The following is a 72,089-nucleotide window of genomic DNA, read 5'->3' as shown; positions in this document are numbered from 1 at the left end:
CCGAGATCTGCATAAATAGATGTGTGATGTCGCATCACTGGAATCCGACAAATAAATAAATTGAGGAGTGGTTGGATAGAAAAATCCACGAATTCGTGTCGCAAGAAAATAGAAATTCGTGATTGATGAAAGAATAATGGTTGGATAGGTATCTATACACAGAGATACATGAAATTTTATTCTCTTCCTTGCCAATCAAGCTATACTAGTGGATCGCTAAATTGGCAGACGGCTAGGGAAGGTGGAGGCTTGACGTCCAATAGTGCGGACCCCAGAGTTAGTGCGGATATTGGAATCCTCTGAAGATAAGATCATGCGCGCTATTGATCATTGGCTTGATCGTGTCAAAGGAGGATTTGTGATAGAATTCATGGTTGATACCTTGGTCAGATACAACGAATCAGAGCAGTGCTTCTTCAAAGGACTGCGAGGTAAGTATTTAAGATCTTTGAATACTTTAATTATAATGCTCTTTTGTGAAAAGTGGGTTACGCAACTACCTTGATGTTTGGAGCTACGTGAAGTGGAAAGTTATTCAAGAATAGACGAAGAACAAGCCCTGAATATATCTGCTGATTGAGCCTCCTCTGAGTGATGATGAAGGTACAACACAAGCTTCGCTGCATAGCGTTGTCTAGTTAATAAGGCAAGGGTTCCCATGAATACCTCATTGTTGGCTTGTTGGGGCCTAGCCCAGGTTCAGCGTTAGTTAGCCAAACAAATCCCTACACTACTGGTCCTTTTGGCATCAGCCTGCGGAGCACGAACCGAAGTCTCACCCGAAGCAATACGGGGAGATGTTGGAACCACGTTTCCACACCCTAAGATGGTCGTGATGTTGGTTTATTCCTTTTATTCTTGCTTTCGCGTAGGTCACTTAGTTCTAGGGCTTTCCAGACTAGCCCTTTCTTCCACCCTTCAGTACCTCCATGAAAAGGTACGATTGACCTTCGTGCAGCCCTAACCTGCGACTCAGGTACTTTTGTGCTGCTAGGGAAGTGTACCAGTAAGATTCCCAAACTAGTTTAATTGTCTTACTTATCTTATTAAACAATCACAATTAGCACCACGTAAACATATGTTCTTACTTGCATTCACTTATCCAACATAATTGCATACATTCACGCATCATATAAGCATTATAAATGAAATTCATTCGTAACATGTCAAGATGCAGTAACAGGAAACAAAGATACAGAATTCGTAGAATGCTTCTCTTTATTGATATTTTCAGATGATTACAGACTCTGTCCACCCTGTGCACAGAGCTACAGGGGTCCGCGCACTCAACGGTAGACTTCCACCCTAGGCCTCTGCGCACTCAGTTGCAGAACCTCTACCTATGCTACAACCTAAACTTAGACTTCTTACTTCAGAGTTATGACTATCTTAGTGACCATTGAACTACTTAGATCTTACTTACTTAGCTCTTTTTATACAATCCCATGGTCCATGGAACACGGGTAGATCTTTTACAGCTGACTTTACTTTAAAAAACTAATTGCGGACAACCCTTTATGACTCATGACACCTTCGCGCTTCGCAACCACAAAATTCAGAAACTTTACAATTTTATTACAAAATTTGACCCAAAACATGGGCTTTTAGCCCAAAAACTGTCCTTAGGGGATCCCATTCCCAACAGGCCCCCAACACAAACATCATGACTCACCCTCGAGTCGCTCGGCATGTGCGGAGATCTTTGCAGGAAGACCATCCAGCTCAACTCGTATGACCACAACCTCAGCAGTGCACTATGCGACCGCCTGCTTCGCATCTTCGACCATCTTCTTGGTCACTACTCCTAAACTGTTTGCTTGAAGCTTTTTCTGAGTTTCTTGCAGAGTTACAAGATTTCCTTCAATAGAGCCTGTCACCGTGTAAGCTTCATCCAGCCAAGGCTTCAGTCGTGCCTTCAGCACTGCTTCCTTGTGCAGCGTTGCATCCTACCTGTTCCTTTAGCTGCTTGGCCACTTGTAGCTTTACTAGTCTTTGTGTCAGTGCGACGGTTCGCGTTGTGCCCTTGACCTCATCATAGCACTGTTGTATCTCGCGCACTTTGTCTCTAGTCGCTGTACATTAGGGTCCTCCTACAAACCTGTCAGGGCCTCAAACAACTGCTCAAAAAGTTGTGTGCAGTCTGCTACCGCATTGTCCACCACCGGTACTACTTCTGTAACAGCGGTCGCCCGCTACTCCTTCACTTCTGGTGGAGTTGAAGGCTGGACCTTCAACTATAATTCCATGATTTGTAGGTTCAAATCAAGCTGAACCCTCACCATCTCAGTACGAGTGTCATGCACCCCTGTGTCCAGCTTGCGAATGCGCACCTCAGCTAGCTCCTCCTCAAGAATGGCAAACTCTGGGACCATTCAGCATGCCTCCTTGATGATTTGCATAATGCGCTTATTTTGACTGGTCACCTTGGTCACAGTGGTGATGGCAGAGTCTAGCTATAGTGCCATTTGCTCATTGTTGATATGTTGTTCACTAATCACCTGGAGGGCACGGTGCTCATAGGCCCTCAGCTCTGCAATCACTCCATCCTATAACATTCAACTAGGTAGCGCTGCCAGATTCAACCCTACTCCCTTTAGGTTGCTGATAGTCGGCCTCTCATCTTCGTTCTTCGTGGGCAGTGCTCCATCGAACAACACTATCGCGCTGGAGGCTTTTGTGTGCAACTGTTCGACAACTTCTGAAGTGCTGATAGCAAGGCTGGTAGGCACCGTTCCAGCCTGTGACGTGTGGGTCTACAGCTCCTGCAAACCTATCTAGATAGCCCCCAAGATTATTTGTTGTTGCTGCTCAAACTGTTGTAGGGCCTCCGCGGTGACATCCCGCACCATGTCACCGATGTCATGCAGATCACCCTTTGTTAGTGTGATAGGGTCCAGTGATGTCTTGGTAGCCTTTGATTTCTTCCTAGACCCTCCTTTCTTCTACTCCCTTGGGCACTTGGTGCAGGCAAACATCTCCTTTTGGTCCACGTCGTGTTGTTCGGTCTACTCATCTGTTTCCTCCTCTGTCTCAGGTGAAGGCAACCTCACGTCTTTGTTAGAGCCTCGCTCTATCCCACCTATCTACTTTTCTGTCTACTAAGTGGCATCGTGCTCCACATGAGCCTTGTCAGCAACCTCCTTCTTTCTCTTTTCGGCCAGCTAAGTCATATTTAGCTTGGCCTCCTCCTTCTTTCTCTGTGCGGTGGAATTTCTTCCTCCCACTGCCAAGTTTGTTGTAGCGCGCCACTCTCCTGGCCATTGATCAAGTACTACATCAATGGCATCATCTATTGCCAGGTAAGGCAAATCATACCATTTATGCGCAGGGTCCTTCCACGCCCTGATGGACACATGATGAAAGTCTACTTTAAATTTTGCGTATCCCTGTAGGTTGGCATACACCATAGGCAACAATCACAGTTTTCGATTGATGGCCATGCAAATGTTCATCTCCATCAAGATCCAAAAGATCTTTTTGTCCTTGACGTGTTGCGCATCCTTGGTCACCCACAGTGAAGCATACTTCATTGCCTTTGGTAGGTTTGGTGTGACCGTAGGGAACTAGCTGTCCTCTGGCAGCTCCCACTCTACCAGCACAATTAAATGCAAGAGCCACGTGTAGTGGAACGTCTTGTTGAGCTCCTATGCTTCACGACAGTTTTCTAGGAACTCTCCGTGAAGGTAGTTCGACTAGTTGAACTGGACTCCTTCGGCGCACTAGGCTACTAGCATGACGACAGGCGCTGACACCTCATCGGCGCGACACTTCCTCATCACCTTCCCTGCTAAGATCTGTGTAGCTACCTTTACAGCAAGGTCGCAGATGCTAGTTTTTGCATATCCACACGGCTTCTTCACCAGCTTAAACTTTTCTTTCATGGACTCTACGAGGGACTGCTCACCACCTTTTCCTCCAAATATCATGACTGGATTCTCTCCTATGTAATGAAATCGAGTGATCATGTGGATCAACCTGTCAGTGATGGGTATTGGCTCCTCCAGCGATAGACACCCACCATGCACCACGCATAGCAACTGCTTGATGACCAATACTGTAACCAGGGTGCGGTTGTAGTGTGGCACCCAAAGCAAGTTGAGCAACCCTGCCTTGTCTACTCCTCTGAGCCACCTCCGCAGATCCAATGCAGTCATTCTGGTGTTTGTATTGATGATGCAGTGCATCAGTGGCTTGGTTGCCAGGTGTGGGAACTTCTCGTGCTCAGCCAAGTCCCAATCTTCAATTTTTAATAGCGGCACCCACGCCAAATGCAGTCCTTCGAAAACAATCTCATTCGACTGTAGAGGGGTTTGCAAGGGGTTATTTCTCTCATCGATGTCTTTCGGCACCTTGGTTTTTCCATTGCGCGGAGGGACATACTCAGGCAGTCGAGTGATAGGGTCAGTACCCTGAGCTTCAACTTCCTGCACATCAACTCCCACATCCTCATCATCCATCAAGATGTCTTTGAGTTCTTCCTCCTTCGGCTCGAAGTTGATGGCTTTGCCCTTCTCCACTGCGGTGGGCTTCAGTGGGTTTCTCCTTGGTGATGCGCGCACTGGTATGGCAGGCTGCTTTCCCCTTTTATCCTTGGCAGTCTCCTTGGTTGGGGTCGGCTTTCTTATTAGCTTCCTCGGTGATTTAGAGACTGCGGCTACTACTTCGGTGACCTATGGAGTAGCTACTTCTACCTCCATCTCAATTTCTAGCACCGACTCTTCTACTTCAGTATCTATAGCTGTGGTAGGTATCTACATAATGTTCTACAAGAACTCCTGTGTCTCCTTCGGAAATGTCTCAAATACTTTACTGGCTATCAAAAGTTTGTAGTGCTCGCGATTCATGTGCATCTGAGAGCTCAACAACTCAACTCCCAAAATTCCAAGTGTTTTTCACTGGGTAGTCACTTGTGATTTATAGGGCATTTTGAATTCAAATCCGACCGTTCCCCCCAAATTTGGTTCATTAATGCCGAATTGGCGGCAAATTTTCAAGGATTTGAGCCATAAATTTCATCTTAAATGTCAACCACCCATTCAATTTGGCCGCATTTCTATCGTCAAATCATGAATAGTGACTTTAACAGTCACTTTCCGACCGACCTGCACAATTTTTCCCTAGGTATTGCAGCTTCCTTCGCGTTGTCGCGAACCCTTTGACACTTCCTTGCTTTGCACAATCCTCCAATCGCACAGCACCCCAACTCTGGTAGTGTAGTTTATAGTCCCATGCCTCCTTTCAGCTACCTGGAGTGCTAATACTGTACTACCTTCATGTAGTCACATCGCCAGACCACTGGTGTATGGCTTCAAGTGACTACTATTCATCTTTCCTGGAAAGGGTTCTCCATTCAATTTGACCAACTAAACTACTCCTCCGTCGGTAATCTCCTTAATGACATAGGACCCTAACCAATGCATTCTGAATTTCCCTGGAAATTTATCAAACTTGTTGTCGTATAAAAAAACCAGGTCATTTACCTTAAAGGTGCGCTAATTAACGTGTCGATCATGCTAGGCTTTTTCACACTACTTTTGGACCTGTTGGTGAAATCCAGCTAGAAATCTCTCTTCCTCAAGTTCAGCCAGCTGAGCGAGCCTTTCTTCTAGGGCTCCGTGATCTGTCATATCTGTGAGTGCTGCTATACGCAAACTAGGCACAATGTACTCCATGGGCATCACTGCTTCAATACCATAGACAAGCCAAAAGGGTGTTTGTCTAGTTAATTTCTTGCATGTTGTTCGATAGGCCCATAGTACTGCTGGTATGCATAGGTCCCAATCACTTCGCTGAGTGTTGCAAACCTTGGTCAACGCATTTTCTAGCACTTTATTGAATGCTTCCACCATCTTGTTAGCCTGTGGGTGATAAGGCATGCTCTTCTGGTGCCTGAAATTCCTCCATAAGTGTGTTGATCGTCTCATTCAGAAAGTGTGTACCGCGATCACTCATCAAAATCTTTGGACAACCAAATTGCATCAGTACATACTCAAATATGAACTTTGCAGTAGTCACGCCTGTGCAACCCTTCACGGGTTGTGCCTCTTCCCAACGAGTCAAATACTCCATTGCGGTGATAATGTACCTCACTCCTATCTTTCCTTGGGGCTAGATGGGTCCCACAAAATCTATCACCCATTTCTCAAAGGGTTGTAATGTCATCTGTGGATTCAGAGGCATCTCGTCCGTCTATGGTGGCTTGCAAGTCCTTTGACACACATCACATGCTTTGTAGTAAGCTTTTGAATCCTGATGGAGGGTTGGCCACCACAACCCTGTGCGTAGAATCTTCTGTGCGGTTGCTCTCCCTGCATAATGTCCTCCTGCGGCACCCCCATGAGCGTCCACAAGGATGATGCTTCTTTCAAAGTCTGGTACATATCGTCTCAATATCTCAGCTGACCCCATTTTGTATAGATGCCCAACAATGACAGAAAAATACACCGTGCACACCACTAACTCCTTCTTCTACTAGACGGTGTATCCTTCTGGGGCAGTTTCTATCATTAGGAAGTGTATTATATCCTCAAAATGACTGTCCACAACACACACTACAAATAGTTGCGTGTCAGGCAATCCCTCCTCCAAATTAGTGGGCTCTTCCCCTGTTTCGATGTGCGACAGATGGTCTAGTCCTACGTTCAGTCGTCCGGGTTTCACAATAACTTCAAAATCATATTCCTGGAACAATAACAACCACCTACAAATTCTCCCCTCCAACACAGGCTTATTGAACAGGTATTTTAGTGCAGAGTGATCTGTATACATCTTAAAATGGCCACCCAACAAGTAGTGTCTAAACTTATGGAGCACATATACCATGGCTAACCCTTCATGCTCAGTGGTGGAATAGTTCTTCTCTGCCTTGGATAACCTTATGCTTGCGAATGTGATAGGATGGTCCAAGTCTCCTTCGCCAACCTATGTTAGTACTGCTCCCAGCGTTATACACGACACGTTGACATGTACATGAAACTCCTTCTTCCAATCCAGGAAGTCTAGGATCAGCGCAGTGACCATATTTTCTTTTAATACATCCAAGCTCTTTTTACAGTCCTCATTCCAGCAGAATGTGACATCGTTCTTTAACAACTTCTCCATAGGCATGGTGATCTGGGCATATCCCTTGATAAACTTTCTATAATATCCTCTATGTCCTAGGGTAGTGCGCAGCTGTTTCACACTCCTTGACACTTCCAAGTTTAGTATCATTGCGATCTTTGTGGGATACAATCAGTCCCTACCTGCAAACCACATGACCTAGCAGGGTTTGGAAAGGAGCACAAAATAGGCACTTCTTCAGATTGAGCGCGATTTGGTATCTTTGACAAGTATCTAGCATCAAGAGTAAACTAGTGACATGGCTTTTCACCAGCCCAAACACAATCTAGTCATCAAAGTATACTTCCAAGAACTTATGAATAAATTCCTTCAACGCAGCAACAACTACGCGTGAGAAAATCACAGGCGCATTCTTCAACCCAAACAGCATGACATTGTATTGAAAACAACCCCACTCAGTCGTGAAGGTTGCCTTACTCCTATCCTCTGGTGCAATTTTGATCTAATGGTACCCAGAGAACCCATTAGTGAAGGAATATGCTTCCTAGCCACCTACATTGTCCAACACTTCATCCGTGAATGGAGTCCGCAAAGGATCATAAACGCAAGCGTCATTCAACTTTCTAAGATCCACGTATATCCTTATTTCATCCTTCTGCTTCTTCTCCTGTACCACCATTGGGCTTACCCAATCAGAGTCTTCCACAGGCTCAATGATGCCTGCCGCGAGCACCTTGTCCAGCTCTAAGTAGACATTCTCCTTATACTTCGGATTGAGACAGTAAGGTCTTTTCTTAATCATCTTCGCATTGGGCTTCAACATGATCTTCATAACACCTAAGTCCCCGATTATCCCTTTTGGATCTGTAAACTTGGTAGGGAATAAATCCTGGTATTCACGGAGAAATTTAGCGATCTTATCCACTGTCGCGTCGTCCCATTAATCTCCAATCTTCACGAATTTGAGCTCTATCTCCATACCAATGTTTACCTGTTTCATTTTCAGTGAAGCGGTTATATCAGGATTCTCAATATGTGGTCCTTCAACCTCGCGATGACCTTCTGTTTCAGGAAGGTTAATCTTTCGTGGATCCTCATCTTCTTCTTCAGTAGTCATATTATAGCATTCCAATGCATGACTCAGCTGAGTAGCCCACTCAGGCTGAATTAGGTCTAAAGGATCTTGCGGTATCCTAAAGATTGTTGCTTTCACCTCTTGTAGTGCCTCATCAATACAGTCAAACCCGTCTTCAAAGTTGAATGTCATTATGAATCCTTCGCGCAGAATATCCCATTCACCTATACCATGGTGAAGCTCTGTTTCTACATACCAGTTCATCGGGACAACATCCAGGGTGTGACAAAACAAGTGCACCCATTCAGGTTGGGGCTTCTCTCCATAAGCCTAAGCCCATTTGGCCAAGTGCACGCACGAGTCATCCTAGCCATCGTATTTGTCTATTATTTGTACCTTCAACTTCACAAAGTAGGTTCTCATCATCCTCCTACATTCACACCAATCATCAATGCTTCCCTTGTGCATACCCCACCATCTTGCGGGCGTAACGCGCAGTGCCCAGTCCAACGCTTCGAAGCACTGCTTTTCTTGTACCTCCCTCTCAAATGCGTCCAAAAAGATATCTACATCATTCATGCCATCATAAGTGGGCAAATTTCTCACCTCTGACGACACACAACGCAGCGACCAGATCATCATGTTACAGCTCAACATAGTTACTTCATGTAACCAATTCTGCCAGTGTTTTAATTCTTCATCGGAGTCCGAGGTGCAGGAACTCTCGCAATCCCATGTAATTCATCCATCCATTGTTGGATTCACCCAATCTTGGTCTCGCGTTTTAATCTTATAGATACAATCTAGATCATCATCACTCTTATAATCACGAATTGGTTCAGTATAGTGTGATCCCTCAGCAGGATCTAGGGGTACTATTACACGAAACAATTTCTTCTCAAATATCATCTTTCGCTTCTTTCGGTTGATTAATTCGTTCATATCAGTAGCCCAATCAATTCCAAGGAGTGCATGGTAGGGGTTGGTGTCACCCATAATTTCTATTACCTCAAAGTCAGCCAACGCACTCGCGCCTTCAATGTCTACAGTCATCCCTTGTAGGCGCCCCATGGGGATGATCTTCTGTTGGTTTGCCATCCTTAGCTGAATTGGAGACCACTGCAGTGCGGGTCTCCCCATCTGTTCCCAAGTCTGCCTTGGTAGACTGTTCGCATCTGACCCCAGGTCCAAAATAACCTGATCCATTTCATACTCTCCTATCTGTGCGATCAGGCTCATCTCTCGTCCTGTCCTTGTTTTATGCTTACCAATCTTTCGTACCACACATGGCTCACTCGGAGTGTTTCTAGCGCATATGTTTATAAGCTCCTGTAACCCCTTCATAGCCTTTCTATCGCATAGTAACTTCATGCAGGTCTCCAGGAAAGTTGTAAGCATAGAAGGGTCCATATCCTGCTCAGGTTTATCCTTGCTCCCTCAGGTGGAGGCCTCAACAAAGCTCTTCTTCACTTCCATGAATGTTTCACGTGCATGCTCCAAATCAAACTCAGTCTCCTTTGTCGGAGCTTTGCGAACCCATGTGTTGTCTCTGGGATGTTCCCCTTGTCATCTCCTGTTATGATTCCACTTTGGAGAACTATATTCACGTTCGGATCCTCTTCATGCAGCTTGGACCACATCATTTGTAGGTTCTGAGTCGGCTGAGGTGGTAGTGCCCCTTTGTCACGTATCCTTGCTATAAGTGTAGGATAGTCTTCCATTTCATGATCAAATAGAGAGCATTACTTTCACGACGGACATGTTAGGTTAGTGCAATCATGGGCATAGTGTCCTGGTCCTCCGCAATTGTAACAAATGAGCTATCCCCGACCTCTACCGGGTCCTCCTCCACCTCAACCTCGTCCATGCCCCTGAAAGCCCGTTCACGCCATCCCCACGTTCTGGTCAGGCGGTTGTGTTTCTTCCTGAACCCTATAGGTGGGTGTTCCATCCATCATCAGTTCATAGCTTCTTGAGTTATGCTCATCGTGCCCTACCGACCTAAGATGTTGTAAAATAGTTGTTGTGGCATTTGTACAAACTTCTATAGCAAATGACAGTTATCTGTGGCATGTTTTTCTACTACTTAACATATAGCACACCACAATGCAGGCCCCGCGCTTGGTCTTGCTTGAGCTTACGGCCTCAAAGGCATCGGTCCTCCTCTTGCAATATAGTTCACAAAGACTAGGAAATGGTCTTTGTCATGCCCCTGACCCTTGCATTTCAAGAACCATACCTCTTCGTACACCTCTGGTTGAACTGCTCTGTCCTGCTTCAAACTTTGCATCTCAAGGAAAATAGTTTTCAATTGTGCATGGATCTGCTGCACCTCCAGATTCAGATCTTGCATCGGTGTTTCATGCAGTCTCATTGCAATCTCCAAGTCCTCTGCCTGAGTTGTTATCTTCTGTTGCACTAGCACAACCCTTAAGTGTGGCAGGAGAAAAGCCACAAACCATTCGCGATGGTGTCCGTCTATTAGGTTCATGTTAGCTTCACCGATTTTACCCTTCAATCTCTGACCTAATTCCCAAGGTGTCTCGCCTGGTTGCACCGCGATTTCCTTGAACCCCACAATCGACTTTGCCTCAAATTTAGGCCTACTGAATTCTTTGTTTAGCGCGGTCTGGATTTCTACCACTCTAGCATTTGGGTTATCATTAGATTGCTTGATGTACCAAGTTAGTGTGCGATCCTCCAGAGCACTAACGAGGGTTGCCTTCTTCATGTGATCATTTGTAACGCCCTGAGCTTCCCATACAACTTTCATGATGAACTAGAACTGGTCTGCGTCCTCATTTCCCAAGCCTTTGAATAAAGGCAGCTTCACTGAGTTTTCCATACTTAATTGCGGTGGAGGCGGACGTGGTACGGGTGAAGTTGGAGGTGATGTGGGTGTAGGTGGCAGTCGCGGAAATCATTTTCTTATTAACAAAATAGCACTTTGCAAAGAAGCCTGCGCTACTCCCTCCTCATCACCTCGCGGAGGTGAAATCAATGGACTATATTTAGGACCCTTTCTTCCTTCATTCCTGTAAATTTTTCCGCTTCACGTGGCTTCAAACATCAAGGTAACTGCATAACCCACTTTTCGTACAATAACATTTTAATCTAGGTATTCAAATATTTCAAGTACTTACCTCGCGGTCCTTTGAAAAAGTGTTGCTCCACCTCACTGTAGCTGACTGAGGTATCGACTGCGAATTCAGTTACAAATCCTCCTGTGACGCGATCGAGCCAATGATCAACAGCGTGGGTGATCTTATCCTCAGATGCTTCTAATTGTTGTACCAGCTCCAGGGTCCAAACAATGGGAGCGTCAAGTCTCCACCTTCCTTGGCTATCTTCTAGCATCGTGATCCACTCGTATAGCTCAACCGAAAAGGAACAGAAAAAGATCTCGTGGATTTTTGTATATAGGTACCTGTCCAGCCACTATTTCTTTTTCAATTGTGGGTTTCTATTCTCCTGTGATGTGAATTCATGGATCTTCCTATTCAACCAGCCTCTGATCTCTTTCTTAGTTGGGTTCCAATGATACAACATCACACATCTCTTATGCAGATTCCAGTCCCAGCAACAGAATCATTTGTTGGCTTGTTGGGGCCTGACCCAGGTTCAACATTAGTTAGCCAAACAAATCACTACACCACTGGCCCTTTCGGCATTAGCCCACGGAGTGCGAACCGAAGTCTCACCCGAAGTAGTATGGGGGGATGCTGCAACCAAATTTCTGCACCCTAAGATGGTCATGATGTCAGTTTATTCCTTCTATTCCTTCTTTTACGCAAGTCAATTAGTTCTAGGGCTTGCCAGACTAGCCCTTTCTTCCGCCCTTCAGTACCTCTGCGAAAAGGTATGATTGACCTTCACGCAACCCTAACATGTGGCTCATGTATTTTCGTGCTGCTAGGGCGGCGTACCGGGCAGATTCCCAAACTAGTTTAAGTGTCTTACTTATATTACTAAATAATCACAATTAGCACCGTGTAAACAAATGTTCTTACTTGCATTCACTTATCCAATGTAATTACATACATTCACGCATCATATAAGAATTATAAATGAAATTCATACGTAACATGTCAAGATGCAGTAACAGGAAATAAAGATACAAAATTTGTAGAATGCTTCTCTTTATTGATATTTTCATATGATTACGGACTCTATCCACCCTACGAACACAGCTACAGGGGTCCGCGCACTCAGCTATGGACTTCCACCCTAGGCCTCTGCACACTCAACTGCAGAGCCTCTACCTACGCTAAGACCCAAACTTAGACTTCTTACGTCAGAGCTATGACTAGCTTAGGGACCATTGAACTACTTAGAGCTTACTTACATAGCTCTTTTTATACAATCCCATGGTCCGCGGACCATGGGTCGATCTTTTATAGCCAACTTTACTTTACAAAACTAAGGGAAGACAACCCTTTATGACTCATGACACCTTCGTGCTCATCGACCACAAAATGAAGAGACTTCACAATTTTATTACAAAATTTGACCCAAAACATGGGCTTTTAGCCCAAAAATTTCCTTGGGGGATTCTGTTCCCAACAACCATCTGCCCCCACCACCTCCACATTCAACTCCATAGCATACACCTTTTCCCACACCGCCACCACCTCTACCACCATTCGATATGATGAATGCAATGAAGTTGCCCGTTTTCAAGGGCTTGGGAAATGAGGACCTGGACTAGTTCTGGTTCGTTGCAAAGGCCATGTGGACATCCCAGAATATTACAAATGATCAGATGGAGAAATAAACGTTGGTTACTACTTTACAGGATCTCTCGCTAACATGGTACATTAAGTACTGCACCGATAACCCGACGGCTACATTGGTGGACATTCAGACTACGTTGAATAAGGAATTCATTAGGCCCAATTCTGAAGCACAAACAATCGTTGGATTCAAGGAAACCATGATGAAGCCTGGCGAAACATCCTAGGACCTGGATTAGATATTGAAATGTAAGATTCACTAAGCTAACATGAATCTTACGCATGGAAAACACTGTGAATGGTTTGTAGCTTCGCTCCTGCCTAACCTAAGGGTTTCTTTATCACAACAAAAGATTGGGACCCAGGAGGAAGCCCTAGTTATTGCGATGAGACTGCATGAGACACTGATTCAAGATGCTACTTTGGGATTTTAGTAGATTCACGTGGAGTTGCAGAATATTTTCCTAGAATTCCAAAGTCTGAAAAAGGATAGAGCGACTCGACTAGAGGTGCGCGAATAAGTTTGGTGTCTGAAATGTAAAAGTCATGGGCATGATAAAAACCATTGCCATGTCTTTGCGAATTACATTGAAAGAGGGGGGCCGATTCCTCTAAGTCCAGAAGCTCAAACCGAACCAAGTACAGGGCCCACGTTGTGCTGTGCTATCTGTCAGGTAGCTAGAAAACATGTAACAGACAATTGTTAGTTGCTGCAGAAATTTGTGCAAACACCGGAACAACTCTTTTGCAACTTATATAAATTGGTGGGTCACGATGAGCACAACTGTTGTAACTATGAGTTAATAATGGAGAGAATGCCTGCATATCAGATGCAAACAGAAACTCAGCCTCCAGATCAAGGCGTTGGGGGAGCACGAGAAGGATATCAGGGGCGCAGACGAGGCTGAGGTGGAGGAGGACCAACGAGAGGTCAGGGACAAGTTATTTTCTACAATTGTGGAGGGTCAGGACACTACACACGGGAGTGTACAAACCCAAAGCACCTGTCGTGCCGATACTATACTCATTTTGACCATGCGACAGAAGACTACCCTGTATTAATAGCTAAGATGTAGGAAAAGGGGATGAAACCTCAGCAACCTACCCAAAACTTGTAGATGATGAGGTATGAACTTCACGAAGAGGATCCTAATGTGAATATCTTGCTGCAAAGTGGAATGTAGAATAGCGAAGATAAGGGAAAGCAACCTGAAAAAAGTGAATGCGTCCGCAAAGCTCCAGAAAAGGAGGTTGTATTTGATTTAGAGTGCACGAAAGAAACCTTCATGGAAGTGAAGAAAATCTTTGTTGAGGCTTCTACCTTAGGAAGTCAGGATAAGCAGTCTGAATAAATGGACCCGTCCATGCTTACTACCTTTTTAGAGACCTGTATGACGCTGTTATGCGATAGCAAGGCCGTGAAAGGACTACATTAGTTAATAAATAAATGTGTCGGTAAAGAAAATGCTCCTAAGGGACTGCACTTGGTCAGGAAAATTGGTAAGAATCAGGAAAGAATAGGGCGTGAGGTGAGGCTCTCCATGCAAATAGGAGAATCTGAAATGGACCGAGTTATTTTGGATCTTGGGTCAGATGCAAATGTTTTTCCTAAACAAACATGGGAGAGAATGGGGAGACCTGCGCTGCAGTGGTCTCTGATTCAATTAAGGATGGTGAATCAGAGAAATATTATCCCCATGGGAAGATTGCAGGGAGTGGCAGTATATATTGAAGGCGCGAGCGCGTTGGCTAATTTCGAATTGATAGGGATTGTTGATGAAAGCAATCCCTACCCTACGCTCCTTGGGATTGACTAGGATATTGACATGAATGGGGTGATCAATCTAAAGAAGCAAACAATGTCATTTGAGAGGAAATCGCTCCGCGTGGTAGTACCTTTGGACCCTGTAGAAGGACCGCGCTATACTGAACCGGTCCGCGATTATGAAAGTGACGATGATTTGGACCAGATCTACAAAATAACAGTGTGAGACCAAGATTGGGTGAATCCAATAGCAGATGGACGCATTACATGGGACCGCGAAAGCTCTTGTACATCAGATTCAGACGAGGAGTTGGAACACTGGCAGAATAGGTTTCATGAATTATCTATGCTGCATTGTAACATGATCACCAAATCGTTGCGCTGTGTATTGTCGGAGGTAAGGAGTTTTCCTTATTATGGTGGTCTAACTAACGTAGATAAATTTTTGGATACATTTGAAATGGAAGTGCCTAAGAAGCATCGCTTCCAAGCACTGGATTTGGCACTGTGCACTACACCTCCAAGATGGTTGGGTACGCATAAAGACAATTTTTATGGATGGTGCGAATATAGAAGAATGATGAGGGTGCGGTTTGGTTACCCAAAAATGCAATTAACAGAGAAATATGATGGGAGGAGTGATCCACGCAATCACTTAGAAAAATGGACTGATTCTTATGAGCGAAGCTGCAACCAGAGTGGGTGCATTTGTTCTGTCATACTTTGGATGTAATACCAATGAAGTGGTACCTGGAAACAGAGCTCTACCATGGAATGGACGAATGGGATATTTTGATACAAGGATTTTTTATTACATTCAGCTTTGAGGATGGATTTAAATGCATCGACGAAGCATTGCAGGAGGTCAAGGCAACAATCTTCAGAATACCGTAGGATCCCTTGAATTTGATTCAACCAGATTGGACAACCCAACTGCGCCATGTGCTAGAGTGTTATAATGTGACTGCTAAAGAAGAAGACGAGGATCCAAGGAACATTGATATCCCAGAGGCATAAGGTCACCATGAAGTTGAGGGGCCACAAATAAAGAATCCAGATATCACCGCGCCACTGAAAATCATACAGGTGAACATTGGAACAGAGGCGAAGGCGAAGTTTGCAAAGATAGGGGGCTACTGGGATGATGCCACATTAGATAAGGTCACTGAGTTGCTCCGCGACTATCAGGATTTGTTCCCTAATAAATTTTCAGACTTGAAGGCGATGATAGGTGATTTAGGAGTGATGAAAATAACGTTGAAACCAGATGCGAAGCCTGTTAAGTAGAGGCCATATCGCCTTAATCTTACATACATGGAAAAGGTCCGCTTGGAGTCTGACAAGATGTTGGCAACGGATATTATTGAACCAGTGGAGGAATTCGATTGGGTGAGTCCAATGGTAGTTTAGGAAAAGAAGCAGAAGGATGAGAGAAGGATTCACGTAGATCTCAGGAAGTTGAACGATTCTTGCATTCATGATCCCTATTCAACTTCATTCACCGTTGAGGCATTGGATAATGTTGGCGGACAGGAAGCATATTCATTCACTAATGGGTTCTATGGGTATCATCAGATAAATATTGCACCAAAAGACAGGAGTAAGACTACCTTTGCAACTGAGTGGGGATGCTTTCAGTATACTATAATGCCTTTTGCGCTCAAAAATGCATCGGTGATCTTCTCGCACGTACTCATCGTGACGTTCAAAGAGTTCATTCACAAGATTTTGGAGGTATATTTTGACGATTGGACAGTGTTTGGATTGGTCAAATGCCATGTAGCTAGTTTGAGCTTGATGTTGGATACATGCCGGAGGTATCAGATTGTGCTAAACTTGAAGAATTTTTTATTTTGCATCCCTTTTGGAATCTTTTTGGGTCATGTACGGTGAAGAATAGGGATTAATGGTGTGTCCTGCTAAAATCGCGGTCATAATTAATTTGGAGGCGCCAAGGAGTGTTAAATAGTTGCTTTCATTACTGGTTCATACTGGATACTATCGAAAGTTCATCAAGAGCTATCACCAGATTACCGCGCTAATGGAAAATTTATGGAAGAAGGATGCTAAATTCTGTTGGAATGAGGAATGTCAGTAGAGTCTAGATGTCTTGAAGGAGAAAATGGTCATGGTGTTGATCCTAGTCTTCCCGGATTGGAAGAAGGAATTTCATGTGCATGTGGATGTGTCATGCATTGCACTGGGAGCAGTGTTGGCATAGGTCGGTGAAGGAGAACTGGATCACCCGACAAAGTTTGCAAGCGGGAAGTTGTCGAAGGCTGAAAATAATTATTCAACGATAGAGCACAAAGGGTTGGATATGGTGTACACGCTTCAAAAGTTCAGGCATTACTTTCTAGGTGGACACTTTAAGATATATACAAACCATTCTGCATTAAATTACCTAGTTAATAACCCTGTGTTGCGGGGGGGGGATATGCAGATGGTTGCTTTTGTTTCAAGAGTATGATTTTGAAGTCACTGTGAAGCCAGGGCAATTAAATGTAGGGCCCGATCATCTATTGCACATTGAAACAAGAGAGGAACCTATTAATTTGGAGGAAGGATAGCCTTACGCATAGCTCTTTGCAGTGCGTGTAGTAGACAATCATTTTGCAGACATTATCCACTTCGTGGCTACATGAACGGCTCCAGAAGGATACACAAGTCAACAGAAGAAGGAATTGGTTGTGCACATGACAGATTTTTCTATTATTGCAAGTCACTTGTATAATATGGGACCAGACGAAATACTGCAATGTTATGTACCTAATTTTGAACGAAGAAGTATCCTAGTTGAATGTCATGCAGGAGCTGCGGGAGGCCATTATGCATGGAAAGAAATAGCCCAGAAGATTTGCACACTGGGTTGTGGTGGCCAACATTGCATAAGGATTCCAAAGCATATTGTAGGGCGTGCAATGCATGTCATAAAACTAGTAGGCCATCACGGAGGGATGAGCTACCTTTGAATCCGCAGGTATCATTGCAGCCATTCGAGAAATGGGAAATTGATTTTGTAGGGCCGATTCAGCCACTAGGAAAGAAGATGGGTGCACGGTATATTATCATCGCGACTGAGTATTTGACCAGATGGGTAGAGGCACAGCCCGTGAAGGACTATACAGGGGCAACAATAGCAAAGTTTCTATTTGAGTATGTGTTGACTAGGTTTGGTTGCCCGAAGATTTTAATGAGCGATCACAGTACACATTTCCTTAATGAAACGATCAGTGTGTTGAGCGAATAATTCCAAGTTTATCATCAGAAGAGTATTCCACATCATCCTTAGGCCAATGGGATGGTTGAAGTGTTTAATAAGGTATTGGAGAATGCGTTGACAAAGGTTTGCAATGCGCAAAGGAATGATTGGGACGTGCGCGTACTAGCTGTGTTATGGGCCTATAGAACTACCTCTAAGAAGCTTACTCTTGGGTCCCTATAATACTAGTGATTACCCCATTACTATTGTAGTTATATCCCTTATTAATATTTTTTTGCCCCTATTGTCCCCATATTTTTATTACTGTGCCCCATAGAATCCCTCTATTGTTATTTTTGTGGCTTTATATTATTATTGTTAGGTCGGCTAGGTTATATTATGACTCCTTAGACTCCTATATATAGAAAGGAGGTTTTGTCATTTGAATCATCCAAGAATTTCTCATTTGTGTAATGTAAAGAAGGTTTCCCCCTCAAAGAGGCTGAATTCTAAGGCGTTGATCTCTCTTTTCTATCTTTTTGTGAGCTGGTTTCATAACATTTGGTATCGGAGCTTTGGATTCTAGGGTTTCGCTGCTCCAAACAGGTCATCATGGCATTTTCGCTATAACTTCTTTTCTGCGATGTTTCAGAAGCTAAAAAAAACCCCCATTTGATAATAAATGGCGCTACATCTTGGGCCCGAATTTCAGAGCTTTTTGCGCTATATTTACGGAGATATGATCTGAGGAAGCTGGTCTTTTTGCAGACTCCTGAATTACATTCCAAACAGGTGACCTGGGGAAAATCATCATAACTTTCTCTTTGAGCATCGGATTAAAATTACGTAAGAATTTGTTGAAAGAGGACGGACTGTAGCTTCTTGTATATCTTTTTCAGATCCAAAGGTCAAAACAGTGACTCGTGGCATTTCATACAAGTTCGCTCTACTGAACTAGTCTATAATCAGGTCATCTTGGGAGATTGTGCATAACTCTTCCTTGGTGAATCCAATTTGGATCAAACTGGTGGCATTGGAAAGAGGACACAGAGGGCTACTACAGGTCACAATTTTAGAACTAGATGATCCGAAATTACAGAGATACATCAGATTCAATATCAAGCTTCTACAAAGTGAATAAAAAGGTGTGTAGTTTTTTTTTTAATTTTTGCATAAGCTTGGTTTGAAAAATTAGTTTGAATCGGTAATTGATGCCCCGAGGAAAGAGAATGCAAACACCTAGTAAGCAACCTGAAAGCTTGAGCATGACTCATGAAGAAGAGTAATAAATGCAACATGATATATCAAGATTACGAGACCAAGTGCAACAAGTGTCACTTGCACAAAAAACAACAGAATCTAAGATGGATGGTTTAAGGAAAGATGTAGAAGCTAATATGGATGTGTTGAAGCCCCGAAAATCGGGTCGACAACAAGGGGGATACCCACCCGGTCCGGACCTTGGTTGGCAGCTCCTTATCCGTTTGGTATAGCGGGTCCGACTGGGGATAATGGGACCAGTTTCCCAATCTAAGGGTGTGTGAGTGTGCAGAGTTGGATTATGCTGATCTAAGAGTTCTGATCTAAGCCACTTTAATCTAATTCTATGCTATTGTAATCTAATGAAAATAGCACATCTAATCTATGCTAACCTGGGGTGTATTTCTTCTATTATGTGATCTAAAGAGATATCAGACAATAACTGGTAATAAAGATCATTCAGCTATCATAAGAATGGAAATCAATTAAGATGAACCACTTTGCATAAAAATTTAGGCAAAACAGTTGTGAACAGCATATCGCATAATAAGTTATTCATATATCAAACATAAATAAATGACTCCATCGTACAAAAGTGCCAAATGGTAACTCACGCATTCATGCAATAACATATAAACAACTAAAAACTGTATATCACTTTAAGAATATAAGTAGAAATGGCCAAGAGATAAAAGTACCATTTATGACTGGTCCTACTCATAAGCTTCAAGTAATAATGATTTATCTCTCCTTGTTCTGATATCTACCAAGAGTACAGAAGTGCAACATCAGTAGCAGATATCAAATGCAAAAATTAATAAACCTTGATCCACTCATTCATCAAAACCTCCTCTGAGGGTGCAGAAGTGCATGTTCTGAGGACAAGTTTTTGACAAATTTCCGGACCCTTCTCCAAATGCATGAGAAGGGTTTAAATACTGCTAACTAAATAACTTAATTACATAAATTTCGGATACAGTTTAAAATGACCGCCCTTTATCTAAGCAAACTTATTTCTAAAAATTGAATCTAATTTCTAACTATTTCTGTCTTTGCTCCTTAGTGTTGTGAGCATGCAACATTCGCCTGGGAAGAGTCGGCTCGTCGTCTTCTGCTTTTGTTTGAGCTACGAAAATAGAAATGGCAAGCGCTAGCACCTCTTTTTAATAAACTAGAAGATATTTTTGAGAATCATCTTCTGGTTGAGCGAATTTACTGCATGTATGCTTGGTAACAACCTAGATTCCTCTTAGCTGCCTCTGCTTTTGCTATCTCGGCTTCTGGACTCGTGGATGACTAAGCAAGTTAGGGACTTTGCTTTCTAAACAATTTTCTTAGCGACGCGCGATTAGCGCCTAGCGCTAATCGCGCATCAAAAAACTGCCTCCGTTCTTTGATCTGGGCCTTTCTGGTGCGTTTTCCGCCTTTAGCGCTTTTTCCTTTACCGGGCATGAGCTTCAAAATTTTGCAAACATGCTACTTTTGTCAGTTTTTTGACCTTGAATGTCGAATCGCCTATTGATATCAGCATATGTTCAGTAACACTCTGAAATCTGCGTTTCTGTTGCATGCGGTATCCGTTTATGAGGGCATCTCTTCTCTGTTATCCGAGCATTGGCGCTTTCCTCTTTTTCCTTAGATGTTTCCTGCAGTTCACACAAAGGAAAAAGTAATGATAATAAATTTTGACATGAAAGCTTCAAGTTCTACGAATGTGTAAAATCATGACACCCACAGTGAACTGACTCTTCGAAAAACACAAAACTGTCCTTCATGAATACTTTGGCGTACATTCATTAATTTTCTTTAAGGCATGTGCCCAATTTTTGGTTTAGGGACAGCTTTTCTTGAATGCTGAGCCGAGGAAAATTTGCGATGGGTAATTTCTGCGACTCGCGGATCGCAGCATCGCAAGATCGCAGATCGCATTGATCGCAAACCGCATTGATCGCAGATCGCAGATCGCGTTTATTGCAGCATCGTGGCATCACAGATCGCAGATCGCGTTTATCGCAGCATCGCGGCATCGCAGATCGCAGATCGCTGCAATATGTCAAGTTATTCATGTGTTGTTTATGCGATGTTGCGATATGCGATGTCGCACATCGGCCATTGGAGATTTCTTAAGATTCTCATTTATGGGCGCTTCTTAATGTATGCGATGTGATGAATTTAGCGCCGTTTCTTCGCAGTTGTTTTAATGTGCTCATAAAGAAATGCTTCACTCTTCTCCGTGTGATGTATTTTTGAGGAGTATAATACAAAAAATATTTATGAAATCTTTTTGGATTTTTTACTAAGGGTCCCCACTTCTTTAGTGTTATTGCTAATACTAAAAGATGTAGGGGGGTTGTTGGTAGTCACAACAATGGTGATTCACTTGAAAGAACCAGTTATCTCTGCTTTTCTATTGAATTCTTTAAACTTCCAAAACAGAAAAATTTTCATAAATCTAAAGTTTGTTATGGACACACAGAGTACATTATGCCTTATTCTATCAATGATATTTTGTTTCAAATTCTTTCTTTTCTAATTGTTTGCTTCCTCAGTCTTGTCCTTGTATCTACATCCGCCATTACTTGGTCATGTAAAGATAAAATAAAGTTTTCTCTGTGTGCTATCCTTAAAATATGCTCGTTTGCCGTAGGTAGAGCCTCTACTGCCAGCAGGCGTCCATAGTCTCGACAGGGTTACCTGTTACCCAGCAATGATCCTTTATCCTATTTAAGGTTATCTACAACCCTAAAAGAAAAATCCATTTTGACACTTTTTCCCTTTTTATTCTTAAAGAACAATGTCTTGGTTTGGTAGCCAAATTATGACACAGTCATTCACTTGATTTACACTTTTGTTGAACAAGTTGGCTCGTGATGAGACCCCTTGTCTTTTGATTTCAATAATCTTGAGTCATTGCCCTATTTTGATGGACAGTGTTTGGCAAAGTCAGCAAAGTTATAATATCTGTGATCATGATAAGTCGGCTCGTGATGAGACCTCTTATTCTTTGAGATATAGTGTTTCTTGGATTGTCCCTCTGAATGCTGCGATTTTCTTTAACAGGGAGGATATCATTGTTTTCCTTAAGAAAGCTCTGGACAACAACAATAGAGTTTGAAAACAGTAGTTTTACAGAGAATCTTTATTTTGTTATTGATACCTTTCATTGTGCTGATATAAAACAATTCCTTCGCTAAAGGTTGCTTTCATCAAATTTTTTGAAGTTGAAACTAATATCATATCTAGGCTAAAGTTTTTAACTGTATCTGTCAATAATAAAGATCAGATTTTCAAAAATTTTCTATTTATACAAGCGAAAAGCTCAAAATCTGAAAGAGAATTGGTGTCTTTTCGCGAATACCGATAGTAACCATTAACAACCGGTTTTATTATGAAAAAGAAAGAAAGAAAAAAAAGAAAAACAAAACTATTCTACAAAATAGAAGAATAATCTTCTATGGAAAATATATTTTAAGGATTTGACCATTAACAGGCAAAGAATCCCTTCTACCTACTAGATCCTGTAAGACAAACGTTGATGGACCTATGACTTCAACAATCTGAAAAGGACCAAGCCACATCTTTTGAAATTTTGTATGTTTGCCCTTTTCTTCATGAGCTTTATCCCATTTTAAAACTAAATCTCCCATCTGAAAAAAAATTCTGGTCATTTTGTTTGAATCAAAAGAGGATTTTATTAGCGCTTGATGATGAGCATGGGTTCTTTTAGCTTGTTCTCGCTGTTCTTCTAATTTGATTATTTCCATTTGTCTTAGTTGTATGGAGGAAGTAGGTACTTCATCAATGTATTGTATTAAAGACAAAGAGGGAATGACTAAGTGAGTTGGAAGAACCGCTTCTTTCCCATAAACTAAATTAAAGGGGGAAGTGCCAATCGAAACTTTTTTTGTTATTCTATCTGCCCATAAAGCATTTATCAAAGCTTTATGCCAATTCTTTTGGTTCTGGTCAACTGTTCTTTTAATAATCCTAATTAGGTTTTTATTTGTTCACTCAGCTAACCCATTACCTTGCGGATAGTAATTGGCCGAATATTTTAGTTTGAATCCCCTTTTAAGTGCGAACTCATTCATTGCATTTCCAGAAAAGTATGATTCATTATCAAACATTAAAGCCATTGGCAATCCAAACCTAGTGATTATAAATTGATCTATGAATTCGATAATATTTTCAGAATTAGTTGTCTTGAGAGGAACTTCCTCTACCCATTTAGTAAAATAATCTGTTGCCGTGAGGATGTATCTATGCTGCTTAGAAGAGTGAGGAACGATCTCACCTATTATGTCCAAGCCCCACTAGCTTAATGGTTGCTCGATGTTTACCGATTGTAGTGGCAGGGACGGCTTCTTTTGTCTTCCAGCAGTAGTTTGGCAGACTTGACATTTCCTCACGTAACTGTGTGAATCTTTGAACAGCATAGGCCAGTAATATCCTGCACGTAAAATTTTATGTGCAGTAGCATCTCCAGCATAGTGTCCGCCTGCTGGTCCATCGTGGAGTTCCTGCAAAACTTTTTCGGCTTCAGTTTTTTCAAGACATCTAAGAAGAACAGAATCATAATTCTTTCTAAAGAGGATATCATTTATGAGCTTATATTGTTTAGCTTTCAATCTCAGAGCTCTTTTTTTAGTGTGATCCAGGTGTGATGGAGCATACTCGTTCTTAAGATAATAAATGATATCAGCATACAATGATTCTACATCGTTTAGGCTTACCTCATACATTTGTACCTCTTCGGATGAAATTTCAGGGATTTTCGATGCTCCAGCCAACATCTTGCAGAAGCCTTGACCTCTTACAATGTTTGCTGGTTTGATCTCAAGATCGTATTCCTGTAAAGAAGTGATCCAATTCGCTCTTTTCTCGCCCATATCCTTCTGTACTAGAAGATTTCTTACCGCTGGAAATGGTACTATGATCTTAATGTGGGTTTTGAGTAAGAAAGGTCTGAAATATTTAACCTCTTTGAAAACAGCATAGGCTTGTTTCTCTACGTCTGAATAATTGAGTTCAGCACCTTGTAGATTTGAGCTAAAAAACGCAATTGGAGCTTCTGTTTTTTCTTGATTTGCTTGGGTTAGAATCGCAGCATATGATTTTTCTGAGGCAAATGTGTATAAAACAAAAGATCCTGAAAAATTTGGGGTTGCTAAAGATGGAGCATTAATAATAGCTTGTTTGATCAGGTTGAATGCTTCATGTTCATCTTGACCCCATTTGAAAGTTGAATTCTTTTTAATCATGGTTTGCAAAGGAGACACAATTCGTGGAAAATCTGGGACAAATCTCTTTACAAAATTGATTTGACCAAGGAAAGATTGCATGGCTTTTTTATTATGAGGTAAGGATATTTCTAAGATTTCTTTGATTCTGTCAGGATCAATGTGAATACCGGACTTTGACACTATGAATCCTAGAAGTTTTCCTTCACTTAATGCGAAAAAAGATTTCTTCGGGTTAAGTGAAATCCCATACCTTAAACATCGTTGAAAATTTTGCTTTAAATCTCTGAGATGGTCGCTTCGCTTCTTGGAATACACTGTTATATCATCCAAATAAATCACTACAGATTTGTTGACTAGACCCTTAAAGGCGATGTCCATGGCTCTTTGAAATGTAGCGCCGGCACTAATCAAACCAAATGGCATCTTCCGATATGCATATGTGCCCCATTTAGTTCTAAATGTGGTTTTCAACTGATCATTGGGATGCACCAGCACTTGATTATATCCTGAAAATCCGTCCAAGAAAGACATCAGTTCTGAGCTTGCTACTGCCTGTAATATCTGTTCCATAGGTGGAAGAGGAAAATTGTCTTTTTGACAGGCTTTGTTAAGATTCTGAAAATCGATACAGATTCTAATATCTCCATTTTTCTTTCTAACAGGTACCATATTGGAGACCCATTTGGAATGTCTAACGGGGAAAATCATTCTGGCTTTTAATAGATTATTTAGCTCAGTCTTTATTTGATTTTCTAAATTGGGGTGGATCTTTCTCAGTTTCTGTTGGACAAGTTTTTCGTTGTCAATCATAGGAATAGTGTGTTGAATGATAGAAGTGTCGTATGTCTTCAGCTCATCGTAATTCCAGGAAAAAACATTTTTATATTGTCTCAAAAGACAAATATACGCTAGTTTTTCTTCAGGGGCCAGGCCTATGCCTAGATTAATGTTTTGTGGTTTATCATCGGTTCCTAGGTTTACTAATTCGTAGTTTAGATTTGAACTGTAGAGCTTTGAATTAGTAGACCTTTTAAACCGATTTTTCAAATCGTACAAGTCTTCTAACTTAACCACCGATTTAGGTATAGCATTATCATTGCTATTTTGTTGTGCTTGTCGATCGTGATGGTCCTCGTCAATTATCTGATTGGAGTAGGATCCTTCAGAAGTGAGGAAATTTACAATATCAGGATTGTCATTGAATACTCTCCAATTTGTAATGTTGTCAGGGATGGATGGTCTAAAGATTAATTCTATTGAGAATCTATCTGGACTAAAATCTTCGGAAGGAATAAGCCTAGAGGCTACGTTAGCCAAAAGGTCTGTACTCGCATTTTGGAGTCTCGGGATTGAAGAGATATTAAATGCTATGAAATGCTCAGTCAGATCTTGTATTAGAGATTGATAGTGTTTTAAATGACCTGATAGGCAATGTATAGTGTTACGTACCTGTTTGACGATAATATCAGAGTCTCCAAAGACCTGAAGATACTTGACGTTTAACCCGATTGCTTTGTATAGGCCTTGCACCAAGGCCTCATATTTTGCTATGTTGTTTGTGCAATTGAATTCGAGTCTGCATGTAAGCGTGGTCTTGTTTCCTTCTGGACTAATCAGAACGCATCCTGCTCCTGCTCCTTCGTTAGATTTAGAGCCATCGAAATATAATTTCCAAAACAAAGATGTATTTACAGGTTCATCTACAAAACTAACACATTTTGAACTATCAGTTTGGGAAAAAAATTTGACTTGGGACAAAACTGAATTTTCTAAGGTGATGGGTGAGCATTGAAAGTACCGAGAAAAGAATCTACCGAGTAATTGCCTATGATACTACTGTTATACGATACTGCTTCATTTTCTCCCTCTAATTCTGTTACTATGTACTTCTAGTGTAATTCTCGTTCAACCTTTATCTGATTCGGTTTACCATTATAGGGTAACCACATGTGCGACCAGTCAGTTGCAAAGTATCCGTGGAGTTTTTCGGACCAATCGCTGCTAAGAATTAATCCATAGAATTCTGGGATATCGGCCACTAGAATGTCAATAACCTGACATACCTTCGAGTTAGATGACATTCTTATGGTTACTTGATTAATTTCACCAATCACTTCGACTTGAGATCGATCAAGCTGAACTATACGCACTGCGGATTTTTGTGGTTGAACATTTAGCTTAGCACATATTGATCTGGGTAAAATATTCGAAGAAGCACCAGAATCTACCAAACAATTATGCACATTTTTGTTGAAAATCTCATAAGTGAGAAGAAACGGGGGAGTGTGAGATCTTGATCTTCCTCCAATTAAGGCGATATCATTCGGATCAATCTTACTGATCGCGTTAGTTGGAGGTCTTCCCATGTTATGGGAAGCTTGAGAGAGTACAGCGGCAGGCAAAGGTACAATAGGCACAGCATGTAATTCTTTCATCATTATCTTCTGTTGATGCTTCAATTTGCTCAATTCATAAAGGGTAATATTAGCCCTAGTCTTTTTCATGTCATCAACAATATTGTACTCCATTTCATCCGACACTATCAGTGTTTTTGATGGAGTTGTTTGATCTGCTCGGACTGGGCTAGATTGAGTCGCTTTAGTTGTTGTTTTCTTTGTTGCGACTTTATCTTTTGTTGTAGGGCTTGCGCCCTTCTGCTTAGGGGTAGTTTGGGGAGGATCAAGCTGATTTTTGCTTCGTGTGCTAACCGGAAATACTTCTTGATCCTCTTCTTGTGGGAGGATGAAATCCCACATTCCTTGTAATTCCACAACTTCTTCGTCATCGGTTTGCCCTTCAGTGGCACTTTCTTCTTCTTCCTCTTCCTCAGTTTCAGCATTGGAGATGGCATTGGGTGGTTTTGCATCCATTGAAGGACCTCCTTTAAAAGTTCTGTAGGGCTTTTTTAAAGAAGTTTCTGCTACTTGTTTTTTTATGTCAATCATCTCATTAGACATGGTATTTAATACTTTCTGCAATCCTTCCAAATCTAAAGAGTCTTTTGTTTGTTTCTTCTTGGAGTCTTCCTTGAAGGTGACGTTTTTAGACTTTCGTTCCTCTATCACAGATCTCTTTTCCAGGGCTATTACGCGTTTCTCTACTGCTATCGCCTCTGATATGTTTTCAACTAAAGTTGTTTTATTTGTTCTATCCACAAAGATTGTTATGTTTGATGGTAAAGCAGTAATATACCATTCACATTGTACTTCTTCGCTGGGTTGGGAAGCAGTAGGAATTTTGTTGAGAATCTTATTGAACCGTAAATCGAAATCTTTGATAGGTTCTTTAGCTTGGGCCTTAAGATTGGATAGGTCATTGATTAATGTTGCTGTTGATTTGTCATCACCAAACTTGATAAGGAATTAATTGTGGAAGATATCCCAACTTGTGATAGACCCGAAAGGTAATGAAAAATACCATGACCCGGCTGTTCCTTGCAGTGTGTAAGGGAAAAGCCGAACAATAGCATCTTCATTAGTAACTCCATTGAGATTGATAGAAAGCATGAAATTGTTTATGTGTTCTTCTGCTAGCATGCCTGCTTCTGGATTGAATTTAGGCAGCCATTTCTCAGGATGGGCCGATATTGGGTTCAAGGGTGCAGGCATCAAGACTGCCCCAGGGTTGTTCCATGGAGATTGGGCCATCATTGAGCTGCTAGTAGAGAAAAGTGCAGGAGATGATCTCTGCGGTTGGGAAGATGAGGATAATATGATCATGGATGATTGAAGAGGGATTGTGGTAGACGGATGAATGATGGTTTGGAATGGAGGTGTGGGTGGTTGACTTCGCAGTGAGGTAGTTGAAATGGGTGATGTAGGCGAAAGAGTCTCACTGTCAGACTCTTGTGGTGATTTCCTCGCTCTTTTCCTGGTGGGAAGAGGCAACTCAGTCGGCTGGATGCCAAATTTTTCACTTTTCAATCCGGTTAGGGGATGAGCAGAATAGTACTGCGAAGTCACACTGCTTTGAGATTTATCAGACTTCTGAGGAGAAATGGAAAATCCCTGAAGTTTGTGAATCAGAGATTCGACTTCAGGAGGTTTAATGGTAAATTGGTCTGAAATATCAAGGTGTGCAGCAGCGATTGATACTCGAGCGACTTCCGACTCTAGATTTAAATATACTGGAGAAGTCGGGGGAGATGATAAGGGTGATTTACTCTCAGAATGGTATTTAGATTTTTATTTAAGTGCCATTCATAGTTTGGGCCCTCCTTCTAGCGCCAAATATGTTGAAGCCCCGAAAATCGGGTCGACAACAAGGGGGATACCCACCCGGTCTGGACCTTGGTTGGCAGCTCCTTATCCGTTTGGTATAGCGGGTCCGACTGGGGATAATGGGACCAGTTTCCCAATCTAAGGGTGTGTGTGTGCAGAGTTGGATTATGCTGATCTAAGAGTTCTGATCTAAGCTACTTTAATCTAATTCTATGCTATTGTAATCTAATGAAAACAGCACATCTAATCTATGCTAACCCAGGGTGTATTTCTTCTATTATGTGATCTAAAGAGATTTCAAACAATAACTGGTAATAAAGATCATTCAGCTATCATAAGAATGGAAATCAATTAAGATGAACCACTTTGCATAAAAATTTAGGCAAAACAGTTGTGAACAGCATATCGCATAATAAGTTATTCATATATCAAACATAAATAAATGACTCCACCGTACAAAAGTGCCAAATGGTAACTCACACATTCATGCAATAACATATAAACAACTAAAAACTATATATCACTTTAAGAATATAAGCAGAAATGGCCAAGAGATAAAAGTACCATTTATGACTGGTCCTACTCATAAGCTTCAAGTAATAATGATTTATCTCTCCTTGTTCTGATATCTACCAAGAGTACAGAAGTACAACATCAGTAGCAGATATCAAATGCAAAAATTAATAAACCTTGATCCATTCATTCATCAAAACCTCCTCTGAGGGTGCAGAAGTGCATGTTCTGAGGACAAGTTTTTGACAAATTTTTGGACCCTTCTCCAAATGCATGAGAAGGGTTTAAATACTGCTAACTAAATAACTTAATTACATAAATTTCGGATACGGTTTAAAATGACCACCCTTTATCTAAGCAAAATTATTTCTAAAAATTGAATCTAATTTCTAACTATTTCTGTCTTTGCTCCTTAGTGCTGTGAGCATGCAACATTCGCCTGGGAAGAGTTGGCTCGTCGTCTTCTGCTTTTGTTTGAGCTACGAAAATAGAAATGGCAAGCGCTGGCACCTCTTTTTAGTAAACTAGAAGATATTTTTGAGAATCATCTTCTGGTTGAGCGAATTTACTGCGTGTATGCTTGGTAACAACCTAGATTCCTCTTAGCTGCCTCTGCTTTTGCTATCTCGACTTCTGGACTCATGGATGACTAAGCAAGTTAGGGACTTTGTTTTCTAAACAATTTTCTCTGCGACACGCGATTAGCGCCTAGCGCTAATCGCGCATCAAAAACTGCCTCCGTTCTTTGATCTGGGCCTTTCTGGTGCGTTTTCCACCTTTAGTGCTTTTTCCTTTACCGGGCATGAGCTTCAGAATTTTGCAAACATGCTACTTTTGTGAGTTTTTTGACCTTGAATGTCGAATCGCCTATTGATATCAGCATCTGTTCAGTAACACTCTGAAATCTGTGTTTCTGTTGCATGCGGTATCCGTTTATGAGGGCATCTCTTCTCTTTTCTTCGAGCATTGGCGCTTTCCTCTTTTTCCGTAGATGTTTCCTGCAGTTCACGCAAAGGAAAAAGTAATGATAATAAATTTTGACATGAAAGCTTCAAGTTCTATGAATGTGTAAAATCATGACACCCACAGTGAACTGACTCTTCGAAAAACACAAAACTGTCCTTCATGAATACCTTGGCGTACATTCATTAATTTTCTTTAAGGCGTGTGCCCAATTTTTGGTTTAGGGACAGCTTTTCTTGAATGCTGAGCCGAGGAAAATTTGCGATGGGTAATTTCTGCGACTCGCGGATCGCAGACCGCATTGATCGCAGATCGCAAATCGTGTTTATCGCAGCATCGCGGCATCGCAGATCGCGTTTATCGCAGCATCGCGGCATCGCAGATCGCAGATCGCTGCAATATGTCAAGTTATTCGTGTGCTGTTTATGCGACGTTGCGATATGCGATGTCACACATCGGCCATTGGAGACTTCTTAAGATTCTCATTTATGGGCGCTTCTTAATGTATGCGATGTGATGAATTTAGTGCCGCTTCTTCGCAGTTGTTTTAATGTGCTCATAAAGAAATGCTTCACTCTTCTCCGTGTGATTTATTTTTGAGGAGTATAATACAAAAAAAAATTATGAAATATTTTTGGATTTTTTACTAAGGGTCCCCACTTCTTTAGTGTTATTGCTAATACTAAAAGAAGTAGGGAGGTTGTTGGTGGTCACAACAGGATGGTTTAAAGAAAGGTGTAGAAGCTAAGATGGATTGTTTAAAGAAAGGCATAGAAGCTAAGATGGATGGCATGGAAGCTAAGATGAATGGCATGGACGCTAAAATTGATGGCATGGATGATAAGATGGAAGAATTGAAGATAAATATGAATAAGTTGCTACAAGAAATGGTCACTAATGGTGAAAGGGTAGTAAAGGAAACTCATGATGTAAACAAAAGAAATGTTAATCATTGTTACGCAGTAATTTGTCACTGTCTCCCTGTCAGTCTCCCTATTGTGTCATGAAAACAAATATACCATGTTCATGCTCTCTAAACTGGCCAAATGACCCACTTTGCCAAAGTTTATTGCATCAGCGCGTCTGTTATTAAAATAACCGCGCTGACGGGCGGCTTATAGTGTAACTGGTGCGCTGCCAGCGTGGAAGCACACGAGTTTCCCGCGCTGGTCGAATTTTATGCGCCAGCGCATCCTATGAAAGTATTAAGCCACGCTGACACAGTCTGCTTTGTTTATGTGATGCGCTCTCAGCGTGTCAGTCCAGTGTTACACCCGCGCTGATCCAGTTTGGGCGAATTTGTTCCAACAGCCAGCCTTCCAGATGGTTCCAGGCCTGGTTGTTAGCCTTGTGAGTATCGCCCTCCCTTCTATGGCATGTCTGTTCATCATTTGGAACCACCTTCCTTGAAGATAAGCTTGTCTTCCCACCATTCATGGAGACTCCTTCTCTATTTAAACCTCCACCATTACCATGAGCAACTAGTTTTTGATAGTGTGGAATTCATAGTGCTTGGATTGCTGCTGTTAGTAGGTAGTTGGTGTGACAAGTGTGGTTTTGTTAGAAGAAGCTTAAGGAAGGTTGTGAGTATTGCTTGTGAGAGAGAGAGCTTTTGTTTGTTGGGAGAACTTACCTCCAAGGGTGAATGCTTAAGAGACTTGCTGGCTGGACCCTCTAGAGAAGGACTCAGCGTCAGAACTTTGGTTGTACCTTTCTCTGTTATTGATTTAATAATAGATGACTACTATTATGGTTCCATTCTCATTTGTCTCTGTGATGGTTAATGTGAATTACATCCTTTCTGACTGATGTATAATTGCTTTTATTAGATTTCACGCTTGTGTTTGTCTTTCTCTTCGTGTGTGCAGGTATCTATTCACGGAGATCGTGGAGGATTGTGACCGGCCGGAGCGAAGGAGTGAGAGCGGCATCTCTTCATCAAACAATAGCGTTGGAATCCAAGTAGGTGTTCATTGCCTCTCTTTTAATTGCAATTAGGAACTTGCACAGTAGCATTGATTGATTGTTGCTAGTCCCATTCTGGGCTAGTAGGGATCGCCTCTATCCGTAGAGGGGATTTACCTCTCCAACAATTTGGCGACTCCACTGGGGAGCTGGCCTTTTGTCTCTCTGTGTTCATTTTTGTGTTTAATTTTGATTGTTCTCCCTTTTCAAAATTGGAGAATAGTTCTCTGCTTTTAGCCCTCCTGGTTCAGTCTGGGAAGTGTCTTAATTGTTTAAAGAGTTTTGGCCTTGGTTTGGGAGTTTTTGGCTTGATTTTGCCTCTTTTTTAGCCTCAGCGCGGTTTATATCAAAACAGTTGCGCTGACAGCGCATAGCTGTTTCTTTAAACCTGTTGTCATCGCGCTTGTACGTAAAACAGTCGCGACGGTTCTGAAATCGAACCAGCGCGCTTAAGTCGTGTCCTTCCGCGCTGACAGCGCCAAGTTGCTACGCATGACCTCTTGTCAGCGCACAGTTGCTGAGCGCTACCCACGCTGATCCTGTAAAATTGAATTTGTTTCAATTTTACCTCCTGAGCCTGTTGGTTTCACTATCTCCAGCTTTTTCTACTTGGTTTATGGCTTGATATTTGTTGTTTGAACTGTTACACACTTGCTTGCGAAGTCTTGTTGGACGAATTTCGTTTTTGTGTCCCGTGACCTAGTGCCATCACCCAGCTTTCACTGGATTGACCTTGTTTTATTCACTTGTTCACTTGTTCACAAAGTTCGTTGCTACTTGCCTTTGCTATTGCGGAAACCTTCCTCTTTTTGCTTTCTTTGCTTGTTTGCTTGAGGTGATTGTTGTTGAACCGATCCTCGGATTGTTTCACTACCCAGACACGGATCACGGTTGCTAGGGTTCAATCAGCTCTTTACACGCTTGTGCTTTTCATTGAGTGATTTTACTTCTTTTTGCTCGGTGTTGCTGTCTCTCAAAATTCATTTTAAAGTGCATAGTGCCATTGAAAAAGAAATCAAACTAGCATCTTTTGCATTCAGTAGTTAATGAAAAGAAGAGCATTTCATTGATTTGTGTTCTCAAAAGGAAAATTTTTATTTCTTTGTCATTAGCTGCATTAGATTGTTTGATTGTTTGAGTTCTCTTGTTTGATTGAAATCTCTTAACCTTCTCATAGTTAGAATTCATCGAACAAAATGGTATTCTTTGGCATGTAGTTTGCATCTAGGTAATTGTGAGAGATCATACGATAAGGCCTGAAATCGAAACTTAATTCAAGATCAACCATAAAATAAACTGAATAAATCTAAAAACGCATTGGAACTTAACGCTCATATTGTAGAGGTCTAGGCTAGAGATGTGCTCCGGCGTCGTTAAACCTAGTCACTATTGTTTCACATTACGGTTGGGTGATTCCTCCTCTTGTGACTCGATAGTGGTCTAGCACAGATTTGAGCTCCCACGTACCGTCGTGTATATAGGGGAGACCCCACTAGGTTATCGACCTTGATCCATAGGAAGCCGAGTCTGCCGCCCTGCGAGCCGTAACGCACCGAACACAGCATTCGGGAAGATTGACTGCAGTACAGAAAGTCCTTGGTTCTCATACGATTGCCAAGGTGTATAAGCAGTTTTACGGATTGCTTGGTAAACCTTTTACCTAGAATCTCCAGAGCAGTCACTTTTGATCCTTTTCAGACTCCCTAAATGAAAAGGTGCCAGTGAGCTTCTTGTCACTTCGTGCTCATTAAACATTCGAAGGAGACTAGAGTCATCTTTTCGTCCTTTTCTCGACTCTTGAAACATGAAAAGGTCAAGTTCAGTTCCTGTGTCTTAAAAATTTATTCGGCCACGATAACATTACCTGGTTAGATTTTGTGTACGTTAGTTTGAGTAGGGTCTTTGTCGTTAGTTTCCTTTAAGGTTTTGTGTGGGGTTTGGCATCCTGGCTGACCCGTCAACTCCCGGTCCAAGTGATCAAGGTGTTCCATCTTCCGTCACTCCTGAGGTACCAGTTGTAAGCGATACTCTTCCTGTTATCCCGAGTATCCAGCCTATCAACGTACGTGCCCCGGGCGACGAAGATTACGAAGAAGATTGGAATCCTATCTAGGAGCCGGACGAAGACGATTTTCCTGTTACTCCTCCCGGTATGTCATCTCCGATGTCTACTTCCCACATGGGTGAGACATCTCCCAGCATAGGTGAAACACCTGTGGTGTCGGAAATCGACACCCCCATCCAAGCTACTTCTCCGCTTCCCCCACGATATCAGTCGATGAGGGAGAGAATAGCTGCCAGGAACCCTTCTACAACTATATGGGATCCTAGTATCATTGCTACCTCGGGACCCTTTGTTTCACAACCCCATAATACGCCTGTTACCTCGGTTCCCACCAATCCAACCGTTTGTGTGGCTTACTCGACTCCGGTCGTCAGTGCCGTGACAACATCTTTGTCCACGAACAGTGGTGCTGGTCCTTCTCACAGTCAAGTGAGTAATGGCCAGCCGGAACTTTCATCTGGGGTCATTGATACCGCACAGAGTTCTCAACCCTCTTCTGGTCCTGTCCCAGGAGGGGGGCCATATGATGCCCAGGGGCAACCCATTGTGGACCCGAATTACCAAGGTCCACTCTTTTATTATGATTCTACTGGCCAGTACCTCCAGTTCGCTCAATCCGCGCCTCTTCAACATTTCGTTGAAGTCTCGACACCATTAAACGTTACTTATGATCCCGTTACTCATACTTTTCGTGGGCGCCAGGCAATTCCTGGACAGCCTCAAGGACCACCTAATCTAGGCCAGCCACCTTATGTGCAAGCCCCCCAAGGGCAACCACTTTATGGCCAGTCTTACCCAGGACAATCTGGGGGCCCACAAGGACAACCCTACCCGGGACAACCTTCGGCCATGGGAGGTCCATCTTTTTCCTATCAGAGTCAACCTTCTGGTTACCCAGGGCAACCTGGTACCCAGCAAGGTTATCCGTCTGGTCAGCCAGGGCAGCCTTACATCCAACAAGGCCAACCTGGTTTCCAGCAAGGGCATCCCACTGGACAAGCTGGGCAAAATTACATCCCTCAAGGTCAACCAGCAGTCTAACAAGGGTATCCTTCTGGGCAGGGGGGGCAACCCTACATACAGCAGGGCCAACCCACTGTCCAATCTAGTCATCTTTCTGGGCAAGGGGGGCAACCCTACGTACAGCAGGGCCAACCCACTGCTCAACCCGTGCATCCTTCTGGGAAAATGGGCCAACCTTCTATACAGCAGGGCCAACCCATTACTCAGCCTGTGCACCAGTCTGGGCAAACGGGCCAGCCTTCCATACAGCAGGGCCAACCCATTGCTCTGCCTGTGCATCCTTCCGGGCAGATGAGTCAGCCTTCTTTGCAGCAAGGTCAACCCGTTGTCCGCCCTAATCATCCATCTGGACAGGCTGGCCAACCTCAAGGTCAACCAGCCATCCAGCCGGCTCAGTCATCTGTTCTGCAAGGACAACCCTTGGTGGTTCACGGACAACCTGGCACCCAGCAAATTCGTCCTTCTGGGCAAGCAGGTCCGTCCCAAACCCAACCGAGTCAACCTTCTGGCCAGATGATCCAAGCCCAGCCAGTTCAAGGACATTATTCTAGGCCTCAAACTCAAGTGGGTTATCAAATGCAAGGCGGGCCACAGCCCCAGCCTTCCTACCAAGCGCAGCCTGCTTATCAGGCTCAGTATGGAGCCCAGCAAATGCATGGCTACCAGCAACCCCAGGGGCAAACTCAGTTTACCCCTTACCAAAATTATCAACAGATGCAGGTCACTCCTTACCAAAATTATCAGTATGCTGCACCTGCGGGTCAAGTTGCTAACACATGGGGTGCTGGGGGGCAGACCCAGGGTCAACTGTCTGCATATGGACAGAATCCATATGGGCAGAACCCCTACGGACAAGGTCCCTATGCGCCAGGCCCTTTTGGGCCAGGTCCATCTGGACAAGGTCCTTATGCGCCAGGCCCTTTTGGGCCAGGTCCATCTGGACAGAGTCCATGGGGGCAACCACCACCTGGTTGGAACCCTAATACTGCCTCGAATCCACAGCCACAAATGTCCTTTAACCCTCAGTTGCCATTCTTAGCGACGTTGGAACTTCCGGATGTGTCCAAGTTAACGAATGATCCCATTCTGCACAATGCGTATTGGCCACCAGTTCCAACTAAAATACCTGGTGATTGTCCAAAATTTGATGGCAAAGCAGGAGAGGATCCTCAAGCACATGTTATGACCTATCACCTCTGGTGTTCATCGAACTCATGGCTTGATGACTCTATCCGACTTCGCCTCTTTCAGAGAACTCTCACTGGCTCAGCCGCTAAATGGTACATTGAGCTGAATCGCGGCATGTTTCAAGATTTCAACTCGCTGGCTATGGCGTTTTTAACTCATTTTCAGTTACCCATTCGGTACGAGACAGGGACAAATCTCCTCACGTCTCTAAAACAGGACACGGCTACGCACATATCTGATCATATACATGAATGGAGAAGGCGTCGTCGCTTGATCAAATTCTGGATTCCTGATCAACTCCTGACCGATTGGTTCACAACTTCCTTTGTCCCTAAAATTGCAAAAGACATCGCCATGGGAGCATGTGTAACTGAAGAGCAAGCGATCACGCGAGCTCAGTACCTAGACTTAGTATACTCTTAGTCGGGTACTCTATATGACTATTTGTCAGACGCCCTGAGGCCTGGACAGACCAAGGCTCCGCCCAAACCATCTGTTGATGGAGTCATTGGCTCTGTGAACTCGTCATCGAAGAAATCGGCCGTGAACCCTGGGAAGCAAAAACAGAACGCTTCTAATGAAAATGCTTCTTAGGGCCAATCTAATCCTGGAAGTACCTCTGAGGTAAATGCCGTTCAGTCCACCGCGGCGGATAAATCCTAAAAATGGAAAAATAAGGGGAAAGCTAAAGATAAATCTGGACAGCCCGAGCAGGATGCCCCTAAACCTCCACCCGAGGAAGGAGCTAAACGAAAACCTAAGTATCCTTGTCTCATCTGCGATGAGGATCACTACACTAAGGACTGCCCAAGGCGGTCCGAAGTTAGTCGGTTATTGAAAGGTGCTCCTGGGACCCCTGCCGTGCTCAAAGAGCCTTTCCCTTCCCAGCAGACCCAAATGGTGGCAGATCCGTCTCAATCCTCTTCCTCGTTCGGTTCCCAAGTGTTCATGGCTGGCACGATCCCCATCCATGTTTCAACTCGAGCGAAAGATTATCCATCTCATGTCAGGAAAGAGCCGGAGGTTCCCTCCAGCGCTCCTCTGTCCAGTTCTGGTCCCCTTCACATTGAACGACCCAGCACTGAGACGATCCCCCGACCCCCTCCAAAAGGTGTACTCAGGAAGTCATCTTATAACCCTAATGCTCGTGCTGCCCAGCATTATAGCATTGTTGAGGACTTAGCTCAGGCTCCATCTGCTATGTCCGCGTTAGAAGTCCTCCAGAGTTGCCCCTCCCAGAGGAGGTCCTTGCTATCAGCTATTAGCGGCATCGACCCGGCAGATTCAGATTTGATCTCTTTTGATCTCGAGGGTTTTACACAGAGACTGCCTCACCAAGTGGCTTTCCTTATACAGGTCATCATCAATGGCAAAACGGTCCACCGTACAGTTATTGATGAAGGTGCCTCAACCTGCATCATGTCTGTTGCTTGCTGGAAGGCTATTGGTTCTCCTACTTTGAGCCAGTCTCCTACGACCCTGGAAGCCTTCGATGGAAGAGAATCTCGTCCCTATGGTATCCTCCAACGCTTGCCCATTTCTTTAGAAGGGAAGACCGTAGAGGTGGAGGTTGAAGTTGTTGACGCTAATCTCACTTACAACCTCCTCCTTGGACGGAGCTGGACATACGCCATGCAAGCCGTGGCTTCCTCCTTGTTCCGTGTCGTTCGTTTCCCTCACCAGGGGAAGATTGTCATGGTGGACCAGCTCTCCTTTTTCGCTTCTTCTTCTGAAGGTAATGTGCCATTCGTGGAGCATACCTCCAAGTCATTAGTGAGCGTGGGTGTCGGACTTTTCAAAGATCCTGCCTTAATGGGAGTCTTTCCCCTCCCACCTCCAAATCTCGCCCCTATCAACATGATCTCTGTACGTTCTGATCCATGGGTTCTTCCTCCCCCGAATCAGGAAGACTCTTGGGGTGATATGATGCCGTTGAGCCCTGCCGAACTCAACTACATCGAGATTGTTGCTGCATCGGCTCCCCGTGATGAACCTGCTCTCCCGAGCAGTGTTCCCGATTCATATGATCATTTCCCTTGGCTAGGAGATGAGGCTACTTCGGATCCATTGCAGGAAATATCTCCTTCCGATGAAGCCATCATAGAGACCATGTCTCTCGAAGAGCTCCCTTGGTCAGATCACCACCATCGCTCTTCGTTTCTCCCTCCCCATCCGGAAATGACCGCATGTCTCGAGCGGTTTGCCTCATGTGTCCCATCGCCGCCCCTTCAAACACATGTTCAGCTATATCAAGTGTCAGAGGGCAATATGGGAAATATCATGCAAACCCAACCGATCGACATCTCTGTCAAACCAGGGATCGTCGAGCACATTCATATCGGAGTCACTTGCACTCCTGAGGAAGTTCAACTCTATACTGCTTTATTTCGCGAATTTCGTGATGTCTTCGCATGGTCCTATGAGGAAATTCCTGGCATCGATCCTAGTATAGTGGTGCACGAAATACCTACATATCTAGGTGCTAAGCCTGTTCGTCAGCGCTTACGCCCTGTGCACCCCCGAAAGGCTGCAGCCATCAAGGCCGAAGTCGAAAAGCTTCTTAAAGCTGGCTTCATTTACCCCATTCCCCTTACGGATTGGGTATCTAATATAGTCCCTGTGAATAAAAAGCAGGGCACTATCCGGGTCTGTGTTGACTATCGTGATATCAACCGTGCCTGTCCGAAGGATAACTTCCCTACGCCCTTCATCGATCAGCTTATTGATGAGTGCGCAGGAAGTGAGATTTACTCGTTTATGGACGGCTTCTCTGGCTATAACCAGATCAACATTGCACCCGCGGACCAGCATAAGACAGCTTTTATTTGTCCTTGGGGCACCTTCACCTATAAGAAGCTCCCTTTCGGTCTCAAGAATGCCGGCGCCACTTTCCAGCGTGTGATGTCATATGCTTTCCATGATATTCGACACATCGTACAGCCTTACCTGGATGACCTCCCAGCTCATTCAGCTAAGCGTCAGGACCACCCATCTCATCTACGCGAAATTTTTCTCGGTTGTCGACACTACTGTATTCGACTCAATCTGCACAAGTGTGTCTTCTGCGTAGAATCTGGCCGACTGCTCGGGTTTATCGTCTCCCGAGAAGGCATCCGTCTGGATCCCCTCAAAGTTGAGGCCATCTTGAATCTTCCTCCCCCTGCCTCTTTGCAGCAATTGCAGAGCTTGCAGGGCAAAGCGAATTTCCTTAGATGATTCATTCCGAATTATGCCGAGGTGGCTAAGGGTTTCACACGGTTATTAAAGTGAGACACAACCTTTCGTTGGGATGCCATGGCCCAGGAGTCTTTCGAGCGACTCAAGGATCTCCTTGTCTCAGCTCCACTCTTAAGACCCCCGAACTACCACCGTGATTATTCTCTCTATCTAGCTGCCGCTGACACCACCATCGGCATGGTTCTGGTGCAGGATGATGATGATGGCAATGAACATGTTATCTATTACCTTAGTCGCAATCTCTTGGATACATAAACTCGCTACGCGTATGTCGAGAAGTTGGCATTAGCAGCTGTCTGCGCCGTCCAACGATTCCGACACTATACCCTATTGCGCACAACGACCGTGATTTCCGACTGCAACCCAATGACCTACATCTTGTCGCGTCAGCTGCTGGGGGGCAAGTACTCGAAATAGATTGTCATCCTACAAGAGTTTGACTTGGAATTTACTGCTGCCAAGTCTAAGAAATCTCTGGTCTTTGCAGAATTGCTCTGTTCTTTGCCATCCCCTTCTGTACCATCCCGTTCGGAAGAGCATATCCCAGATGAAACATTGTTTCTGATCAGCACCCTCGACCCTTGGTATGGGGACATCATAGTCTACTTGCAGACGTCTTCCTTCCATCCTAATATATCCAAAGACGCTCGACGGAGGATTCGTCACCAATCTCAACCCTATCGCATTATTGGCGATACCCTATACCGCCTCGGCGTTGACTCTGTTCTCCACCGCTGTTTGACTCTCGAGGAGGCTGAGCGGGTATTAAATGACTGCCACTCCGGTGCTTGTGGCGGCCATATGTTCGGATATGCCACCGCCCAGAAAATTCTCGTGCTGGTTATTTCTGGCCTTCTATCTTTAAGGACTGCATCCTCGTCGTCCGTGCATGTCATGAATGTCAGGTCTACCACCGGAAAATGTGTGCACCTCCTGCACCACTGCACCCCGTTGTTACTGTAGGTCCATTTGCCAAATGGGGCATCGATTATACGTCCTGTAACCCTCGTTCGGCCGGGGGGCACGGGTATATCATCGTTGCCGTCGATTATTTCACCAAATGGGCCGAAGCGATGCCTACATTGAACGAAGACGGTTACACGGCAGCGCAGTTTTTGTTTAATCATGTCATTACTCGGTTCGGAGTACCCCAGGCTATCGTCACGGATCACGGAAAACACTTCCGTAATCACATGATGACGGAACTAACGACCCAGCTAGGCTTGCGTCAGGATAGCTCGACGCCGTATTACCCTCAATCCAACGGCCAAGTTGAAGCCGTGAACAAAGTTTTGATCACAATGCTCCAACGTATCGTGAATACGCACAAGTCTAACTGGCATCTGATGCTGTTCCCTACCTTGTGGGCCTATCGGACCTCTGTGAAGGATGCCACCGGTTTCACTCCTTTTCAGCTTGTTTATGGACTGGAGGCCACCCTTCCTGTTGAGTGTGAGATTCCTTCATTAAAGTTAGCTGTCGAGTTGCTTCCCAACACCACTCCGGTGGAGGAACGGCTTCTCTATTTAGAAAGGCTAGACGAGACCTGTCGCTTAGCTTCTCTAGCTATTGAAGCACAGAAGAAGAGGGTTAAGGCTCACTTCAACAATACCATTCAACCTCGTTCCTTTGTTGAGGGAGATCTAGTACTGCTCTATGATCAAGCTAAGGATAAGTTGGGGGTAGGAAAACTCGAATCCATGTGGCTAGGCCCCTATATCGTGAAGAGAGTTTTGCAAAAGGGGGCATATGAGCTGATCGATTACGAAGGAAATCCTCTCGACAAGCCCCGCAACGGGCTCTATTTGAAAAAATATTATGCATGATTTCGTGCACCTAGTTTTGTACATACGTGTGTTTTTAGCAAGTGTGTCATGTGTGCATGATTTCTAGTTTTGCTTGGTGTGAAGGCGTGTTTGCCTCTTATTTTGTTTTTTTCTTCTTGTGTAGATGTCTAATACACCTTATGTGGGTTTCGCTGATGGCACCTGCTGTAGCACTTGCAATTTATCTTCTGCGGCATGGGCGATCTACGATCCTCACGGCGAGTTGCTAGATCTTCAAGGCGTGTGCCTGGGCCGTACCACCAACAATGTTGCCGAATACAGTGCTGTAATTGAATTACTAGCTGAAGCAGTTGATCTTGGCATCCGTGCATTGGTGGTAAACCTGGACTCCCAACTTGTCGTCCACCAACTCAACGGGCGATATTCCGTCAGAGACCAACGCATTCTAAGGTTGTATTTACGTGTGAGATTGTTAGAAAGGAATTTTGATTACATCACATATCAACATATTCCGAGACAATTAAATACGTTAACTGATGCATTGGCAAACCATGTGTTGGATAGACATTTGCGTAATAGATAAACATCATACAGGAAGATAGAAAACATAATAAGACTATAGGATAAGCATGTGTAAATAATTTCTTTTCCGAGCATAGTTTGCATGTGTGCCTGCATATGTGCTTTTAAGCTTGCATAAAAATTAAAATATATGGGTCGTGTGTTGTGCAACTGATACATTAGATCACATTTGTATTAGACATTTGCATAGCATATAAAAACATCATCACATGTGGAACGATCCATCCAAAAACAGCATATATATATATATATATATATATATATATATATATATATATATATATATATATATATATATATATATATATATATATATATATATATATATATATATATATCGTGTGGTGCACTAAGGCGCTCAAAAATAAGTGTATATGTCAAAAGTAAAGCCGGTGTCCTCGGTACATCCGAGACAGGTGTCTCTCAAAAACATCAGTGGAAAAACCTAGATAACTACTGATCTGGGTTATGCTCTCTATAGCATACTGCTGCCCGTGCCACTCGCCTCAAAAGGCGGTGCATCCTGGGTGCCACCCCCACTGTGTGAATCTGATGAGCTATAGGGACCTCCTCGACCCCCTGGTAATCTGGCACCCCCTCCAGCAAACCCTCAATGTTGCAAGCAACAGTCTCAGACGTATCAACTCCTGGAGGAACTAGGGCCAGGGCTCCAACTCCTTGCCCCTCTCTCCGCGTCGTTGGGGCTAGGCCAATGGGTCTCACGGGTCCCACCTCTGCACACCGTGACATTTATTAAGACATGTACATGAAAAATCAAAAACATCAAAAAAAAATATTAAAAAGAGATCAAGTGTCATACCTCCATCGTCCTAGTGCTCTCCCGCGGGCAGTGGCATGTCCAGATCGTTGCGGAAATCCATACCGGCATATGGCCAGTCCTCTATGATAACAACCTGTCGATCCAGCCACTCTCGAAAATACACTCCCCAAGCCACTGGGCGGCCTCCACCTCCACGTGGCATGACGTGGGCCCATCGGCTAGCCCTCGTCTCCCGGGGACCTCTAGGTGGATCCACGGCCATGGTCTGTAGCTGTAGGGTCGGCACCCGCTCCAGCATGAGCGGAAGTAGAAGCGACCCATATGAAAACTGCTTCGACTCTCCGCGTCAGCAGTTGCTTAGTTGCCTCTTCATGCTAGTCGTCACAGCTGTTGCCCAGTTGAAAATGGTGGGCTGTAAGTACTCTAGAGCCAGTAGTAGTTGGGTCTTTGAGGCCTCATGATTGGCCAAAGACCTCGCTGCCCGTGTCACCAGAAAGAGTATAGTGCGAAGAGGCATGTCTCTCACCGTCGGGATACCAACCTTCCCGCTCCGTGTTTTAACAGCTCTTGGGCACACTCGAGCCATCAACTGGTCAAGAGTCTCACCGCTGGGTCGTTGCCCCTTTAGGATGGGCATCTGGCCCCGGCGGGATAACCCAGTCAAAAAATAAATATCCGTGGAATCGAACTCAATGTCCTGGCCACGGATCGTGAATTTTCCATCCACTGGGTTCCAAGCTCTGATTAAGAGCTCAAGCAAGTCAGGTTGCGCCCTCAGGCGCAGAGTAAGGAAGAATTTCAAGAACCCGCATGCTCGCATTGCATTTCGGCATTCGGCAAGTGCATAAGCGGCTATATCCTCATCATCGTGAGCTCTCTCTTGCCAAACAAAAGACATTTTGCCCTGCAAGACCATGAAAAAATATTAGGATGCTAACCGTTGAGATTTGTACGTTCATTTCTTAAAAAACAAATCTTTTCGGCGCCAGCGCGACTGTTTTTAAAACAGTCGCGCTGATAATGGCGCACCGTTGTTTTTTCCTTGGGTCAGCGCAGAAGCACACGTGTTTTCTGCGCTGACCCATGAGGTGGTACGTGTAAATATAAATCGATCAGCGCGGACCCGAGCGGGAAATCCGCGCTGACCGAGAGCGCACCAACGCTCAAAAAATTTGCCCAAAGGGCCACTTCCCACCGTGGAATTGCTCCCAAAAAGACTCAAATTAAAGCGCAGGGAGAGGAGAACCTACCTGGAACAAGCTTCCGGATGAATGGTGTCTGTACGAGCTAGAAATCTCTCCGTCAACCTTGCAGCTCCTCAACGTTCTTCACAACTCAAAATGGTAACAATGGTAAAAATGACTTTTACCCCCCCTATTTATGGTAAAAAATTCATAATTAGCTATAATTTCTTATCAATGTGGGTTTTTGTCATATTTTTACCATGGATTTAGCACTAATATCGCTATATTATGTCGTTATGCATGTTTTATTATGTCTTTTCACATATCGAACAGGTTTATGCGGGTGGTGTTCTTGTGCAGGTTCTAGCAACCGTCGCGGTCTTAACGATTCTTCGTACACTTGGTCCCAAAAAATGTCGTCTTTAAGCTCTTTTTCGACACGAATCAAGAAAAGATGGCCGAGCTTTCTTTCGGCTCGTTAAAAGGAACGAGAGGCGGTCGTTTTTAAGCTCTTTTTCCGACCGTTTAACTTAAAAAGATTGCCGGGCGTTTGTCGTTTCGCGCTCGTTATTGGCTCTAAAACGATGTGCTCTTGACCGCTTTTTTACTTTTTCAAGTCGAAGCCACTATTCATGAAAAGTACTCCTTGATCGTAATGGTCGGGCAGTTCTTTCGAGCATTGTTTTATACTTTTTCGGGCTCGAGAGACACAACTTTACGAAAAAGGACCCCCCTGGAGTTTCCTTTTCGCTGTCTTTTCAGACTCTCTAAACAAGAAAAGACGCCGAGTTTCTCCTTTGTCAGACTCGTTAAAACTCAATGACATCGGACATCGTCGAAATGACACTTTCCAAGCATATGCTATCCCCGTCAAGCTTGTCATCCAAAAATAATCGGGGTACCTGCCAGAAATGGTGGGGAAAATGGAACTGTAATAATGGTCGTGTTGGCAGTATGTCGCTCTTGAACATGGCACTCGTCTGCATTCGTGTCTGGGTGGGGATTTCTCATCTTGTTATACACTAGCCTCCGTGGGTTTGGGTTACCCTGTTTTGACCTCTCATCTGCTCATTGCCGCGTCATCATGACCTCTGCTCAGTTGATGTCAAATACTGCCAAATCCGCTATTGTGCCGCCGATATGTTCAAGAGAAGTTGGCCTCTGCAAGATTACCACCTCCTTCTGATGTCTCACACAAAATATTTCATCCTTCTCTGTCTCGTGTTGATGATGTGGGAAACATCATGGCCCACCTTCGATCAAGGTTGCTTCCTGTCGACTTCAGCTCATTATCCAGGAAAGTGACCTAGAGACTCCCTTCAGGTGCCTTAGAGCCTGCATGCCTCAATGGTAGGTTCTTCGTGTTCGACGTGAGGTTTTCATCATTGGCCTCCGATCGAATGATTCTGCGGGTGTTCGACACCAGCTCATTGATTCACACGCCGCGGATTGTACCTATGAGTACCTTGAGGACCATTGTCATTATTGGTGGTACCTCTCGCGTCTGTTAACGGTTTTCATCATTGACCGGTAATCAGACGATGTTCATGCATGTTCGACTTCAGCTCATGTATTCACATGCTTGGACTTGTACTTTGTTCGGGTTGGGTTGGAGCGCAAGACCCTGGTTTTTGTCTGTTACGAACCAGGCTGCGATTTTGTGGATTGTTATTACATGACTCATTGATGGATGGCTACGCCCATACCTGAGTCTTTGGGATGGCTGCGACCATACCCTCTTATCTTTATGGTCTCTTTAGCTGGGTGGCTGCGTCCATACCACAGACCTTCTTCATATGTCTTTTGGATGGCTGCGCCCATGCCTAGACTACATGTGATCGAGATATCAGTTGTACATTTATGCAGGTCCTTCCTGGTGGTGCTCCAGTTCAGCAGTTTTTGTAAAGCATTTCACCCCTCCCACTCTCTCGGGCTTCATGCTTTAGGGGGCATCTGTTACGCAATAATTTGTCACTGTCTCCCTGTCAGTCTCCCTATTGTGTCATGAAAACAAATATACCATGTTCATGCTCTCTAAACTGGCCAAATGACCCACTTTGCCAAAGTTTATTGCATCAGCGCGTCTGTTATTAAAATAACCGCGCTGACGGGCGGCTTATAGTGTAACTGGTGCGCTACCAGCGCGGAAGCACATGGGTTTCCCGCGCTGGTCGAATTTTATGCGCCAGCACATCCTATGAAAGTATTAAGCCGCGCTGACACAGTCTGCTTTGTTTATGTGATGCGCTCTCAGCGTGTCAGTCCAGTGTTACACCCGCGCTGATCCAGTTTGGGCGAATTTGTTCCAACAGCCAGCCTTCCAGATGGTTCCAGGCCTGGTTGTTAGCCTTGTGAGTATCGCCCTCCCTTCTATGGCATGTCTGTTCGTCATTTGGAACCACCTTCCTTGAAGATAAGCTTGTCTTCCCACCATTCATGGAGACTCCTTCTCTATTTAAACCTCCACCATTACCATGAGCAGCTAGTTTTTGATAGTGTGGAATTCATAGTGCTTGGATTGCTGCTGTTAGTAGGTAGTTGGTGTGACAAGTGTGGTTTTGTTAGAAGAAGCTTAAGGAAGGTTGTGAGTATTGCTTGTGAGAGAGAGAGCTTTTGTTTGTTGTGAGAACTTACCTCCAAGGGTGAATGCTTAAGAGACTTGCTGGCTGGACCCTCTAGAGAAGGACTCAGTGTCAGAACTTTGGTTGTACCTTTCTCTGTTATTGATTTAATAATAGATGACTACTGTTATGGTTCCATTCTCATTTGTCTTTGTGATGGTTAATGTGAATTACATCCTTTCTGACTTATGTATAATTGCTTTTATTAGATTTCACGCTTGTGTTTGTCTTTCTCTTCGTGTGTGCAGGTATCCATTCACGGAGATCGTGGAGGATTGTGACCGACCGGAGCGAAGGAGTGAGAGCGGCATCTCTTCATCAAACAATAGCGTTGGAATCCAAGTAGGTGTTCATTGCCTCTCTTTTAATTGCAATTAGGAACTTGCACAGTAGCATTGATTGATTGTTGCTAGTCCCATTCTGGGCTAGTAGGGATCGCCTCTATCCGTAGAGGGGATTTACCTCTCCAACAATCATGATTCCATAGACTCTAATGTTGGAGCGAAGACCCACCATATTCCAAAAATTGATATGAGGAAGTTTGATGGCAAGGATCCCGCAACATGGATATTACAGATGGAGCAATTTTTCGATCTCAATAATGTGCAAAACACACAAAAGGTACGTATTGCAACTTTATATTTGGAACCAAATCAGTTTGTATGGTATCATTGGCTTTGGTCTCGTAAACAAATTATCACTCGGGCAATTTTTACGGAAGAATTGACAGCACATTATGAGGATACAAAAAGCAACACTTTTTTTAGCCAATTGATAAGTCTCAAACAAAAGGGTTCAATAATGGAGCGCATTGAGGAGTTCCAAAAATTGAACATAAGGGTAAAAAATATTCCAGAGGAGCATAGGATTGATGTGTTCATAGGGACTTTAAAGGATAACATCCAACATGATGTTCGCCTTTGGGAACCTAATTCATTAGAGAAGGCATTCAGGTTAGCAAGAAAAATGGAAAGCAAAATTATGGCAACCAGGAAGCATACCACTCACAACTATAAAGATGGAAGTGTTGTTGCCCCTAGTCTTCCACAACCTATAACGTTGACACCACAACAATTGGAAGAAAAAAGAGCAAAATGGCTTTCTTACAGTTGTGATAGCAAATACACTAAACGTCGTAAGTATGCTGAGAAGAAATTACTCTACATAGATTGTGAAGAGGAAGAAGAAAAGGAGCAAGAAAGGTCAAAAGAAGAGGATATACTCCAGGAACAAAGCCTAGATAAAGAAGGAATGAATCCGACCATATCTTGTAATGCATTGGCGGGAATTAACACTCCTCAAACCATCAAGATAGAAGGACAAATCAAGAAGAAAAAGGTAATAGTGTTGATTGATTCAGGAAGTACCCACAATTTTATTCATTGTAAGGTATCAAAAGAATTGAATTGCTTCTTATATCCAGCACTAGAGTGTCAAGTGATGGTTGCAAATGGAGGAACAATAAATTGCTCTGGAAAGTGCCATAATATCAAGCTATCCATGGGAGAATATGTATTGACTAGCCCAATGCTTTCCATTCTAATGGGAGGTGTTGATGTTGTACTAGGAGTCCAATGGCTACAATCCTTGGGTACAATAGCTTTTAATTTTCAAGAAATTTTCATAAAATTTTCTGTGGAAGGAAAGGAAGTTGAATTAAGGGGTATTGCAGGGAAACCAGGAAAGATAATTAGCTCTAACGGTATGACAAAGCTTCTAAAAAAGGAACAAAGAGGTGTAATTGCACAATTATGTTCGCTAGATGTTTCCACATTGGAATCATCTATTTCTCCATATCTCCAAAAAGTCTTGGAAAATTATTCCAAGGTATTTGAGACTCCCAAAGGTCTACCTATTCGTGATCATGATCATGCTATTCATCTGATTCCAGGAAGTGTTCCTCCAAACATCAGGCTGTACAGATATCCCTATGCCCAAAAGAGTGAAATTAAATGTATGGTTGCAGAAATGCTAGAGGCTGGTATAATTCAACCGAGTCAAATTTCTTTCTCTACTCCAGTAGTATTGGTGCACAAGAAGGATGGATCATGGCGCATGTGTCCGGATTATAGGGAGCTCAACAAGCTCACTATTAAATATAAGTTTCCCATTCCTATCATTAATGAATTACTGGATGAATTGCATGGATCAATTTACTTCGCCAAGTTGGATCCTCGTTCAGGATATCATCAAATCAGAATGAAAACTGAAGACATTCTGAAAACAGCATTTAGAACTCATGAGGGTCATTATGAATTTTTGGTCATGCCTTTTGGCCTTACCAATGCATCTTCAACATTTCAAGGTTTGATGAATTCCATTTTCAAACCATTCCTTAGAAAATTTGTGTTAGTATTTTTTGATGATATACTAATCTATAGCAAATCTTGGAAGGATCATGTTGAACATGTTGAAAGGGTGCTACAACTATTGGAGGAGAAAAAATTATATGCAAAAAGATCCAAATGTTTCTTTGGAGTACAAGAGGTGGAATATCTGGGTCATATTGTATCTCATGAAGGAGTTAAGGTAGACCCTAGCAAAATTAAACCCATTAAGGAATGGAAAATCCCCACATCCATAAAGCATCTGTGAGGATTTCTTGGGTTGACAGGGTATTATCACAAGTTTGTTAAGAATTATGGGAGAATAGCAGCACCTCTGACAACATTATTGAAGAAAGATGCATTTTCATGGACTCCAGAGGCAACAAAGGCCTTCGAGCATCTTAAAGAGGCAATGTGCCAAGCACCAGTCTTAGCTACACCAGACTTCACAAAAACCTTTATTGTGGAATGTGATGCTTCAGGAAATGGAATTGGTGTTATTTTAATGCAAGATGAAAGACCCATTGCTTTCGAAAGTTGTCCAATCAAGGGAAAGTTTTTACACAAAGATATTTATGAGAAGGAAATGTTGGAAATACTCCATGCACTTTAAGAAATGGTGACCCTGCCTAATGGGAAGACACTTCAAGGTAAAAATGGATCATGATAGCCTTAAATACTTTTTAGAACAAAGATTATCCTCTGAAGAGCAACAAAAGTGGGTCACAAAGATGTTGGGTTATGACTTTGAAATCATCTACAAAAAAGGGAAGCAAAATGTGGTGGCAAATGCACTCTCCAGAAAGGATGAGGATGTGGAAGCATTGTTGTGCGCCATTTCTATTATCCAACCAGATTGGATAAACGAAGCAAGGGAGAATTGGAAGAATGACGAAGAAGTGTGGGCACTTATTCGAAAGTTACAACAAGACTCTAGTACGTCTAATACATTTAGCTGGCAAAATGATTCGTTATGGTACAACGATCGCTTATACCTCTATAAGAATTCCCAGCTAAAACAAAAGATGCTTATGGATCTGCACACTTCTCCCTTAAGAGGGCACTCAGGATTTTTTAAAACTTACCACGGGGTTAAGAAGGAATTTTTTGGGGATGGCCTTAAATCAGATATTCAAAATTTTGTGGCGGAATGTTTGATTTTCCAACAAAATAAAGTTGAAACAATTAAGACACCGGGTCTATTACAACCTTTATCCATTCCAAGCCAACTTTGGGAGGAGGTTTCAATGGATTTCATCACAGGTTTACCCAAGTTTGAGGGAAAGAGTGTCATCATAGTGGTAGTTGACAGACTTACCAAGTATGCACACTTTTGTGCATTATCACGTCCATTTAAAGCCAGTACAGTTTCTACTGCATTTATGGAAACAATTCAAAAGCTACATGGAAACCCAAAGATTATTGTAAGTGACAGAGATCCCATTTTCACGGGGGATTTTTGGATAGAATTATTTTCTTGTCTTGGTACTCAGTTAGATCATAGCTCATCTTATCATCCTCAATCTAAAGGGAAAACTGAGAGAGTAAACAAATATTTGGAAGGATATCTTCGTTGCTTTGTATCTGATAAACAGATAGAATGGGTCAAATGGTTGCCTCTGGCTGAATGGTGGTATAACACTTCCTTCCATACAGCAACAAAAATGACCCCATTTATGGCACTTTATGGATATCAGCCACCATCCATCACATCATATTTAAGATAAAATTCTAAGGTTCAAGCAGTGGAACATCACATCGAACATCAAAAACAAGTCCTCCAACTCTTAAAGGATAACCTTGTGTTGGCACAAAATAGAATGAAACAACAGGCAGATCAACATCGCAGCAAAAGAAGTTCTGATGTTGGTGATTGCGTATTCCTACGGCTACAACCATATAAGAAAATGTCCCTCAAGCAAGCTAAGAAGGATGCTAAATTATCACTAAACTTTTATGGTCCATACAAGGTGTTGCAAAAGCTTGGTACTATGGCATACAAATTGGAGCTTCCTGCAGCTTCTAGATTGCACCCAGTTTTCCATGTTTCATGTTTAAAGAAGGTTATAGGCAACAAGCTCCCAGTTCAAACAATATTGCTAGAACTTGACAAGGAAGGAAAAATTATATTGGAACCAGAAGCAGTCACAGAAACAAGAACTCGACAGCTACGAAATCGATCAATTTCGGAGTATCTTATCAAGTGGAAGAACTTATCCGCTGAAGATTCCACATGGGAGGATGAGAATTTTATACAGAAGCATCCAGAACTACTCAAGCGTTGAGGACAACACTTTTTTTGAAGGAGAGGGGCATGTTGGGTCCCTATAATACTAGTGATTACCCCATTACTATTGTAGTTATATCCCTTATTAATATTGTTGTGCCCCTATTATCCCCATATTGTTATTACTGTGCCCCATAGAATCCCTCTATTGTTATTTTTGTGGCTTTATATTATTATTGTTAGGTCGTTTGGGTTATATTGTGACTCCTTAGACTCCTATATATAGAAAGGAGGCTTTGTCATTTGAATCATCCAAGAATTGCTCATTTGTGTAATGTAAAGGAGGTTGCCCCCTCGAAGAGGCTGAATTCTAAGGCGTTGATCTCTCTTTTCTATCCTTTTGTGAGCTGGTTTCATAACACTTACTAGTCAGACGCCTTTTAGGTTGGTCTATGGCATAGAGGTTGTGATTCCTATGGAGTATATCGTGCCTAGTCTACGCATAGTGGCATTCACAGGGATGGCAAACCGCAGAGCCTTAGAAGAGTGGCTTGCACAGCTGACAGAGCTCAAGGAAGATAGATTTTTGGCTGGATTCCATCAGGAGGTGAAAAAGGAACACGAAAATGCATGGCACGATTGGCACATCAAACTGCGCACCTTCAAGGTAAATGATTTAGTTTTATTATGACAACAAGTTTGATAAATTTCCAAGAAAATTTCATATGCATTGGCTGGGGCAATATGTGATCAAAGAGATTACCGATGGTGGAGCAGTTCAGCTTGTGAAATTAAATGGAGATCCATTTCTAGGAAAGGTAAATGGTAGCCAATTCAAGCCATACACGGGGATCTAGCCTAGTGACTACATGATGGTAGCACAGTCTTAGCACTCCAGGAAGCTACAAGGAGGCGCGGGACTATAAACTACACTGCCCGGGTTATAGAGTTGTGTGACAAGGGGTCTACGCGAAACAGGAGGATGTCACAGCACCAGAAGAAGCGCGAAGGGAGCTGCGCTATACAGGTGGAAACCGAGCAGCACAGCCAGAAAGTGATTGCTACCATCACTGTTCATGATTTGACTGCTAGAATACAGTTAGGAGGAGCAGGAAACCAGCATTTAAGGAATTTAAGGCTTAAATTAAGAGTGAAATCTTTGGGAATCTGCCGCCAATATCGAATTTATGGACAGATTTTAGGGGAAAGGTCAAATTTGAATTTGAATTCGCCTATAAATTACAGGTTGTCATCCAACGAGAAACACTTTGCATTCTGAGAATTTTTAAGTTGTGTTGTCTATTTCACATGAACCGTGAGTTCTTTGAGGATTTGCTTGCAAGCCCCGTGTTCGCTTAGTATTCTTTCAGATAGAAATATTATCCATGACATCATGTTAGGACCAGGTCCCACAAAAACTACAAGCGCTGGAGAGACTATTGCCTCTGAGGGGGCTGCCCCTGAGGTTGTGAGTATGGAGGTTCCTGCAAGAGTGCCTTCAGCGCCAAGGTCACCTAGGTCGAAGCCTACCTCGACAAGAGAGATCCCCAAGCCAAATAAGGATAAGGAGAAGAAGTCGATGCCATTGGTGAGTCACCGAGGAAGCATGTAGCTACCCAAGCGCAGCGAAAAGAAAAGTCGAGTACAAAAGAGAAAGGGAAGGTGGTCAATTTGGAGGCTGAAGAAGGTGCGGAAGACATAGATATTTAGGGAGTAGACCCTATTTCAAAGCTGTCAGAGTATATCCCTCCACCCCTAGGCAAAGTAAAATTACCGAAGGACCCAGATGAGGGACAATCCCCCCTTAACACACCCCTGTTACTAGAGAACCTACCCTTTGAAGGTTTGTGATTGGTGTGGATCCTGCACCTCAAGCTTGAAGATTGGGATTTTCCAGACCTCGAGAGGTTACCTCACCTGGAAACATACACCTTCATGAGAAGGGTGTTCTACAAAGATTCTGGTGTCACCGCATTGGAGCCAGTGGAATGGATTTGCGGAGTTAACAAGTCGGGGTTGGTGAACCTGCAATGGGTGCCTCACTACCACCGCACTTGGGTAAACCTAATTTTCATCAAGAAATTGTTGTACCTCGTGCATGAAGGGTGCCAGTGGCTGAGGGAGTTGATACCCATAACTGCTATGTTGATCCATCAGATCACATTATTGCCTCGTTCAGGTCTGAATCCTGCCAAGGAATTTGGCGAAAAGACGAGCGAGCACGACCTTGCTGAGAAGATGAAGGACAAGTTCAAACTTGTCAAAAATCCACACGGGTATTCCATTACCAGCATTACTGACCCTGTGGTGAAGGTGGATACTCAAATTTTGGCTGGCAAAGTCATGAGGAAGTGTCATGCGGACGAGGTGTCAGCACCAGTGGTTTCATTAGCAACTATTGGGCACGAGATCCCCTAAGGCAAGTTTTGGGGCTTAAAACCCATGTTTTGACTAAGTCCAATGTAAAGACTCCACGATTTGTGGTTGTAGAGAGCGAAGTTGTAATTGAGTCATAGGGTTGTCCGCCCTTACTTTTGTAATGTAATGTCGTCTTGAGATTTCTACCCATGGTCCACGAACCATGGAATTGTATAAATAGAGCAAGGCTATAGGTTGTAAAGAGATATCTAATCTAATCGAAGAGAATGAAGATGAAGCATTGAGTCTAAGTAGAAGTGTAAAGTAGTGTCTTCGGGTCGTAGAGTAGGAGAAGGCTCTGTAGCTGAGTGCACAAAGGCCTAGTAGTCCGCGGCTGAGTGCGCCGACCCCTGCAGTTGAGTGCTCAGGGTGAGTCAAGTCTGTAACCGTTGGAGAAATAATAAAGAGAATTTTATTATCATTTTGTGTATCTTTTTCTTGTTTTATGCATTGAAGTATATTTGGTATGAATTGCAAGTTTACTGTTTATTTTCTACACGAACTTATATTAATGTGTTGAATAAGAGAATATAGGATAAGTATCTGTTTACGCAAAGTTAACTAACAATTATAAGAAGATAAGTAAGATCCACGGTGGAACTTAGGGAAAGAGTGCAGATCACTGCCTTAGAAGCGCGAAAGCACCTCAGCCCTTGATTAGGGCTGCGTGAAGGCGATTGTAACAGAGCGTGAAGGCCTTGTAGATCAGGAAAGTGCACGAGGTGGCCTGCGTGAAGCTATTCCTAGTTGGACTAAGTTGACCCCTCAGACATCTCAAGGGTGCGGAAACTTGGTTCCAGCATCCCTCCATACTACTTCGGGTGAGACCTTAGTCCACACTCCATGGGTTGTTTCTGAAAGGGCCAGTAGTACAGGGATTTGTTTGGATAATTAACTCCAAACCTGGGTCAAGCCCCATCAAGCCAACAAATGGTTCTGTTCCCAGGACGGGAATATGCATAGAGATGTCTGATGTCGCATCACTGGAATCCAACTAAGAAGGAGATTGAAGGGTGGTTGGACAGAAAAATTCACAAATTCATGGCGCAGGAGAATAGGAATAGACGACTATCAAAGTAAGAGTGGTTAGACTGCCACCTGAACACAGAGATTCACGAAATTTTCTTTGCGTCTTTCCCTACTGAGTTGTATGAGTGGATTGTGAAGCTAGTAGATAGCCAAGGAAGGCAGAAGCTCAACGGTCCTATTGTGTGGACCCCAGAGTTGGTGCACAGATTGGAAACACCGTAGGATAAGATCGTGCATGTTGTTGATCACTTGCTCGATTGGATTATAGGAGGATTCATTACTGAGTTCGCGGTAGATACTTCAATCAACTATAGCAAGGAAAAGTGACGCTTTCTCAAAGGACCGCGAGGTATGTACGTAAAGTCTCTAAACACTTGGATTAAAATGTTATTGTGCAAAAAGTGGATTATGCCATTACATTGATGTTCGGGGCTATGCAAAGTGGGAGAATTTACAGGAATGAAGGAAGTGCGAGCCTAGAGACTAACCCCTTGATTTCACCACCGCGAGGGGATGAGGAAGAGCTCGCGAGGGTCTCTCCATGGAGTGTGATTCATTTGATAAGGTAGAGGATTCCATGCATACCACCTCCACCCACACCACGGCCATCACCTCCATCTTCACCCATACCACCTCCACCACCACTGCATTTTAACATGGCCAGCTCGATAAAGTTGTATGTGTTAAAGGGATTGGGAAATGAAGATCTAGACCAGTTTTGGTTCATTGTAAAGGTTGTATGGGAAGCGCAGGGAGTTACAGATGATAATATCAAGAAAGCAACGTTGGTTAGCACTCTGCAGGATTGTGCACTGACCTGATACATTAAGCACTCAAGTGATAATCCAAATGTGGGAGTCACAGTTATCCAAGCTGCGCTAACCAGGGAGTTCAGCGGGCTGAAGTTAGAGGCGCAGTTGATCATTAGGTTTAAAGAGATCATGATACTACTAGGCGAGACTCCTTGGGAGCTGGATCAGAGGCTGAAGTGCACGATTCGTGAAGTTAACATAACTCTGACGGATGGAAAGCACAGCGAATGGTTGTAGCATCACTATCACCGTATTTTAGGAACGCATTGTCACAGCAGAGGTTAACGACTCAGGCAGAAGATTTAGAGAGCGCGATGAGGCTGCATGAGACCCCAATACAGGATCCTAACTTGGGAGTTCAACAGATCCACGCGCAGTTGAAAAACAAATGCCTTAAGATGCAGAGTTTAAAACAAGACAGGACAGTTCGACCAGAAGAGCGCGAAGAGGTGTGGTGTGTAAAATGCAAAGGTCAGGATCATGACAAAGACCACTGCCTAGTGTTCATGAATTACCTCGCAGGAGGGGGACCAATGTCATTAAGACCGGGAGCGTAAGCAGGACCAAGTGTGGCACATTCTCTGTGGTGCGTGATATGTCAAATAGGAGGAAAGCATGCCACGGACAACTGCCATTTGTTACAGAAGTACACCCAAAATTCGCAATAGTTGTTCTGTAATTTCTGTAGATCAATGGGACACAATGAGCGCACCTGTAGAAGTTATGAGATAATGATGGACAGAAGCCCCACCTACACAGTTCAGGCTGAAACGCGGCCGTGGACCAGGGTGCAGGAATGGCGCGAAATGAATTCCAAGGGCGCGGATGAGGCCGAGAAGGAAGAGGACCTGGAAGAGGACGTGGACAGCTAATATGCTACAATTGCGAAGGGCAAGGAAATTATGCCCTTGATTGTACGAATCCAACACATCGATCATGCTTGTATTGTACCTTGTTTGATCATGAGATGGAAGATTGTCCTATGCTGATAGCTCGGATATGCGACAAGGGAGCCCTACTACCTCCCCTAACTCAGAAACTACAAATGATAAGGTTTGAGCCACGCGAGGAAGAGCCAAATGTGAATATTGTGCTCTAAAGTGGAATTACGACGGGAGATGATAAAGGCAAATAGCTCGAAGAAAGTACTTGGGTTTGAAAAGATCCAGCGAAAGAAGCGGAGTTTGATTTGCAGTGCACTCGAGAAACTTTTATTGAAGCTAAGAAGAGCTTCACTATTGCCTCCACTTCAGGAAGCAAAGACAGACTGGAGCCGGAAATGGACCCATCGATGCTCACGATGTTCCTAGAAACATGTATGAAGCTACTGCGTGATAGTAAGGATGTAAAGGGATTACAGGAACTCATTAACAGATGCGCTGGGACGGCGCAAGGAGAACCGCGCGTAGACTGGAAGATTGGAAAAGATAAGACAAGAACACAAAGAGAAATGAGGTTAACTGTGTAGATTGGAGAATATGAGATGGACCAAGTAATTCTGGATTTAGGGTCAGATGTGAAAATTCTTCCAAAATAGACATGGGAGCACATGGGTAGGCCTACACCGCAGTGGTCTCCTATTCAGTTGTGCTTGGCAAACCAACGAAAGATAATAACCCTGGGGTGATTGCAGGGAATCACAATGGATATTGAGGGAGCGAGCACACTAGCAGACTTTGAGGTGATAGATATTGTTGATGACAGCAATCCCTACCCCGCACTCTTAGGAATTGATTGGGCCACTGACATGAACGGTGTTAGAGCCTAGATCGACCTCAGGCTGAAGGGAGGCAATCTTAGGATAACCACAAACCACGCTTAACCTGGTAGCTAGCCCTACCAGGTCAGGAGAGGGCTCTCTCCTTGTCAATCTCAGTTGAGATGACTGAAATAAGAATAGATTTTAGGCTAGGTATAGTAGCTCTAGGGTTTTTTGTTTGATTTTGAAGGTTTGGTTGCTGGATCAAATGGAGCAGGTAGCTTAGGTCTGGGAAATCAAATCAGAATTGCAGGGTGTTCTGTGGGGCGAGGTAGGTAGGTGTTTTGGCACTTGGAATTGAGTGTGATGGTAAGTCTAAGACTGGTGAGGGGTTGAGGAGGGCATGCAAAGTTCATGAATCCTCTTCAAACAGCTGAAAACATTAAAAACTAAATGTGTTCCCAAGGCAGAGCACTGATATCAATGGATTCCACCTATCTATCTTGATTCATTTAGTTAAGAAGAAAGAAATAGATGCTGGTACATATAACACATAAGAGAAACTAAATAACAAAGGAAGAAACAATGCCAAGACACTTTACCACAAGAATCCCACAAAAATAGCTGCAAAACCCTGGTTTATTTCCTTGCCAAACTGCAGAAGTGATGTACAATGAAGCTCAAAGCATCCACAAGAGTCCAACCTTTACAAATGACTAAGAAAGTACATAATATAGGCATCAAACCACCTATGCTAGCCATCAGGGGTCGAATCCATGAGAAGAGGGGTGGTTTTAACTGTATCTAAATGTTGTGCTCTACAACACCCCCCCATTTCATACCATCTTATTCACAAAACTATAATATGAAATGGGTCCCTTTTTATTTTTAATTGGTATCAACTTTGTATTATTCAAAAAGGTCCGAAAACAAAATGAAAGCATTATAAAAAACCTTTTTGACAAACCAATTATTTGGTCTTATAATATAAATAATTAATCTTTTATCATTGCGATAAAGCGATCGCAAGATCGCATATCGCAATGACAAAGGAGGCATAACTTAAAGGCCCATTGGTTTTCTCCGATGCGATGACATGCAGTAGGCTATCGGATATCGGCAATAATAAGTTCCCATAACAAAAGTGCCTCCCGCTCCGATGCGATGCGATCACGTCCCTTTCGCTCCGATGCGATGTGATATCGCTATCGGCGATCGGGGATATACCATGCATGCTTTTTAAAGTGCCCATACTCCTGATGTGATGCGATGCGATATCGCTATCGGCGATCGGGGATTCCAAAAGGTGTCAATATAAAGATTTAAGTTTTCCCCGACACCCGATTGCGATAAAGCCAAAAGCGCAAACTTCAAAAAACCGTTAAAGCAGAGGTATTACGATTAATTCGTATTAAAGGCCTTATCTTTCAAACAGTGATTCACCTGCGCTCAACCGCCAAAACGTCCAAGGCACGCTTAAACAAATCATTCGGCCGATAAGAGATATGATGGGCATTTAAAGGATTGGCAGGTTTTAACGGCCATTTAATGAAATAGTAAGCTTAAAAAATCTTCTCATAGATTGTATCCGCGGCCACTTTAAGTTAATCCCTCATCATGCATTGATCAATATATCTCACTCGTATTTGGTTTTCGCTACCAATTCTCTGTGTTACGCTTATTTCCACTACTGTGTAGAATTCTTCCGAAGTAATAGATTCAAGCAGAATGGGGAAGAAGTCTAAGAAAACCGCAATCACTTCTGCTGCACCAGCCACAGGACAAGCCGTCGCTGATCCAGCAACTAAAAAGAAAGGATTAATATCTGATACTACATGTTCAGGACTTGGCAAGACCACTTGGCAAAGTACCTATAATTTGATCGAGGCCGAAGAACCAAAGGTAACGGCAGTACAAGCTACAGCGGGTTCCAATAGAAAATCTGATGGTACTTTGAAAGACTTGGCCGACTCTTTCCTTCATCGGATAGCGGCTCGGGAACAAATTCTCCCATATACGGATGTAGTAAAGTGGGCAATTGAGGAAATCCCAATCACAGACAGAACTTTCTGCACCAGAGATGGGAGAATCTTCGATTCATTCAAGGCTGATGATTTGAGGCAAATGTATCATTTGCCTGAGCCAGAGAAGAAGTACAACAAGGCATTTCTGGAGAAATTCTGAAATGAGAACGAAACTGAATCCGAACCCATTCGGGAATGGAGGCAAAATCCGGTGAAACACAAGCATGAAACTTCCGGTAAGTACTCTGTTGATTCTCTATGTTCTCCGTATTGTTATGCTGGGATAATGATGTGTAGATTGTGGGGGTTGCACGATTCCGCTAATTTCACTATAGAAATGGTTCCCTTGATGGAAGCGGCATGTAATAGTGAGATAATGGATTGGGCAACCATACTGTTAGATAAGCTAGCGACAGCAGTTCTTAGTTTTAGAACTAAAACTTCCGTCTCAGAAAGGCTTATTCCCCCATTCTACTACAGTGCTTATATACTAGATACCCTGTGTTTTAATTCTGAGTTTCCTGTACTCGGCTGGAGGTGGACTACACAAGACCCCACGCCTATTCACATATACCATCAGAAATTGTGGAAGACTTCCTATAAGCACCATTTATACCAAGTCTGCAACGGCTTCATGTTACCCATTCATTATTCTATTTTTAATAAACCTGCTCCCAAAATTTCTTACCAAGCAGGGATTGATTTGACATCAATAGGAAGATGGTTCGGAGAGGAGAAATTTACTTATGTAAGAATTTTTGGCAGCCAAGCCGAACCTCATGTCCTTCCTTTGTACATACCTGATAAACTGCTGGCAAGGGAGATAGCCTATCAGATTATTGCTGAAGGAGTTACACAAACTCTAAAGAAAAATAAGAAGCAGGTCTGGCCCTCCTTTCCTCTGAGATGTGGTGTCTACACTTTGCATGATTTCAAACATGCAGAAAAAGAAGCTACGAAGATGAAATCATTAACTCTAGCGACTCTCCCTAACAGGCGATTTGATCCCAACAAAGTCGCCTATAATGCTCTTGAACAGGCCAAATTGACAAAGTTTGATCATATAGAAGATAAGTTTGATGACCTGTTCTCCTCAGCTGAATCAATGTATCAAGTTAGATCGCTGACCATAATGGAATACAAAGATGAAGGTTTAGTTGAATTCAACAGACTTAGAGAACAAAGGTTGCAAACTCTGCCTCTAGATCTGTTAGCAACAACCCCAGCAACAAGACCAAGCGAGCCTGAACAGCAACATCCTAAGGAACCTCCGGTTACAACAGAAAAACAGAAGAAAGTGCAAGAGGAAACCCAGACTAAAGAGTAGAAAAATAGCAACATAGAAGTGAATGTGAATACTCAAATTGATCCCAAATTGCTCCAGGAATGGCAGCAATTTGATTCAATTATCAGTAGTCTTGAATGCTCAAAGGACACCGAAACTTCGAAAGCGGCAGATACACAGGAAACCACTTCAAAACAGGTTCCAAGTGGAACCAGTGGCCTACCCAGTTCAAAGGAAGTAGAAATAATCCCAAAGGACCCCTCCGATCAAATTATTTTGTAGATAGAAGAAATTCCTCCCTTGGATGTCTTCTATAGCCCAAGGCACAAAGTTGTGGTAAAACGACAGAGGAAGAGGAGAAGGACTGATCAACCTTCCCTTTTCCCAAAACAAACGATCACGGGAAATGTGGTTTGGAAGGAGGAATTTGACCCCTCTGATGACCTAACAAAACTATCACAATATGCTGGAGCCTATTCGGCAGCAACAATAGACAAGGCATCAGAGGTGAGTCTTTTATTAAAAACAAAAGACCAGGAAATCTTTTTATTGCAAGCACAGCTAACAGAAGCACAGTAGAAAGCGGAGCAGGCAGAACAGCAATTGTTAACACAACAGCAAATAAATAATCAATTAACTCAACAATTGCGGGAAGAGAAACAGAGGATTGATCACAGTGCAGTCCAGAAGCAGAAAGAGTTGTCTGAGGCCTTGGCACAACTGAGGGCAGCAAATGAACAAATGCTGAAGTCAAAAGATGAGCAGATTGCTCAACTATCAGCACAGCTTGAGAAGACAAAGGATCTTCCACAGATAGCCGAATTCAAATCAGAAGCATTACAGATAAATAAGGCATTAATAACACAAATCAAGCTTCTATGTCAACAAATCGCCCAGGCGGAACCATTATGCGATTTGACGGCATCAATAAGTAAACAAACAGAAAAGGCTAGAACAGACTTGGATCAAGCTGAAGAAACATTAACTGAATTTCTTGACTGGCAAGATACCGATCAGGGACAAGCGGCAAATTTACCAAGAATTTTAGAATCACATAAAGAAATATTATTTACAGAATGGCAGTCCCAGTTAATGAAAGCAGAGAGGGCAATTTCAAGATGCAAATCAACCACAAGTAATTTGGTTGAATTGGTTAATAATACTCTCTACTTGTCAAACATGATTTCCCAATGCATTCCAGGTAAATTGACAGCGGCGAAAACATTGGAAGAGTCATGTTATCCAGATCTAGAGAAAAATGGGAGATTAATTGCTGGAATTAATAGTTTAACATGGGACGCCTATTGGTTCTTCTTGGTAAAACCGCACAGTCAAAGAGCCGCCCTCAAATGCCTTACAGATGCAATCGGGTATATTATCCCCGATATTCAGGATGCCACCTATGCCGCCCAGCTTAACTCTCGCCTCAACAGACCGCCCGAAGTGGAGCCAATGCTTGCGATAAGTCAGCTCAAGTTTAAAGGCAAATAGCCTACTTGATGATTCATGCCGCCGACTGCCAGGTTGCTGAGAAGGAGATATTCAAGATCATTTGATACCAATTAAGTAGGATTTTAGTTTCATAGATAGTTAGTTTAATTCAGTATTTATAGACCCTTTCATGTTTTTGGAAAGGGTCGTAAAGTTTTGTACATGACTTAAAGCCTGAAGTTGCACTACTGTACTTCAGGCATATTCTTTTATAAAACTGGACCAATCATTCTGATTTTGGCAAAGAAGCTTTTATGCAAATGTGCACTACTGTCTTTGTTTGAAAGTATTTCTGCGTTGGAGGAAGAATCTCAAATAGCGATTGATATTGGGAGTGACTCGCAGCTCATATGGTACTATTATCTATGTCTGAATTCATTCTTTTTATATGAATTGTCATTTGATCGCCTTTGCTATTATCGAATATATGTATGTGTTTTAACAGCATTTCTTTATTTCCTCCACTATTGGATGTTTATGGTAATGCTTTTCTTTTGATCATATATGTATTGATGATATAAATGATGAGTGTAGCAATATTGCGTTAATCACTTTGTTTAACTATTTAAGCAAAGTAATCTTTGAATGAATAAATGTCCCTGTTTATTAGATGGAGTCATCTATATGCCTGTTAATAAACATAGATCATCAAGCGCTACACTTCAAAGTACAATAGTTCCCGGGATTAGTAGTAGTTCTTTTATTTTTGCTAATAGATTAAGTTATTCGTCTATCATTAGATTAGACAACCAATCATTCATCCATCCCATTTACTCATTACTGGGAAACTGGTCCCATTACCCCCAGTCGGAGCCACCATTCCAAACAGAAAAGGAGCTGTATTAAGGTCCGGACCGGGTGGTTATCCACAATGTTGATACAACGATTTTTGGGGCATCAACACTAAACTAAGAACAGGAATATAGGTAGTGGAACAGCTTACCTCTAAAACCATGGAAACTGATTCATTCAACCTCAAACCACCTCAAACTGATGTATCTACCCCCTCAAGTCATTTTACATTCATATTTACATTGCATTACATCATTTACAATCATAAATTTACCAAGGAAGAGATAAAAAGTCAACTGGTAGTCAAACTAGGAGAAATTCGAAGTTCTGAGCAAAACTGGCAAAATTTGCCCTATGCGCAGCACCATCAACCCAATGCGCAGCGCCGCTTTAAGCATACTTTTGGAGGCCTTCCACGCTACCAAATTAGGCCCAAGATAAAACATCTTGAATTTCCTGATTTGGAGGTCATTTTCCCCTTCAAAAATGAATTCTCCCAAGACTGCTTCCTGTGGGTGCAAAAAGTGGCAGAGAGGGCAATTTTTGAGTGTTTTTTGCCCTTTAGGTGACCTAGTTTTGCTCCAAATGAGATGAAACTTTCAGGGATTAATGTCCTCTTGATGCTGAATCCAAATATATAAACCATTTCTCCTAAGGATGCACCAATCAAATGCGCAGCACCAGTGGTGCTGCGCATCCACCAGAATTTCCTGTTTTGCAAAATTCAAAAAAATGAAATTGACAAAATTTCTTCAAAACTTGCCCAGTTTTGGCTCAAAGGTGCTTCATTGGTTACTTTGTTGGGCTAGTGTAACATCAGCCAAGATATTAAGCTTATCCTCCCTCTTTTTGCTTTTTAAGGCCCTCCTTAATCTTGCCTTAAGTTGCTTAATCCTTATATTACATATCTTGTTCCGGGTCATATAGTGATAGGCCATGTGGCGAAGCATTTTCTTTTCTTTATTGGCCTTCTCTAGCAACTTCTCAAGGTGGATGTTCACCCTCTCTAACCAAGTTTCTCGGTCATTTTCAATTTCTTGCTCAATGGAGGTCATCTTGACCTTTGCCTTCTTTGCCTTTTGCCTCTCCTCTCTAAGCATTTGCAACTCCATGATAACCTGCTTGTCAGTTAATTGCTTGTTTTCCTACTCAAGGTAATTGATGATCCATTTTTCCCTTTCCAAATTTACTGATAAGGCTTGAATGTCAGCCTCTTGTTTCTTGATGGTATCCTTAGCACTTTGGGTCTCCAAATCAATGACATCAATTCCCTGTACTTCCTCATGAACAACTAGGTCAAAGTCCCTCTCTTGCTCATCATTAGGATCCACCTCTTGCATTTTTTCTTTGTCTTTACCTTTGTCCTTGTTGTGCTGCCCAATATGTACTTATTTTTCTGAAGAAGAAGGCAAAGCCCCTTCCACTCCTTGTGGAGATAGCATTTTCCTATGGCCTGTAGATGAAGGTGAGACCCCTTCCACTCCTTATGGAGATAGTACTCGCTTGGTAGCTACAAATAGCATCCTAGTGCCTCTCTCATAAGTCAAAAACACAGGTACCCCCAAAATTTCAGTTTCTTGAACCTTTTGTTGTCCTAAAGGTCCACCTTCCTCCTAATGCACTAATGAAAATATTTGAGGGCCTTTGAACACCTCATGAGAAATGAAGGTTTCCCATGGCATTCCCAACTAATTGAGTTGATGTAAAACAATAATTTTAATAACAAAGAAATGGTAAATATTGTTGAGCTGCTGTGGATATGGTTTCCTCTTTGCAATAACTATCATTTTCTCTATGTTTTTGCATATAAAATAAGGAATATTCATCATTTTCACCCTAGTGAAATGCATCAACAATCTGATATGGTAGGCATATAATCTGGAGAACCTACCCTCACAAGTAAAATACTTAATGATGAGCTTCATGAGTGGAGCATACCGGTCCTCCAAAAATCTGAAAGGAAACACTCTACTGATTCTGCCATGGTATTTAGCCTTGATGTAAGGATCATAATACTTATTGATAATATGTTGCCTCTTGTTCCATTTCTCCCCTACATCTGGAATTCTTGTGGCCTCTGCAATGATGGTGGATGATAGAGTAAATGTAACCCTGGCAAGATGCACCACATTGTTGTCCAAGTTTGTCACAAACAGTCTTGCTAACTCATGATGGAATTTAACTCTCTCTACCATCTCACAAAAATCAAAACATGACTAATGTCTAAAGCATGTGGTGGCTAATGGGCAAGCAAGTAGTTCACTCATACTGATGGGCTCCTCCCTGATAATCTTTCCACCTTTGTGAGGTTTTCTCTGCTGCAAAATCCTTTCCCTAGAGCTATCACTTAGGGTATCCTCCTCAAAATCAGGCTCACTGTCCCTCTCCATGCTTGTCTTTTTGGGATGATGTGATGAATGGTGGATTAATAGATGGGGGGAAAAGATGAGTATGAAGAGATTTGCAAAAGGAAAAATAGTTATGGGGTGACTAGACTATGATATGAGTATGAGGTCAAGGGAGTGAGTAGGGTTTGCAGGAAAGTATGTAGGGTATAGTGTGCAGGGAGAATGGAATTCAGGGAATAGGGTTTAGGAAAACAGTAGTAAACAAAGGCACTCTGAAATATGTGAAGTAGTTTAGAGAACAACTAGGGTTTAGGTTTAGAGAGATAAGAACCACTAAAATTTATGAAAAACCCTTGTATAAACTAAATGAGAGGCTTTACTTACTTGATGAAAGGTTAATTTAGGAATTTGATGTTAGTGAAGATGATTTAGGTGGTATGGAAATTCCAAATCCGAGTGTGCAACACCACCTCCCAGGTGCGAGCGTCAGCCCAATGCACAACTTCGTTCAACTTTCCACAGGCAAAACTGCTCTGATGTGCAACACCTGCCCAATGCGCAGTGCCAACTGCCTGATGCGCAGCGCCACCAAATTTCTCACAAATTGCTAAATTTTTCTCTCTGTTGCCCAATGACTGCTCCAAATCGCGTTTTTCTGCTCCACACTTCAAGTTTTCAAAGTGAAATGACACATAACAATGAATGAACCTTATATACCTTCTCACTTTAATTTTTATCTTTTCAAAACCCACTTTTATAAAGTTTACATGACTTTTTCAAATGCTCTGTTTTTTGCACTTGAAGTTTGACCCTTTTCCCTGGAAATTTGATGAACTGATGCCTTGATGTTTTGCTTTTGCAATGGCAGGAGTTGGCAAGGTGACCAGGAGAAGCTGATGAGTAATTATTACATATAGAAACCATAAAATTACATCAAATTTTTCAAAAATAAAACTATCTTATTAAATTTACAAATGCTGAGATTTAAAAGTTATCTGAAGATTTATATCTCCTCCACATGTCTACATGACCACTATTTATCAAATATTTTGAAAATTTGACTTAGATGGAAACCCTAATACCTAATGATATTGAAAACCCTAAGACCTAAGACTTATTTAAATCAAATGGACAAAAGATAAGAATTAACTCTAAACCATTTAACTGAATTATGTCTGAAGGAGGTCAATAGATCTTATGTGATGAGGAGCAAAAATTGGAAATAAATCTACCATCAATTGATCCATGACCTAATGGAGTGCAACTCATCAGAATGGGACACCTAATATGAAATGCAAAAGATAAATTTTGAACGCTGATGGCAGTGTGAAAGCACTGACACTAACAAACGGGGTGATTAATCTGAAGAAGCGCAAGATGATTTTTGAGAAGAAGTATCTGCGCATAGTTATAACCTTGGACCCTGCTGAAGGATCTCGCTACACAGAGCCAGTGCATGACTATGAAAGTGATGACGATTTGGACTGAATCTACAAAATAACCACGCAAGAGCAAGACTAGGTAAATCCCACCGCAGGTGGATGAATTTCATGGGAACGCGAGAGCTCTTGTACTTCAGATTCGGATGAGGAAATAGAGTGGTGGAAGAACCGGTTACACGAGGTAACCATGATAAACTGTAACATGATGACAAGATCACTGCGATGTGTATCAATGGAAATGATAGATTTACCTACTTATGATGGATTAGGTGAGGTAGATGCTTTCTTGGACAGATTTGAAAGGGAGGTGCCAGAGAAGCAATGTTTCCAAGCCTTGAATTGGGTACTGCGTGCTACACTCACGAGGTGATGGGGTACACTCAAAGGAAACTTTGATGGCTGGCGCGAGTGTAGAAGGATGATGCACACATGGTTTGGGAAGCCTAGAGTGAGGCTGAAAGAAAAATACAATGGGCAGGATGATCCGCGCACGCATCTGGCTAAGTGGACGCAGGCCTATGGGGAAAAGCCGCAACCTGAGTGGGTGCATCTGTTCTGTCACACCCTGGATGTTATACCAATGAACTGGTATATAGAAACAGAGCTCCACCACGGAACAAACGAATGGGATGTCCTACGTGAAGGGTTCATGATGACTTTCAACTTTGAGGATGGATGGGATAGTATTGATGAAGTGCTACAAGAAGTAAAAGCAGCCATCTTTAGGATGTCGCAGGAGTCAGTAGAGATGATTCAGCCTGACTGGGCTGCTCAGCTAAGTTGCGCGTTGGAGTGTTATAATGTAATTGCTAAGGAAGAAGATGAAGATCCCAAGAACATTGATATTCCAAATACCGAAGGCCAGTGTGAGGTTCAAGGACCACAAATCGAGAACCCTGACATAACCATGCTAGTAAAGACTAAGCAGGTAAATATTGGTACAAAGATGGAACATAAATTTGCGAAGATTGGGAACAACTGGGACGCCACGACAGTGGATAAGGTCACTAAATTACTCAGCGAGTATCAGGACTTATTCCTGACCAAGTTCATGGACTTAAAAGGAATAATCAAAGACTTAGGGCTAATGTGGATCATGTTAAAACCCGATGCGAAGCTATTGAAGCAGAGACAGTATTGCCTAAACTTGAAATACAAGGACAAGGTCTGCATAGAATTAGATAAGATGCTTGTGGTAGGCATTATCGAGCCCGTCAAGGAATCCGATTGGGTAAGTCCGATGGTGGTATAAGAAAAGAAGCAGAAGGACGAAATAAGAATATGTGTGGATCTCAGAAAGTTGAACGATGTGTGTGTACACAATCCATTTCCAACCCCGTTCACAGATGAGATGATGGACAATGTAGGGGGTCAGGAAGCATATTCTTTCACCAATGGGTTCTCAGGGTACCACCAAATCAGAGTCATGTCTGAGGATAGGAGTAAGACAACCTTCATGATGGAGTGGGGTTGCTTTCAATACACCATTATGCCATTTGGATTAAAGAACGCGTTAGCTATCTTCTCGTGCGTAGTTGTTGCGACGTTCAAGGAATATATTCATAAATTATTGGAGGTCTATTTTGATGATTGGACTGTATTTGGGTTGGTTAGGAACCATGTAGTGAACCTGCGCTTGATACTGGACACATGTCGAAGATATAAAATCATGTTCAACCTCAAGAAATGTAACTTCCTTGTTCCTTTTGGGAACCTGTTGGGGCACAGGGTTTGTAAACAAGGGCTGATGGTATACCCCGCAAAAATTGTAGTAATTATGAATTTGGAAGCACTACGCAATGTGAAACAGTTGCACGCTACCTTGGGACATATGGGGTACTACAGAAAGTTTATCAAGAGTTACGCCCAGATCACCGCGTCGATGGAAAATCTACTGAACAAGGATGTAACGTTCTGTTGGGATGATGACTGTAAGAAGAGCCTAGATATATTGAAGGAGAAAATGGTTGCCACACCAAATCCTGTCTTCCTAAACTGGAAGAAAGAATTTCATGTTCATGTTGATGCGTCGTGTATAGTGCTGGGGGAAATACTCACACAAGAAGACGGAGAAGGCTTATATCACCCTATCGCGTTCGCGAGTCGCAGACTATCTAAAGCATAAAAGAACTATTCCACCACTGAACGCGAGGGACTAGCTATGGTGTACACGATCCAGAAATATCGGCACTATCTACTAGGAGGACACTTCAAGATGTACATAGATCATTCTGCACTGAAATACCTGGTCAATAAGCCTGTGTTGGGGGGGTGCATATGCAGGTGGCTCTTATTATTCCAAGAATATGATTTCGAAGTTGTTGTGAACCCTGGGTGATTGAACGCGCGACCAGATCACTTACTGCACATTGAGACACAGGAGGAACTTACCAGTTTGGAGGAAGGACTACGCAACGCACAACTTTTTGTTGTGTGTGTAGTGGATGGACACTTTGACGATATAATCCACTTTCTAACAAATGGAACTGCGTCAGAAGGTTACTTTGTCCAGCAGAAGAAGGAACTAATGGTGCGCACGACAGACTTTTCTATCATTGCAGGGCATCTGTATAAGATGGGTAATGATGAAATATTGTGAAGGTATGTACCAGAGTTTGAATGAAGTAGTATCCTTGAGGACGCTCATGGGGGTCCCGCGAGATGTCATTATGCATGGAGAGCGACCACATAGAAAATTATCCACGCAGGATTGTGGTGGCTGACCCTTCATCAAGACTCAAAAGCACATTGCAAGGCATGTGATGTATGTCAAAGAACGTGCAAGCCATCGCGGAGGGACGAGATGCCTTTGAATCCACAAATGACATTGTAGCCCTTTGAAAAGTGGGCAATCGACTTTGTAGGACCTATCAAACCACAAGGAAAGACAGGTGCGAGATATATTATTACTGTGACAGAATACCTAACGAGTTGGGTAGAAGCACAGCTAGTAAAAGATTGCACGACTGTGATGATCGCAAAGTTCCTATTTGAACATGTACTGACATGATTCAGCTGTTCGAAGATCTTGATGAGCGATCGTGGTACACATTTCCTGAATGAAACGATCAGCACGCTGACGGACGAGTTTCAGGTGTATCATCAGAAAATCATGTCATATCACCCATAGGCTAACGAGGTCGTAGAGGCATTTAACAAAGTCTTGGAGACCGCACTGACAAAAGTATGCAATATGCAGTGAAGCGATTGGGACCTACATGTCCTCGCAGTATTATAGGCTTATATGACCACATGCAAGAAATTGACGGAACAGATGCCTTTTATGCTATTCTATGGAGTGGAAGCCATAATACCATGGAGTATATCATGCCTAGTATGTGCATAGCGGCATTCATAGGTATGAAGAACCGCGGAGCCCTAGATGAGAGGCTCGCGTAGCTAGAGGAACTCGAAGAAGAATGGGTTTTGGCAGGAATTCATCAGCAGGTACAAAATCAGCACAAAAAGGCATGGCATGATCGACATATCAAGTTGTGCATGTTTAAGGTGAATGATTTGGTGCTATTATATGACAGCAAGTTCGATAAATTCCCGGGGAAACTCCAAATGCATTGGATGGGACCCTATGTTATTAAGGAAGTCATAGATGGTGGCACGGTGTAGTTGGTGAAATTGAATGGCAAACTTTTCCCAGGAAAAGTAAACGGTAGCTGATTGAAGCCTTACACAGGGGGCCCGACCATCTGACTGGCTACAGGAAGTCCAGCAGGCAGTGGCTATGTGCATTGCCGACCTCACAGTTTTCCAAGCAGAGTTGGGAGTTCTCTGCGCGAAGAACTCTTGCACTGACCAAGTGACTCAAGGGCGAGTCATGATGTTTGTGTTGGGGGCTTGTTGGGCGCGAGATCCCCCAAGGCAAGTTTTGGGGCTTAAAACCCATGTTTTGACTAATTCTGATGTAAAGACTCCACGATTTGTGGGCGCAGAGTGCGAAGTTGTAATTGATTCATAGGGTTGTCTGCCCTTACTTTTGTAATGTAATGTTGGCTTGATATTTCTACCCATGGTCCACTGACCATGGAATTGTATAAATAGAGCAATGCTCTAGCTTGTAAAGAGATATCTAATCTAATCGAAGAGAATGAAGATGAAGCATTGAGTCTAAGTAGAAGTGTAAAGTGGTGTCTTTGGGTCGTAGAGTAGGAGAAGGCTCTGTAGCTGAGTGCGCAGAGGCCTAGTAGTCTGCAGCTAAGTGCACGGACCCCTGCAGTTGAGTGCTCAGGGTGAGTCGAGTCTGTAACCGTTGGAGAAATAATAAAGAGAATTTTATTATCATTTTGTGTATCTTTTTCTTGTTTTATGCATTGAAGTATATTGGGTATGAATTTCAAGTTTACTGTTTATTTTCTACACGAACTTATATGGATGTGTTGAATAAGCGAATATAAGATAAATATTTGTTTACGCAAAGTTAACTAACAATTATAATAAGATAAGTAAGATCCACGGTGGAACTTGGGGAAAGAGTGCAGATCACTACCTTAGCAGCGCGAAATCACCTCAGCCCCTGATTAGGGTTGTGTGAAGGTGATCGTAACAGAGCGCAAAGGCCTCGCAGGTTAGGAAAGTGCATGAGGTGACCTACGCGAAGCTATTCCTAGTTGGAATAAGTCAACCCCTCAAACATCTCAAGGGTGTGGAAACTTGGTTCCAGCATCCCCCCATACTGCTTCGGGTGAGACCTTAGTCCGCGCTCCACTGGCTATTTCCGAAAGGGCCAGTAGTACAAGTATTTGTTTGGCTAATTAACTCTGAACCTGGGTCAAGCCCCATCAAGCCAACAACATCTAAATGCGCAGAGGGCGTACAGTTTAATTGGGCATGCTACCTGTGAAGTGAATTCCTCGTGAACTGCAGAGAGGCACAGGACCAAAGTAAGACCTTTCATTATTCATGGCTATTACTCTTGATTGTGTTGGTCGTATGGGAATTGTTGGAGGATAGCCAGTTCTCTCCGATCGAGAGAGATTTACCAGAAGCATCCAAGTTTGCATCTCTATGGGCCGCAAAGGACGTTATGCGGGTTATAGAAAGCAAAGTATTTTGGGTACTGATAGAGGCAAGCATCTACGCAGGCATCAATTGGAAGTCGCGGTTGTCGCCAACTGTGTTCGAGCAGTTGTTGGGGTACAAAAAACAAAACAAAAAAACAGAAGATAAAGGAAGGCAGTGCAGGAAGAGAAATAGAGTAGTTGGTGGAGCAGACCAAATAGGAAGCCATGCAAAGCGTGACTGAGGTAGCAGTAGCACAAGTAGAGTTGGGAGGTCTCTGCATTAAGATCTCCATGCCAACAGAGTGACGCGGGGGTGAGTAACGATATTTTTTTTGGGGGCCTATTTGGACAGGGTCCCCTAGGGTCAATTTTGGGGCAAAAGCCGAAGTTTTGGGGTAAGAATCCCAAGTTTTATTGTAAGGAATGTAAAGTCTCCACAAGATGTGGTCACGTAGTGCGTAGATAGTAAAGTGTCATAAAGGGTTTTACCCTTCTTTTATGTAAGTTGTGTCGGCCTTAGCAGATCTACCCATGGTCTGCAGACCATGGGATTGTATAAAAGGAAGAGTCTTAGAGAGTCTACGGAATGATAACGAAGGATGAAGATGAATGTAATGGGTCATTAGGAGAAAGATCGTAGAAGTCATATAATAGAAGAGAGGCTCTACAGTTATGTACATAGAGGCCTATAATAGAGTTTGCAGCTAAGTG

The sequence above is a fragment of the Pinus tabuliformis genome, chromosome 5_2 (genome assembly GCF_031772625.1).
Source record: "Pinus tabuliformis cultivar Carrire ecotype Pingquan chromosome 5_2, CPIR1, whole genome shotgun sequence".
Lineage (NCBI taxonomy): Eukaryota > Viridiplantae > Streptophyta > Pinopsida > Pinales > Pinaceae > Pinus > Pinus tabuliformis.
This window is presented reverse-complemented; position numbering follows the sequence as displayed.